This window comes from Epinephelus lanceolatus, chromosome 5 (assembly GCF_041903045.1).
Source record: "Epinephelus lanceolatus isolate andai-2023 chromosome 5, ASM4190304v1, whole genome shotgun sequence".
Classification (NCBI taxonomy): Eukaryota; Metazoa; Chordata; class Actinopteri; order Perciformes; family Serranidae; genus Epinephelus; species Epinephelus lanceolatus.
Window position 1 is genome coordinate 44,310,412 of NC_135738.1, and position 72,089 is coordinate 44,382,500.

At 40.3% G+C, this 72,089-nt stretch overlaps 3 protein-coding genes and 1 long non-coding RNA gene across 4 annotated transcripts in view; 2 read left to right on the forward strand and 2 right to left on the reverse strand.

Moving 5' to 3' along the window:
• Positions 1-1,203, forward strand: part of LOC117262548 (C-signal-like) — a 26,868-nt gene extending 25,665 nt beyond the window's left edge. The window contains exon 7 of the mRNA XM_033635554.2: positions 694-1,203. Within this exon, the coding sequence (XP_033491445.1) occupies positions 694-807 (114 nt within the window). The 3' untranslated portion in view covers positions 808-1,203. The remainder of the gene's footprint in view (positions 1-693) is intronic.
• Positions 1,204-4,286: 3,083 nt separating this feature from the next.
• LOC144463551 (uncharacterized) lies at positions 4,287-10,438 on the forward strand. The gene is made up of 2 exons (XR_013491654.1): positions 4,287-4,580; positions 9,742-10,438. It is a non-coding gene; the product is annotated as an uncharacterized LOC144463551 (long non-coding RNA).
• On the reverse strand, positions 10,192-30,510 carry LOC117262091 (C-signal-like). The gene is made up of 7 exons (XM_033634770.2): positions 30,227-30,510; positions 25,466-25,607; positions 24,564-24,760; positions 24,023-24,080; positions 18,493-18,611; positions 15,999-16,109; positions 10,192-10,873 (listed from the first exon to the last, which is right to left on the reverse strand). Exons 1-7 carry the CDS (start codon positions 30,371-30,373, stop codon positions 10,760-10,762), a joined length of 888 nt encoding a protein of 295 aa, XP_033490661.2. The 5' UTR covers positions 30,374-30,510; the 3' UTR covers positions 10,192-10,759.
• Positions 30,511-34,171: 3,661 nt separating this feature from the next.
• On the reverse strand, positions 34,172-44,933 carry LOC117261946 (G1/S-specific cyclin-D1-like). Its single transcript, XM_033634555.2, has 5 exons — positions 44,350-44,933; positions 42,485-42,700; positions 41,884-42,043; positions 37,735-37,883; positions 34,172-37,207 (listed from the first exon to the last, which is right to left on the reverse strand). The coding sequence occupies exons 1-5, from the start codon at positions 44,551-44,553 to the stop codon at positions 37,046-37,048; spliced, it is 891 nt and encodes a 296-aa protein (XP_033490446.1). The 5' UTR covers positions 44,554-44,933; the 3' UTR covers positions 34,172-37,045.
• Between the last annotated feature and the right edge of the window lie 27,156 nt (positions 44,934-72,089).

Genomic DNA, 72,089 nt, shown 5'->3' on the forward strand with positions numbered 1-72,089 from the left:
CAGGTAGTCAGGTGCTGGTAGGCAGCAGGAACGTGTGTAATCAGCTTGACAAACAAATCCTCCGCACACTGACATAGACTTTACTAGCTATAATTTATTTGAGGGAACAACGCGTTTCAGGTTCACCTCAGGTCTGACCTGAGCATTCACAGGTGTGTTTAAATGCTTGCTGGTCACATGACCAATTTCATTTTTTCTCTAAGACTCAAACAGAAAACACATCAGAGTATACAAAAACAATACAATTACATCAATCATGAAGTTGAAAAATATGTATCAACCATGGTATAAAGTTAAAAACTTCAAAATTTCAATGCATGAATATTATAGCAAAATCTACGTACATATGAGCAAACAATAATACACAGAGAGAGGAAATAAAGTAGAAATACTACAAAGTACTTTATCCCAGCTTGAGACCACAGCCAGTACCTATATACAGAAATACCATTACCTTTATGCAGAATAATATACACCCTACAAATCTATCCCTTACTCTCTGCTATGCAGGTGATAGTGCACGCTCTATAATCATGTATATTTACCATGATAAGCTTTGGAATTCCCTGTTGGAGCCCTTTGGTAGTTAGTTCCACAGGTTGCCTCACTGTGATGCCCCTGTTTTCACCTGATTCTCAAGTAAAGGTGAGGAAATGAATAATGTAGCTATCCTTGTTTGCTTTGTCTCCCCAGGCTCCTATGACCACCAAGGAAAGCGCACAAAGCCTGATTAGTCTGATGTCATCACTCAGCAACAAAGACTGTGGGATGCTTCTGGACTGGGAGGGTGTCAGAATCCCCTGGTAGCAGTCACCCTGTCACTCACACCAGGCCTACCACTCATCTTTATTGTATATACATAACAGAGACAGTATACCTGGTGATACATCTTTGTACAATCTCTATTATCCATATTTTGAAAACTCTTAACACAATCAGGGACAACATCTGTCTGTTGTGGACCAAACCATTTGCATGTTGTTTTCACAGAAGATGCAGCCAATTGTATAAAATGCTTCATTTTTCTTTACATACAAAACTTATCTTCAAAATCTTGATTATAGTGTAACTCTGTTCTGACTCTATGGGCCTCAAGAACAGCACCCAGATTAATTTACCTACACTCAATAGTAATATTACCTGTCCCTGACCCTTGACTTGGTGACTGTCTACTTTTGTGAAGGAATAAAAACTCTAAAACTGTGTGTGTTCTCACTTGTGATGCACCTTTCAACTCCCTCTCAAGTCACATCATAACAATTAACCACATTAAACTTTTCAACTTCTAAATTAAAGAATTTATTAAACCAAAATTAAACCTAGAGAGTGCTAAAAAATATTATGGCTGCCAGTTTACTGTATAAGCAAATCCCACAAACCAGTTTACCAGTTGAGGGTTTCACACCTTTCCCCGCTGAACTTCACTGAACACCAGTAAAAATGTCACAAATGTGTGTTAAAGACACTCAAACACTTCGTCAGCCTTCGATTTAACTTCATAAAAAGATTTAACATTGTAAAAATACACTGATGTAGAAATTTCATGTTGCTAATACAACATGTTGCTGAATTGAATTTTGGTTGCTGGTTCATCCAGACAGACTCTGAATGAATGAAGACATGTTTCACCAAAGTCCTTCAGCCTACACAAGTGAATCCACATTGACATCAAATTCAATCACCTGTGAAATGTCCTGATGTGGAAACAGTGAAATCTCCTTTACATCTGAAATGTCAGACCGTCACTTCTTTAATTATTACTGCTCACTAGAGGCCACTTGTGGAGATTACGCTGGATAACACTGTAATCACTAAACTTCACCATCACACTGTATGCTCCCTCTGTTTGGGAGATAAAGTGTTAGCAAGTTTTTCATTAAATTAACAGTGACAACAGCCTTTGTACACACTAACCTTGTGCTAAAATATTCCTAACTTAACTATAATACTACAGAAGTGTATTGCTGTCACGCAAGAAAAAAATGAGCCCTTTCAAGTAATAACATGGAAAGTTTGTTGTTATAACAAGATTTTTTTTTCATATTTCAACAACATATTTTACTTTTATATCAATGCACTATTTATCTTGTTATAATATTCAATAATTTATTGTTATAACATAAAACATTCCACATTATAGAATGATGACTTATATTGTTATAACAGATTGTTTAATGACATAAAGTGATATTTTGTGATAAAACTGTTTAACGTTATTGCGTGATTACTTATATTGTTTGAACATGAAACATTTTATGCTATAAGGCAAAAAAAAAGAAAAAAGAAATTTAATCTCAGTGCCACTGAACGGGTCATTTCTAAGGTCTATCCTACTGCGATATGCACACTGCCCACATTTATGTCGAAAGAATTCTTTGTCGCTGTCCATACTGTCTGTGAACTGACCACCTCCTGATGTGACTACATTGTAAGAGATGTGCAAAAATGCATTCTAAAGTTCAGCTGAAGTGAATGTGGAGCTACATCAGACGGAGTTGGACAATTCAAGTAGTTATTTTATTTCTAGCAGTTGTAAGTAGGTGTACTGCTGATGTTGTTCTCTGGTAACAAACGTGTGTGGACTTCCAGGATGTATCCCTCACAAAGAGAAAAATTAATCCTACAACGTCTGTGACTTTGGAAGATACCCTCCTGTTTTGTCTAACTCAGACTGCTGAGTCAGGGCTGTGCTTCTTTTCACCATCAATCATAGTGGAGTCTTTACAGAGAACTCTCAACACAGTAACACACATATGGCCATGTAAGTATTAAGATGGACCTGTGTGTTAATGACAAAAAGAGTGAAAAAATTGAATTTCCCCTCAGGGGGATTAATAAAGTATATAAAATAAAATAAAAATAAAATGAATACTTCACCCACAATAACTATTTGTAAACGAGTTAGTCATGCTGTATTAGTCTGAATTCATCAAGAAAACTGTTTTTCTTGCATGCCTCCACAGAAAACATGAACATATTGATTGATTGGGGACCATGTCACAGCAAAACTATATCAAAATATCCATTTACAAACTCTCACATAATTCATGCAGTGTAATCCAAATCACATTTGTCCAGTACTTCCCAAACACGTGCGTTTTCACTAAAAAAAACCCCTCACTTTTTAAAACTGAACTGAAAGTGAAACTTATCTTTGCTCTCTTTAGACAAAACAGGAGGGTATCTTCCAAAAATGTTAATGTCAAAATGTGACTTCAGGTGTTTTTCCTCATGTATTTTTTTCCAGCCAAGGTTAGAGACAACATTTAGCTAAAAAGCTTTTTTATACAACAGTTAGTTCTGACCGAGCAATCCGACTGGACAAGAGGTATTCCATGAGTATTTATATACAGTATAACAGCACTGGAACTTTTAACTATGCATGTATCACTCGGCTTTATAGGTGGTCTCAGGTAATTAATCAGACGACATTAAGGGTCATCGTAACAAACTTTGCACCACAAAATGAAACATTACCCCAAATAACATCTGAGTTAAATAATGAATGGTCAGAAAAGGACGAAGGAATGGAGAGAAGTCTGAATACTTCCCTGTAGATCTATGATCATATGTCATCAGACGATAACCCAACATGCTGATTAAACCAGTAACTCATCAGCATCATACATATTCCAACAAACTGACTGTCAACAGGCTTATTTCACAGGTCGCAAAATAAATGGAGACACAGATGTAGCTGTAGGATAAACCAATGGCATGAAGGTGTAGAGCATGATGGAGGAATGGAAAGCATGAGACAAACAGGGATTTTTGGTTCTGATTTTTACTGGAGTCCATACACAGAGTACAAAAAGACCCACATCTCTCACCAAACATGCAGCAGACTGCTGGGTAACAAAGGAGTTGCACAGGTGCAGCTGATTCCAGTGATTGCAGCAGCAGAGCAAAGGAGACACTACCTGTCCCCCTCCTTCACACACTCTACACTGATCTCTCACCTGGTTTTTCTACCCTGAGTCTCCTCCCACACCAGTGAAATCACTGAGCACGTTTACATGCGCACAATAATCAGATAACTGGGAATAATCAGGTAATGGTAATAATCTGATTTGACGCGTTTACATGTACTTCAATAATGTGATAATCAGAAAAACCTGGTTTACATGATTCAGTCCTTCAGTTGGATTTCTCCCCGAGTACATGACATAAAACTCAAACTTCCTGTTACTCATATCCTTGAAAAACCTAGTGTCACCGGCCAGCCCTGTCCCTTTAAGGCCATGGCCGGCGCATGTGTGTGACGTAGAGGTGCAGGAAGGAAAAACAGAGAGTTGAGGAAAACATACACAGTGGCAGACGTACGAAGAAGAGTTAACTCATGTTAATGTCCAAGTGTTTTGTCCACAACAGTGTCCAGACAGAGTTTGACCAGAAACGGTGTTGTATTCTGCTTTTGCCGACGTAAGGAATTAAATGTGCGGTTTTGCACGAAAGAAGCCACTTCATCCTCCTTCCTTCCCACACTTTGGCCCGGACTCTTAAGACGCCAGTTACCAGCAACGAGCCAAAACATTAAAAACCAGCTCCCAACTACGGTTCGGAGAGGAAGGGTTAAGAAGGTAACACTTGAATAGTACGCCAGTCATATATTTGCAAAATAAAGCACTCATCATGCTGACAGCTTATATTCTTACAGTACTGTTTGTTTTATCATTAACAAATACATGTGAGAGCATTTTAATGTGTAGTTTATCAATGTGGAGCCAATTTTACATACTTTGGATTAGGGATGGGCAAACGATCAAAATGTATTATTCGATCATCAAAAAAATTAACGATCAATTATCGATTAATTGATAAGCGAGTATTTCAAAAGAGAGAAAACCAAAGAGTGCAGTGCGGACTGTCGCCGCAAGAATGCGCACCTGCCCCAGTTTTGAGCTTCAACCCCCCAGGCCAAAGAGGAAGAATGGTGCGCATGCGCAGTTCGCCCCTGGGTGTTTACAACCATTGCCAGCCATAGTTACAGGCTTCAGTTTTCAGCAAAACCTCCGTCTTTCAATAGCGTAGTGTTTTCAGAGGCCTCACGGGAAGCCGCCGAGGCTTTGGAGAGCGATGAGAGCCTCCGTCTGTTTCTGATTTTTTGCCTGGCATAGGTCCGGCGGGGGGTCTCGTAGGTCCGTTGAACCGCCGTGCTCGCTGGGCGGAAGGGTCTCGTTGGCACGGCGACTCGCCGGGTGGGGGGTCTCGTTGTCATGGCGGCTCGCCAGGCAGAAGGGTCTCGTTGGCACGGCGACTCGCCGGGCGGGGGGTATCGTTGGCATGGCGGCTCGCCGGACCTATGCCAGGCATTGTAGGGGAAACACTGTGACTATCGATCAAAATTATTTGTGATCGATCAAAAGCCTTAACAGTCAATCATCGATAATCGAAAATTGATGCCCATCCCTACTTTGAATAGATTCGTAGTAAAAGTACTGCAAAGTGCAATATACAAGTGTATTGTATATAAACTTGTCACACAAAGTGCATAACATATAAGTAAGATAAAATAAAAGTGACAATTTAAACACTGAGAATATAAAAATAAATTATTTTATGTAAAATCTTTATCTGAAAGGAAACACAAGCTGTCAGATTAACGTAGTGGAGTAGAAAGTACAATATTTCCCTCTAAAATGTAGTGGAGTGGGAGTACAAAATAGCAAAACCCAAAAGAAACCAGATTAAAGGGTATACATGCACCGAATAATCTCACTATTGGGGAAAAAGGTAGATGTGTTTATCTGATTTCTCATAATCAGATAATGGCTTTTATCTGATAAAGCCTATCGGATTATGCTGTTTACATGACCACTTGAATAATCAGGTAACTCCAGAAATCAGATAATGATCGGTTTATTAGTGTGCATGTAAACGCGCTCACTGACACTCCCACATTAACTTTAAAACATATGTTTACAATTTAACATTATTTATACTTAACATACACAATGCAAATGATTTAAGCACTAGTACAGATTAATAAAAATACCTGATAAACTGAAGAAATACCAAACATGAGCCAAAGTTAGCAAAATATCCCCTTTACCCCCTCCCCTCTCTCTTCCCTGATCCTTCAACTCAGCCTAACAAGGTAATTGACAGCTGCTGGAGCACTGGTACTCCGTGAAAAATGTCGATCTAGTTTACACAAACTAGCAAGCTAGTGTGCAGGACTGTTTGTGTTGCTTTGCAACAGCTCAGTCCTAGTCCAGTTGCCAAACTATTTGTGTTGGCGGAGCTAAATGAATCACTAAATAAACAGGCAAATCATAAGCTGTTGCTACTTTTTACTGTCAATAAATGGTGCCTATTGAACTGTTGTATAAAAGCAATATCATACTCGAGGTCATGTTGATATACAGTAGCTACAACAGCACTTGTCCTTGTGTAATATTTCTTAAACAGCTTTTTTTTCAGATTACTGAAAAGCCTTTACAAGGACTTTTTTTTCTAAACTCTTAAGACAGCAACACACCTACATCACAGAGTCAGCCAAATAGTTAATTTTCTCTACATTCTCTACATACAAGGCCTTTGCATATCAAGTCTGTTTTTTTCATGTGCTAATTTTAATCCAACATCTGACAAAAATTGTGATGCACAGAAACCTTGAGTCTGATGCATTTTATGGTTCTATTGGTTTTGAGAATTTGCAATCAATGACAAAATAACAATGGATAATATCAAACCTGTTGCAAGAAGAAAACTTGGAGTCTGGTTTGACAGTAGTTTAAGTTTTGAGCAGCATGTCACAAAGCTTGTGCAATCATCTTTTCCTCATCTCAGAAATATTTCAAAAATACAGTCCATTTTAACTTTTTAATCAATCAATCAATCAATTTATTTTATTATTATTATTATTTGTTATTATTTATTTATAAAGCCCAATATCACAAATCACAATTTGCCTCACAGGGCTTTACAGCATACGACATCCCTCTGTCCTTTGGACCCTCACAGTGGATAAGGAAAAACTCCCCAAAAAAACCCTTTAACTGGGGAAAAAAAACGGTAGAAACCTCAGGAAGAGCAACTGAGGAGGGATCCCTCTTCCAGGACGGACAGACGTGCAATAGATGTCGTATAGAACACATCCTTTTTAAGACACAGATACAATTTTACACACCTTCATCTCATCACACCTGTATTTCTGCACAGCCTTTTTTCTTGCCTGAATCAAAAATCTATGAATTGACTCCACACTGTACAGATTCAGCTGCCAGGCTTTTAACTAGAACCAACATGATCACAACACTCCAGTTTTAGCCCCTCTACACTGGCTCCCAGTATGTTTTAAAATAGATTTTAAGATTTTACTGATCACTTTTAAGACTCTTCATGGTCTCTCTCCCAGCTATGTCTCTGACCTCTTAGTACTGTACACGCCAGGATGTACTTTGAGGTCCTCAGACAGCAAAGGTCGTTTGTCTGTTCCAAAGGCCTCCAAAGTGTTTGCTGTCAGGGTTCTGAGGCTCTGGAACAATCTGCGCAAGGAAATCACGTCAGCCGAGTCAGTGATCTCTTTTAAGTCCCTACTTAAAGCATGCTTTTATCAAAGAGCATTTCCTGATTTTAATTGTTGACATGTAAGGCACTTTGTAACTCTGTTTTGAAAAATGCTTTATAAATAAAGATTATTATTATTATCATTATAAAATGACACATTTGCACCCTTGCTTCTCTCCACTGGAGTTACCTTCCTGGCTGTCACCAGTCTCTGTCAGCAACATGCATTTGCAATGCGCTCTCATCCCAACTCATCAAATGTTGCATCAAATGATGCATAAACCCTTTTACAAAATACCCTTTCAATGGTGGTTTTCATTTTCATAAAATAATTATGAATATGAACAGTTTGAATTCAGCTGGAACTGATGAAATCTCCAGTAAAATCCTGAAAGGCATTACCAACGTAATTACTGCACCTCTTACCGACTGCATCAATTTGTCTCTACTTTCCGGAGTAGTGCCGCAAACGGCGAAAATTGCAAGAGTTACACCAGTTTTTAAATCTGGTGATAAGAACGACCTGAGCAACTACAGTCCAATTTCCATCCTGCCTACTCTCTCCAAGGTTCTGGAAAGAGTAGTCTACAATAGACTTAACAGCTATCTGGATAAGCTAAATGTCATAGTCCCATCCCAGTATGGATTCAGGAAGAAAAATACTACATATATGGCAGTACTGGATCTAACTGATAAAATCAATGATGCAATTGATAAAGGCGACTATGGTATTGGCATCTTTTTGGACTTATCTAAAGCATTTGATACCATCAAGAGTGACATCCTAATCAACAAATTGCAACACTATGGTATTAGAGGCCTAGCACTAGACTGGTTTCATAGTTATCTGTCTGGAAGACACCAATATGTTAATGTAAATAACCATAAATCATCAAACCAATCCATCAATCATGGGGTTCCCCAGGGTTACATTTTAGGGCCGCTTCTCTTCATCTTGTATATAAATGACTTTGTTAGTTCCTCATCTGTACTACATAAAGTATTATTTGCCGATGATATAAATCTGTTTTTTTTCCCACAAAAACCCAAATATGCTTGAACAAATCATAAATAGTGAGTTAATTAAAATAGACACCTGGTTTAGGTGCAACAAACTTTCCCTTAACACCAGTAAAACTACATTGTGTTCCGTTCCAAAAACAAAACAAAACCTGACATTAAGCAAATCTGTCCAAAAATAAATGGACAGAATATTGTAAGAGTCGGCTCTACAAAATTCCTGGGGATCCTCATCAATGAATCTCTTAATTTTAAAGGTCACATTGAAGATCTCACAAAAAACTGTCTAAATATGCTGCTTTGTTTTTAAGTTGAGACATTTTCTACCACTTCCTGCACTTCCCACCCTATATAAAACCTTGTTTGAGCCTCATTTACAATACTGCAACATCATATGGTGTAACACATTTCCAACTTACTTACAAAAGCTAGAGATACTCCAAAAAAAAGTCATATGTGCCTTATCATGGTCTGAGTTTAATGCTCCCACAAGAATACTTTTCCACCGCCACAATCTTCTGAGGCTTGCGGAGTACAATTACCTCCAGAATGCTTGTGTAATGTACCAAATTGTCCACAAACTAAACCATAAACTATGTGACCTCATTCCAATCTTCCATCCTATGCACACCTATACCACCAGGAACAAAAACAAAATCACTGGAAAATAATGAAGGTTAAAATGTACCAACTTTAGTATTGTGTGCAGAGGACCACAGATTTGGAATGAGCTTGATGAGAAGTTAAAATGTCACAATCCATCTCCATCTTCAAGGAAAAACTAAAAATGCAACTCCTATCAATGTATATTTAATTCACTGATTATATTAAGAATCTTACATATGAATGTCACTTGTACATTATCTATTTCTCTCGACTAACGTTGTATAAATTTGTTATTGTACAATGATTGTACTGACTGATCTAATGTAACCAGAACACTGAGACTGTCTATTGTGTGTCTATTTTATGTCTGTTTGTATGTTGTTGTATCCTAAGGATATCTGGCCAGTATCCTGTCTGTTATTTGTGGGCCCCCGGGCCCCCTATTATAAGCTTTAAATAGCTTCCTTGGGGTGACTCTTTCACACATCAAATTACTGTAATGTCTGTATGCAGCATGTACTGTATTTCATATTATGATGTGTGTGTGAAATAATAAAAATGAATAATAAAAACCTTGTTTTTACATTAATTATCTTTATACAGGAAGAAAACAGCAGACTCCTGGGTGAAAGTCATTTGTTGGGCCCATCCACCTCCCACACCTCCCTGGACAGAAGATTCAGAGTTGTTGTGTATATGTTTTGGGCACAACAAAGGCCTTAACTCCATCCAAACACTGTAAGCCCAACCTAATATCAAATTATTCTTTTCAATCACTAGCACATTTTCTATCCAAGAGGAAGATACAGTCAATCATAGCACAACCACTTTCAAAGTACTAACAGTTGATGGCATTAAAAAGCTGCATTACTTTTTCCACCTGCATACAATAGACATTCTATTTTTTGTGTGTTTGTTTGTTCCTTTTACTGAAAAGCTCTCTAGATATTTGGTTGAGTGTTGAATGTAAGCATTTTTGGTAACATAAAAGTAAATGAGTCATTATGTTCTTATAGAATGTACAGTGGAGACAAACAGGATGTGACAGACTAGTTGCAGCAAAAGCTTTATTAGCAACATGAAATTACTGCCAGTGCCAGGCCTTTGGTTCTGAATGTGTAAATGAAATACACAAATACAGTAAAAAAGACACGGAAGGGAAAACACAAAAATGTACAGTGCTGTTCTAATCTATATGTTTTCTGCGTTCCTCTGTATCCATACTGGACAAAATCGATCAAAAAACGGTTTACCATTACTGTATACTTTAAGTCCATGCAATTAAAAGAACTTCAAAACATGGGTGTGTCTCTGATTGACATTTGAATCAGCAGGAGTTGGTGGATTTACTGCAACACAACTTAAATCAGCTGTTTCTCAATGTTTCAAAGATCTGGTCAATCAAAAAAGCTTTTCAGCTCTTTCAGGTTAGCTTTCAAGCTGCTGTTGTTGCAAACATAGAGGCTTTATACTATATTTAAGATTTTGAACATTAGGTTTTCATTTCTGGCTTGCTGTGTGCGAGCATTTGTAAATGAAACAGTTACTTTCTTACTGTCTTTGTTATTTATATGCAATAACAATGGGTGTGGTAGGCCTGGTGTGGGTGACAGAGTGACTGCTACCAGGGCATTCTGACACCCTGCCAGTTCAGGAGCATCCCAGTGTCTTTGTTGCTGAGTGATGACATCACACTGAGCATGGCAAGTGCGCTTTCCTTGGTGGTCATAGGAGCCTGGGGAGACAACACAAACAAACAAACAAACACAAATGACCAAGGTCCATCGTAAACAGCTGCATTATGCACTGTTACTTCCGAAAAATGTCATATGTATATACATATATATACAGTGGTGGAAAAAAGTTTTCGGACACCTCATGCATTTGTGAAATATTGCATTGATAATCACTCTTAGGTCTTCAAGTGCAATTTCTTTTAGTACAGTCACAGCCAAAATACTAAATAAATCCTAAAAAAGCCATTAAAAACTTAAAATTGATTGGTTCCATAAAATACATAAGAAATTTTGAGTATTGGGTCATTTTGGTACCAGTGATGAAGGTCGTTCTTTTTATTAAAAGACACAATTTTTGTTGCCAAGCTTCGTGTCTACATAAAGCCAGCACATTTGAAAGTTCTTCAGACACAAAAATGGCTAAAACAAGGAACCTAACGCAGGAAACACGCCTGAAGATAAAGATTCTCAGCCAGGAAGGGTATAGCTGCCGCCAGATAGCCAGGAAGTGCAGATGCAGTCCTTCAGCAGTTGGATACACTCTGCAGAAATACAGACGAACCAACAGCTTGGAAGACAAACCAAGATCTGGGCGTCCAAGAGTTTCTTCAGCAAGAAATGACCGCATCCTGATCCGCATGTGCAGGCAAAACCGCCCAATGACATCACAGGAGTTTCAGCAGCAGTGGTCAAACCAAACTGGTGTCCAGTGTTCCACCCGCACTGTACGTGGCCGACTTTTAGATCATGGCTTAAGGTCCTACAAGGCTATCAAGAAGCCCCTGATCAATAAGAGACAGAGGTTAGCCCGGCGTCGTTGGGCCCAGGCACACAAGAACTGGACAGCCAGGAATTGGAAGAAGATTTTGTGGTCAGATGAGTCCAGTTTCCAGCTTTATCTTCCTCCTACTAATGTGAGGGTATGCAGAAGGCCAGGCGAAGCATTATCTCCAGCATGTACAGTACCTACTGTCAAGCATGGTGGAGGCAGTATCATGGTTTGGGGATGCATGAATGCTGCTGGTGTTGGTCATCTCACTGTCTGTGATGGCGCATTGAACTCTACCAAGTATTGTACCATTCTCGATGGAAACTGGATGTTTCAACAAGATAATGCCCCTTACCACACATCCAAGGCCAGTAGAACTTGGCTGCAGGAGCACAGTATCCAGGTCTTAAAGTGGCCAGCTCAATCCCGGACATGAGCCTCATTGAAAATCTGTGGTAGATTATCAAAAGGTCTGTTTCAAAGCATAAACCAAAGAATTTAGAAGAATTAAAAGCAGTAATTCAAGAAGAATGGGACAAGATTACCCCTCAACAGTGTGAAAGGCTCGTGGGGAACATGCCAGCCAGGATTAGAGCTCTACTACGTGCCAATGGCAGGACTACTAAATATTAATTTGATGATGTGATGGTTTATTTATTTTTTGTTCAGTTTTGAACACATTCTCTGTTATTTGTTGACTTTGATACCGACAATGTTGAGAACTGACATATTGAAACTGTCAAGAATTTAGTTTTGTTAGTTTTTCTTGTAAACAATAAACAAAAATATAATTTGTATTTGTTTGTATCTGTCTAATGCAGCCACACCTTTTGAAACACAAAAAAGATTTTTCCACAAATATTTCATGATAATATTTGAGACTGTGTAAAATTTTAAGGGCATCCGAAAACTTTTTTCCACCACTGTATATATACAGTACAGGCCAAAAGTTTGGACACACCTTCTCATTCAATGCGTTTTCTTTATTTTCATGACTATTTACATTGTAGATTCTCACTGAAGGCATCAAAACTATGAATGAACACATGTGGAGTTATGTACTTAACAAAAAAAGGTGAAATAACTGAAAACATGTTTTATATTCTAGTTTCTTCAAAATAGCCACCCTTTGCTTTGATTACTGCTTTGCACACTCTTGGCATTCTCTCCATGAGCTTCAAGAGGTAGTCACCTGAAATGGTTTTCCAACAGTCTTGAAGGAGTTCCCAGAGGTGTTTAGCACTTGTTGGCCCCTTTGCCTTCACTCTGCGGTCCAGTTCACCCCAAACCATCTCGACTGGGTTCAGGTCCGGTGACTGTGGAGGCCAGGTCATCTGCCGCAGCACTCCATCACTCTCCTTCTTGGTCAAATAGCCCTTACACAGCCTGGAGGTGTGTTTGGGGTCATTGTCCTGTTGAAAAATAAATGACCGTCCAACTAAACGCAAACCGGATGGGATGGCATGTCGCTGCAGGATGCTGTGGTAGCCATGCTGGTTCAGTGTGCCTTCAATTTTGAATAAATCCCCAACAGTGTCACCAGCAAAACACCCCCACACCATCACACCTCCTCCTCCATGCTTCACAGTGGGAACCAGGCATGTGGAATCCATCCGTTCACCTTTTCTGCGTCTCACAAAGACACGGCGGTTGGAACCAAAGATCTCAAATTTGGACTCATCAGACCAAAGCACAGATTTCCACTGGTCTAATGTCCATTCCTTGTGCTTCTTGGCCCAAACAAATCTCTTCTGCTTGTTGCCTCTCCTTAGTAGTGGTTTCCTAGCAGCTATTTGACCATGAAGGCCTGATTGGCGCAGTCTCCTCTTAACAGTTGTTCTAGAGATGGGTCTGCTGCTAGAACTCTGTGTGGCATTCATCTGGTCTCTGATCTGAGCTGCTGTTAACTTGCGATTTCTGAGGCTGGTGACTCGGATGAACTTATCCTCAGAAGCAGAGGTGACTCTTGGTCTTCCTTTCCTGGGTCGGTCCTCATGTGTGCCAGTTTCATTGTAGCGCTTGATGGTTTTTGCGACTCCACTTGGGGACACATTTAAAGTTTTTGCAATTTTCCGGACTGACTGACCTTCATTTCTTAAAGTAATGATGGCCACTCGTTTTTCTTTAGTTAGCTGATTGGTTCTTGCCATAATATGAATTTTAACAGTTGTCCAATAGGGCTGTCGGCTGTGTATTAACCTGACTTCTGCACAACACAACTGATGGTCCCAACCCCATTGATAAAGCAAGAAATTCCACTAATTAACCCTGATAAGGCACACCTGTGAAGTGGAAACCATTTCAGGTGACTACCTCTTGAAGCTCATGGAGAGAATGCCAAGAGTGTGCAAAGCAGTAATCAGAGCAAAGGGTGGCTATTTTGAAGAAACTAGAATATAAAACATGTTTTCAGTTATTTCACCGTTTTTTGTTAAGTACATAACTCCACATGTGTTCATTCATAGTTTTGATGCCTTCAGTGAGAATCTACAATGTAAATAGTCATGAAAATAAAGAAAACGCATTGAATGAGAAGGTGTGTCCAAACTTTTGGCCTGTACTGTATATATATATATATATATATATATATATATGTATGTATATATATATATATATATATATATATATACATACATATATATATATATATATGTATATGCCTCCTACAGCAATGACATCAGAATGTCATAAGGACTAGATAAATGTGGTCGGAAGAGAGGGAAGATGATCAGAACCGAGGGGGTTGAACTACCAGAAGGCAGCATTGCAAATGTTCAGGACACCTACGAATACCTTGGGGTCCAGCAGGCACATGGGAACCGTGAGCTGGCCGCAAAAAAGTCAGCTACAGCCAAATACCTATGAAGAGTAAGGCAGATCTTGAAAAGTCAGCGAATCAGTCAGTGAATGGAAAGAACAAGGTCCGAGCCATCAACACGTATGCCCTACCAGTCATGCATGCACCCTGAGACTGTACACTAAGCGTAGCAAGGGGGCCCGAGGACTGGTGAGCATCAGAGCCACTGTCCAAGACAAAACAACCAAGATGCAGGAATACATCAGGATGATGGCCCTATAAATGAGTTGCTAAGTGTATACCCCAGGCAGCAGAAACCCAAGAATGCAGAAGAGGAGGATGAACCATCATGGAAGGACAAGCCCCTGCACGGCATGTACCACCGACAGATTGAAGAAGTGGCAGACATCAAGAAAGTCTACCAGTAGCTAGAAAAGGATGGATTGAAAGACAGCACAGAATCACTAATCATGGCAGCACAGGAACAGGCTCTTAGTACAAGATCAATCGGAATGGGGGGGTCTACCACACCAGACAGATCTCCAGGTGCAGGCTGTACAAAGATGCTCCTGAGACAGTTCAGCACATTATAGCAAGGTGTAAGATGCAGGCAGGAAGAGCTTACATGGAACGCCATAACCAAGTGGCTGGCATAGTGTACAGGAACATCTGCACTGAGTATGGGCTGGAAGTCCCAAGGTCAGAATGGAAGACACCTCCTAAGGTGGTTGAGAATAACTGAGCTAAGATCCCGTGGGACTTCCAGATCCAGACTGACAAACTAGTGATGGATAATCAACCGGACATTGTGTTGATGGACAAACATCAGAAGGAAGCAGTGGTGATAGATGTAACAGCTAAGATACTGTGTAGAACCCTCAAACTCCCATGTATATATCTATATATCTATATATCTATATCTATATATGTTTTTTACACATAATTTCATTTTTAAAAAGAAAAAAAATGTAAAAACTTATCAAACAATATTTTGCCGGCCCCCCTGCAGTAACTGTGAGGACCCCTAGGAGTCCCGGACTCCCTGTTAAAGACCCAGGCGCTCCATGAAAAGTCAGAAAAGCACCAACGACGTCAGGGTGTATTCTCTGGGAACCATGAATGTCTGTGCAAAATGTCATGGCAATAAGTAGTCACTGTGATATCTCAGTTTGAACCGAAGTGGTGAGTGAACTTTAAATACTGCTTAGTAGTTTGTATCAGATGTTTTGATTGTATGCCTCTCCAAACTAGTAACTAGTAACTGCACGCACTAGATAAATATGGTGGAGTATAATTAGAAAGAAACAACAAGTGGAAACACTCAGGTACCTCAAAATAATATTTCAGTACAGTATTTAAATATGTTAATGTACTTTGTTACCTTCCTCGCAGACTGATAGAGTGAGCTGCTCTGTAAAGAGTTGGGCTAGTCCAACCAGACAGCAGGTTCACGTTACTGAATCTGTTATGCTAATGTGCTTTCAGTTGTTACAAACCTGCTGAAACTACCTTCATGTATTTAAAGGGTCTGCAGTATCTAACCTCTCCATCACCTCACCTCCTCTCCTCCCATCTCAGTTCGGACCCAGCCAGGGTGGATTGCTGTCACTAGTATGTTGTAACTTTTGAAGTCCTCAGCTTGACAGCGAGTCAGCATGTTCAGCGCTGCCTGGAGACCAACAACAGAAAGGACAGAGGCATTGTTGTACAGCAATTTAAAAATTACATTCAGTGTATTATTCTTTAGTGTAACCTACACATGGATACAGGTTTCTGATGCCATTCACATGAATATGAATTGCAGCAGATGCTATTCTGTGTTAATGACTGCACATCAGATTCAACTGCTTTGATACTGTATTATTACAAATTTGTATTCAGTGATACCCCACAATCATGACAGTTGGCAGACTAAAACCATGGAAGTCTGGGTTCCTAGGTATTCAGCTCTCTTAAAAAAAGATCATGCTTGGGATTAAAATAAGTACGTCTGTTATGTAACGTAACATGATGTAAATACTTCATGTGAGGGACGTCAGGGTACAACGATTGAACGTAAATTATGTAACATTACTTTAAAACAACCTTGACTTTTGATTTCACACGGGACTCAAACTGTGGTCTCCTGGGTGAAAGTCTGTGTCCCTCCCACCCTACATGATCTTTCTCCCTTTTTAAACTGTGCCAGTCACTTTCAGTGTTAACCATTGTTGCAGATGGGTTTACACTGGAGTTAGCTGAAAGCCTGTTGCACCTCATCAAACATGCTAAACAGTGCCTTTGGTGTCACTATCACATGCATGACAAAGCGTCAGTATTTGACAACCTGGGAATGAGAACGGGTTGATTATAGCTACTACAGAGGACACCAGGGTCATAACCTCCATGTTGTTTTATTAGTTAATGTAAACTCCCTGGGTCTCATTCATGAAACGTAAGCAGAATGGATTTGTGTGTGAACTGTTCGCAGAACAAATTTACGTGTATTTTTCATCAATATAGCTCCAATGTTTTTGTAGGTACTAACAAAATACACCTGCTTCTGACTGCTTGTAGTATTTGTGTAAATAAGATATTGCACATAAATATTGCTTGTCATTATTAGAAATTACAATTTTAATTTGTATTGTGCTCTTTTATGCTCATAATACGCAGATGCCCTTGAAAAAAGTGAGTTAAAACTGACCCCACACGCCCAGCTACCCCATCAGTTAAAGGTAAAATTGCTCCAAAAATATCTTTAAAAAAAAAAAATGACAAAAGATTAGAAATATAACACATTTAGCTAAATAAGTTGGTATGTAGCAGATTTAAGCTTCAGATTTCTTAAAAACATGAAGGTTATTTGAATTGACTTTATACAAAATTGGAGAATGCTGTTCTCCAAATAAATAAATAAACCAGCGCGCTCCTCCTCTGCCCTCTTTACACACCGTAGCCCCAAACTGCATGTTACTTTTGTTTAATTATCACAGACAGGGCGTGGGAGACGTAAACATTATTTCAAATTAAGTTATGCTTTAAAAAGACTGGTGGACGAAAGCAATTCAGTATCTATCTCCTCTCACACCAGGCAGCTGGTGAACCCAAATCTGACAGAGAGTTGGAGGGAGACGGAGTGGTTTTACACCAGACTATCTCTCTTGTAGTTAAACTAAATTATTAAACTAAATGTATTGCCTACATTAGATTGCCTGTAGTGGGATGTTTTTATAGTGGTTTAATTTCACAGCAGAGACAAAGAATGCAAAGGCTTAGGGCAAACACTATTGTTACGTGGCAGATGAGGGAGACGTCATGCTGCTTTGCAGGGCGCTTGATTTGTGTGCAGCTTTTGGGCAAACAGCACACTTTTAATTAAGGATTGATGCCATGGGTCAAATTGTCACACCACTACTAACAGAAGAAAATAAAATGTATTTCTCAACTCCAGCGTCGGAAAAGCGTTTTCTTTCTCTCTCTCTCTGTCTTTCTTTGCTCCATGTTCGCAGGTCGACGGGATGCGCCTATCCATAGTAATCATCACCTCTAGCGGGAGCGTGCTGTCAATTTATGATTGATTGGCATTCATGAACATACACACCTGTCTACGATCAAATCCGAGTTCTCCACAGCGTTCATGTATCCGGTGTAGGTTTTTAGTACCAAGGTTTTAATGTGCAAATCTTCTCAAAGATTTACTACCATTTCATGAGTGAGACCCCCTGTCATTAACAAAATTACACATGATGTCTTATTTAAGGATGACTTTGGTATTCATTTCAAGGTTTTAGGCAAAAATACATGAATAAATAAAAAATTAAGTCAATCAAATCAAGCAGAATTGTGTCATGCGCAGCATTCACAAAATCTAGAGTCCATGTCTTTCATAAAGCAAGTGTAAATGTGTGAGAGCAATGCATTCGTCACAAGTTAAATGAGGTTTGCGGATTCCCTTTTTTATCTGTGTAGAATGTGTCCTGTTAGTGTAGAAAAGTCCATGCTATTATTTTAGTATGTACTGTAATAATTCTTTTTTTTTTAAAAAAAGATGGTGTGTAAGTCAGTGGTACCTTGCTGGCCCTATAAGGGTACCTCTGGTCTATAGCAAAGATTTCTGGACATTTCTCTATGGATGACATGCTCGTGGAGATGTTGATGATGGCTGACCTCTTGCAGGACATTTTATCACCTGAGACAGAGAAAGACAGAAAGACTTACATCATGACATTGGATGTCATGACGATTTGGACACATAACACGTTCAAAAAATCAGCACATTGTCTGTCTGTAGTTTAAAACTCATCAATCACTCCTGGCCCATATTCTGAATTTTTATCTGAATTCTTAGAGTTTTTATCAAGTGATTTTAGGTGATTTTAACATTCATGTTGACGCTGATAATGACTGCCTCACTACTGCGTTTATTACATTATTAGACTCCACCGGCTTCAGTCAGAGTGTACATAAACCCACTCACTGTTTTAACCACACCCTCAATCTTGTTCTGACATATGGAATTGAAATTGAAAACTTAATAGTCTTTCCACAGAATCCCTGTCTATCAGATCATTATTTAATAACTTTTGATTTCTTATTACTCGATTACACGCCTCTCAGAAAATGCTACTATACTCAATGTCTATCTGATAGTGCTGTACCAAAGTTAAGGAACTGATTCCATCAGCATTAAATTTAATACCATGTCCCACTGTAAGGGGGTGATCACACCGAGATGAAACGCTAGAAACGCGACGCCAGTAAAACCATTGTTTTCCTATGATATGGCACGTCTGACCGGTGTTCAAGCGGGCGTTTTTCCGGCGTCTTTTTAGACGCACATTTTTGTAGATGCTTCTTTTTAGACGCGGGTAGACGCTGAAAAGTTAAAATATTTTCAACTTTTTGAGCATCAGACGCCAGTAGCTAGCGCGCATTGAATAAGCGCTTCCAGCGTTTCAAGTGTCTTTGAAGCGTCCGTGTCTCTAGCGTCTCATTTCTGTGTGATCACCCCCTAACAGAGTACTGACTTTAAACTCTCCCAAATTGATTATCTTGTTGATAATGCTGAAGGCTCACTGCAAACAGCACTTGATTCTGTAGGACCTCTTAAAAAGAAGTTAATGGAACAAAGAAAGTTAGCTCCGTGGTACAACTCCCACACCCGAAAATTAAAACAAATATTATAAAAATTTGAAAGGAATTGGCGATTAACCAAACTGGAAGAATCTCGTTTAGTCTGGGAAGACAGTCTTAAAACGCATTAATAGAGGAAAATAAGGTTTCTTTTCAGCACTGTAGCCAGGCTGGCAAAGCATCACAGCTCTATTGAGCCTTGTATTCCTTTAGCCCTCAGCAGTAATGATTTTATGAGCTTTTTTAATGACAAATTTCTAACTATTAAAGGCAAAATTCATGACCTCTTGCACTCACACAATACCAATCTGCTTTCAAACACGAGGACTTTGAACACAATTGTGAGACCTGATGTGTATTTGGATCACTTCTCTCTGATTAACCTTAAACAACTGACATCAATGATTTCCTCATCTAAATCTGTCCTTAGGCCCCCATCCCAACTAGGCTTCTTAAAGAAGTTTTGCCTTTAGTTAACACCTCTATATTAGACACAATCAATATGTTTTTATTAACAGGCTATGTACCACAGTCTTTTAAGGTAGCTGTAATTAAACCTCTACTAAAAAAGCCTACCCTGGATCCAGAAGTGTTAGCCAACTATAGACCAATATCTAATCTTCCCTTTCTTTCAAAGATCCTTGAGAAAGTAGTCGCAAACCAGCTGTGTGACTTTTTCCATGACAATAATTTATTTGAGGAATTTCATTCATGATTTAGAGTGCATCATAGCACTGAGACAACACTAGTGAAAATTACAAATGATTGCTGATGACAAACGACTCGTCTCTGTCCTTGTTTTATTAGATCTTAGTGCAGCATTTGACACAATAGAGTGTGCCAGTAAACCCGGAACTCCGTTAGCACTTTTAGCACTTCCGGTTCTCTCGTCTAAAAGTCAATACGTTTTTTGAATGGGATTTTGGTAAAATTTCTCAAATAAGGTCTGTGGTTAACAAGTTTCAGGTTTTGTTCTACGACATAAAACACATCAGTAAATACCCTACTTGTGAATTTTGAAGCTTTTACGTGTCGTAAAAAAGGCAGTTGCTAACAAGTTGCTCAATACGACTACAAACCCTGTCGGGGACATTAAACGTCATCACCCCCGAACAGGCGAGAGTGCTGGCAGTCCGTCATTACAGCTTCTTATTTAGCTTAAACAGTCCGATTTCCCCATTATACAATGTTTTTAAAATAAAGCCGCCGAAATCAGTTGAAAGCTTAGTGGCGGTGATGTCAAGAGTCATGCGACCGTGGAGTAGTCATGTACGTTAGCTTTTTACTTCTGGCGATCGCATTTAAGCTTCAAATGCGGTATGAAAGGTGTTCATATGTGAAGATTGTCTCGCTGAACAAACCTGTAAGTATCATAAACTTGTGTTAGCCACAGAGCTTATTTTCTGACATAATCCAAAATGCAATGCAAAAATAACATTCACTTTCTCTTCCGGGAACCAGCCCAATGCTAAACTTCCGGGTTTTGACGTCAGCCCTGGCACATTCTATTGACCATCAAATTCTGCTACAGCGACTGGAACATTTAATTGGCCTAAAAGGTTCCGCACTAAGCTGGTTTAAATCCTATTTAAATGATCGATTTCAGTTTGTTCATGTTCATGATGAATCATCCTTACATATGAAAGTTTGTTTTGGAGTTCCACAAGGTTCTGTACTCGGACCAGTTCTGTTCACTTTATGTATGCTTCCCTTTGGTAACATCATTAGAAATCACTCTGTAAATTTCCATTGTTATGCAGATGATACACAATTATATCTATAGATCAAGCCATAAGAAACTGATCAATTAATTAAACTTCAAACATGCCTTAAAGACATAAAAACCTGATTCCTTGTGTTAAATTCAGACTACATATATATATACTGTATATAGTAATATTTTATTGATATTTTTATGAGTTTTTTCATTTGCATAACATTGCATAAATGAGGCCTTTCCTGTCTGAAAATGATACAAAAAAAAATTGGTTCATGCATTTGTTACCCCTAGGCTGGATTACTGCATTTCCTTATTATGAGGTTGTTCTAATAAGTCTTTAAAAACTCTGCAGCTGATCCAGAATGCGATGGCACAAGTACTGACAGAAATTAAGAAACAAGATCACATTTCTCCTGTTTTAGCTTCTCTACCTCGGCTCCCTGTAAAATACAGAATTGAATTTAAAATCCTTCTCCTCACTTACAAAGCTCTAAATGGTCAGGCTCCGTCATATCTTGAAGAGCTCATAGTGCCATAATATCCTACCAGAACACTGGGATCTGAGGATGCAGGGTTACTTGTGGTTCCTAAAGTCTCCAAAAGTAGATCAGGAGCCAGAGCCTTCAGCTATCAGGCTCCTCTCCTGTGGAATCATCTTCCTGTATCGGTCTGGGAGGCAGACACCGTCTCCACATTTAAGACTAGACTTAAGACTTTCCTTTTTGATAAAGCTTATAGTTAGGGCTGGCTCAGGCTTGCCTTGGACCAGCCCCTAGTTAGGCTGACATAGGCCTAGCCTGCCAGGGGACCTCCTGTGATAAACTGAGCCCCTTCTCTTTTTCTCTCCTTCTCTCTCTCACATCAGTCTCTGAAAAGTTGGTTCTTCATTTGCTAATATTCATGTCCTATTACTGCATATCGCTAACTTGGCTTTACTGCATGTCAATAACTCGGCTTTTTCTCTGGAGCCTTTGTGCTCATATCGCAGCTACACCTGGATCATGGTTGTGCTGCTGCTGTGATCCTGCCTGATGTGTGCTACTACTACTGTTATTATTAGTCATACTTCTACTATTATTATTATTCACATATGATTATTATTGTCACATACATATACTATCTTATATTAATATATACTTACAACATATGCTACCACAATTACTGTTATTATTATTTTTATAATATTATTACTAAAATAAAAGGGGGTTAAAGGGTTTTATTTGGGGAGTTTTCCTTATCCGCTGTGAGGGTGTCATATGCTGTAAAGCCCTCTGAGGCGAATTGTGATTTGTGATATTGGGCTTTATAAATAAAATGGAATTGAACTGAACTGAATTGAATTAAGTTTCCTTGAGATGCATATTTTTAAGGGCATCTGTTTGATACTTTGCTGTACACTGAGTTAGAATAGCAATTGAGTTTTTGGGCTCTAGTTTCCCGGCGCGGCGCAGGGTGGCGAACCCCGCACAGAGCTAGTTTCGAGCAGCGCAACCCGAGGCGCGCTCAGTTTGGTAGTTTGGCAGATCGAGGTGCGCTGAGATGGGTGTGGCGGCGCAGCAGGGGGAGGTGTCGACAGATCCAGCTTGGCACAGTGACAGTTTCGTGCCAAAAGGCTTCGCCGAAGGTGCGCTAAAAACTCGCCAGCTGAAACCAGGTCTACTGTCAGCGCAGGGGGAGCGCAGTCGGTGTAAGCCGAAGTTTGGCTGACCGGCGGATAGTGCGCACACGTCACCAAAACCTCACAGGCAGGTTTCCAGAATATCAGGCACATTAACGATGCAATAATTACCCCCCAAAAAAACACTATTCAATGCAACTACCTGCAATCAGCACATAAATGTATCTCTATATCGACTGTCCCGTCACATCTGATGTCAGATCAAAGGGGATTGGCACCGTTTGGCACGTTTGGCACGCGTAATGGAAACCCAACCTGATTTGAAACTAATGAGTTCACATCCCTCTCAGCCAACCACAAACAGCCACAGCATCAGATAGGGAGTATATATTCAGCATCTGTCATCTTAGAAAAGTCAAAAGAAAAGAAACAGAGTGAGACTGCGAGAGAGAAAGAGAGAGCGCGCGTGCACGAGAGAAACGCAACATTGATTTACAATTGTGGTGACCTCCTCCCAGGCTACCTTTGCATCATCAGCCCGTGGAGGTCTGCTCGCAGTTCCGTATATTCGGACACTGCGAGCTTGGACCTCCCAGACCAAAACATCAGTTTCCTCCTGGAAGAAGTTTGGCCGTCTGACGCTCCTGCTCTCTTCTGCCATGGCGAGTTGAGTGAACTCTCGTTACGCCTTCGTGCAGCACATTTAAGGGCGAGGAGAGGGGCTCATTTGATTGGTGTGATGTGTGTAAAACCCACTCCACGCCTTCTCTCCTCCCTCTTCCCGACTTGCGCAGATAGGAGGGACGGAGGTGGGAAAGAGGAGTAGTTGCACCAGGTGCACGGTGTGCTAAACTTGCAAAATCCGCCTGGCCACACCCAGTTGGCGAAGCGCAGGTGCAAAGTTGTTTGGATGAGCACTTGTGGAGAAATCTGCAAGCAGCAACACCACAGGCCGAGCAATCAGTCCATTTTGAAAAGGCTTGTTTTGAATGGACACTGCACTTGAATAATAACATCTCTAATGTAATACTGGTAATTTGAAACGTGATATAAATAATTGCTCATGTTTGTACATTCATGTGTGTTTGTGTATAAGGTACAGTGATTCAGACTGTTTCCACTTCATTACCCTGGTCCTTTTCAGGTGAGTCCATCTCTGCTGCTCTCTTGAGGAGTGGAAGGAACATCTGAAGAGAGAGAGGGGATGTGCTGTGTATTTCTGCACAATAACTAACACAAATACTTGTATCACAGTAATTACATCTGAGTTTACATACCATATGTATCAACTTATTCATGATGCACACATGTACTTATTTCATATTTTGGTGCTCATTCTTTTTACAGACTAGATGTTCTGCTGTAGCCAGTTGTATATGCTTAGCTCACCATCATCTGTTCCTCTTTGTTTTTCTTGAACTGTTTTATATACTGTTACTATGTGATCAGTGACGGCTCAGCAGTGATGCAGACACAAGAGGATTTCCAACACCAGATGTGTGAGCAGGTGCTTTCTTTATGTGACAGTCAGTCCTGTGGTCAGATGTTGCAAGGAATGCATCAGTTTCTGCTTTTCATCATCTCAACATGGTGATATCAGTTTCTACCTATGTACCTGCTGCATCTCTGTGTTTATATACTATAAACACAGAAAATAAAGACAAACCAACCTTTGCAATGAGAAATGGTCCAACCACATTGGTTTCGTACACCTCCATCATGTCCTTTTTCCCGGTGGCAGATAACGGTCCCGGTATGGCTGGTTTGGTTATAGCAGCATTATTGATGAGAAGGTTCAACCCAGCAGCCCCGATCTGCTTACTCACAACCTGGACAGCAGCTGAGATACTGTCCTCATCTGACATGTCTGCAGAAAGACATACACATACTCAAATGTGAAGGCACACATCACTCAACTACATGCAGAGGAACAAATAGATCTACATATCAATGGTATCAAAGTCTAAGATGATAAAAGGCTAGGATTGTGTTCTTGGAGGTGTGTGTTGATCATTAATATAACCATGAAAATGTTCACTTGCAGATTTAATCAGTCAGATGACCATAACTGACCATACCTGACATAAAATAACATTTTAAAGAAACAGTGTGTAGGATTTAGTAGCATCTAGCGGTGAGGATTGCAACCAGCTGAAACTCCTCCCATGTAACAAGTGTGACCTCCCGGCAAGAATTCCATCAGTGGTCATTTTCAGGAGATGTTTACCGAGAGCAGAATTATCTGCAGAGGTCTCTTCCTCTCCAAAACAAAAGTACTATTCGGACGGGATTAGTTTTACATAGGGCTGTGGACTAATGTCAGTTTACCACAGGATGTCTGTAATATAAATGTCTGATTCGCACGGGACAAGAAATTCTACCAGAGATGGGAGTAGTAACTCGGTTTGCGCCCTGGCGTCACCTCCCTGTCGGCATGTGCGTGCTACATTGCTTCCTGTAAGCATCAGCTGAAGGATAATAATAATTAATGATTAGCCCAATATGAAATATTGCCCATGATCAGGATTGTGTGTACACAACGATTAGCAATATGGGTTTATATTAGGCCTACCTAACACAACCAGAAGTCTCGGGGCTCTGAAAAGTGCTTTCTTCTCGACCTTTTTGATTGGTTTTCCACGTAGGGCTATGCAGTCATTAGAAGAATGTCCACTATCACGACTGCTGACAACGCAGAATGGTTCTTCAAGCACCTCCATCATCGGAAAAAAAACCACAAAAAAATAGTTGTAAACGCAGAAAAATGGTTGTAAACAGGACACGACAAAAGATTTACATACATTTTTACAGAGGATCGCATTCACACGGGATTAATATTACCCAAGGTATTTTCTCCGGACCGTTTTACAGAAGGTAAAAGTCGCCGTAATTTTTACTGACATTATCCATAAATCTTACAGACATGGCGTGTTCGAACAGGACTAAAATCCCTGGTAATAATTACTTTACCCCACGTCTCCACGTTTAACTAATCCCATCCAAATAGGGCTAAAGAGACCATGGGATTAACACACTGACTAAAGCAAAATCACGTTACAAATCAGTGTTTCTCCGATGCTGTTTGGCTTGTTGGAGACGGGCCACTAGCCGAGCACCTGCTACTGGTTTCTTCACCCCAACCACAGACTGGATACCTGCTTTAATTTATCTAGATTTGGTTACACTATCTTGCTGAACTGGCAATTAAAGAACACAGTGGGTTTTTTTTGTAGTTTTTTAATATTGTTTGCCCAAGAAACATAAACTGACAAAGTGCAAATGGAGTCTTGTTCATTTGATGTGATGTGGGTGAATTCCATAAAGCTAACATTGGAAAGATAAGCATAAATGCAGCAAAGCAGCACTGAAGACAGATTGCAATCTGATTGTTTGGACCACCTTGATTTTTTTATTTTTTACATATATATGTATACTTTATATTTCCCGAGGGGAAATTCAATTTTTTCACTCTTGTTGTCAATTACACACACATGCACAAACAGGTCCTATACATGCACTAAGTGGAGAGATGTCAGGGTCGTTGGGGGAGGGGTTCGGTGCCTTGCTCAAGGGCACCTCAGCAGTGTCCAGGAGGTGAACTGACACCTCTCCAGCTACCAGTCCACACTCCATATTTGGTCCAGACGGGGACTTGAACAGATGACCCTATGGTTCCCAACCCAGGTCCCTATGGACTGAGCCAGCTGGGATAGGCTCCAGCCCCCCCGCGACCCTCAAGAGGATGAAGCGGTTAGAAGATGAATGAATGAATGAATAATACAGTAGGTGTACACATACTGACATACACACATACTACAGAAAAGTAATATGTATGATACCTATAATTTCAGACCACTTTGGAGCTGTCGGAATAGATATTTTCTATAGGAAAAATATGTCCTCCCAACACAGACTTTCTCTCTCTTTATACTACCTGTTGCGTGACGCTGTTTAGAGAATTTGTGTGTCCACCACAGCACAGGATCCTAATTTGCTTTGAACTGACACTGTTTTCATGTGACCAGCAGTGCTGTGCTAGCTACTGAAAAATAGTAACTAGTTACCATTACTAGTTACTTCATTAAAAAGTAACTCAGTTAGTAACTCAGTTACTTAAACCAAAAAGTAATGCGTTACTGAGAAAAGTAACTTTTTAGTTACTCCCCCCCCTAAAAAAACACTCGACTTAGGACTCTCGTCTTCACTCGCCATCACGCCATGACCTTGACGCACGTGAACGAGTGTCATCTATACTCTAGGCCTGTTTCCACCACAGGAACTTCGGGGTAATTTTACGGGGCCAGGGCCATTGGTGTCTCCGCCGCAGGAACACTCCTGAAGGACAGAGTTCCGGAACTTTTACAGGGGCTAAACAAGTCCCTGCCTCGGAGTAGGTACTCAGAACGGCCTGAAAAACTCCTGGGTGGGGCTTGGGGTTTACTTGGTGCTGATTGGATATACTCAAGGTGAGATGTGAGGTCAACAGAAAGTAACAAAATAGCCGGCATTTTTAAAACTCAGCAGATGTCTTCTCCTGTCGTTCATAGCTTCCACCGCCATGTAAACGAAGAGACACACCAGAAACCCAGCAACCACCTCAGCTCCTTCCATGTTGATAATCGTCTTTCTTATGTCTGCTTCGTACTTCTGCTCTTCTTCTTTGTTGTTGCTGTTCTTTGTTTGTTTCTTTGTTGCGTCGCCCCGGTCAAAATGGTCGCGCAACGATTACGTCACATCCAGAGCCTGGTAACTTTACAGGAACCTTCCTCCTACTCCATCCTCTCAGTGGAGACACGGTGGTTGAGAGGGCCGTGTGAGAGGACGTTCCTGTAAAGTTCCTGCCCCCCAAATAGCACCAGGAACTTATTCAGTGGAAACGGGCCTTCTGAGTATGTCCTGGCTGTAGATGACTGAGGGCGCTAGGTGCTTTTCTTTTTTGCAGTGTAGTTCTTCTAAGTCACAAAGAAGACAACGTTGCTAAGAAGGATCATGTTTTGGGAAACTCAGCCCTGCAGCCCAAAACATTTCCTAACTGTATTGGCTCGTAGCTACATCGCCTAAACGACAGCGGATGGAGTTTAACCAAGGGTCTGTTAGACTACAACTTGACAAAACTATTGAATGGTATAGGAAACATGCAACCGTCTTCTACAGTGGAGTCACTCACTGTCAGGCAGCTAAACATTTTTCAACTACGGTACTTATACAAATATGTGCAACTTCTGACACTGAATTTTGTGGTGAGGATGCAGGAAAGGTTTTCTTCTGATGACTCTTCCATAAAGGTCATATTTGTGCAGGTGTCCCTGCACAGTAGAACAGTGCACCACCACTCCAGAGTCTGATAAATCTTCCTGCAGGTCTTTTGCAGTCAAACAGGAGTTTTGATTTGCCTTTCTACCAATCCTACGAGCAGTTCTCCTGGAAAGTTGTCTTGGTCTTCCAGACCTCAACTTGACCTCCACAGTTCCTGTTAACTGCCATTTCTTAATTACATTGTGAACTGAGGAAACAGCTACCTGAAAACTCTTTGCTATCTTCTTATAGTCTTCTCCAACATTGTGGGCATCAGTTATTTTAGTTTTCAGTGCTAGGCAGCTGTTTAGAGGAGCCCATGGCTGCTGATTGTTGGGACAAGGTTTCAGGAGTCAAAGTATTTATAAAGCTTGGAAAATGTGCATCATCTGGCCTTTCCTAATGATGATTGTGAACAAGCCAGAGCCCTAACAAGCTAATTAAGGTCTGAGACCCTGGTATAGGCTGTCTGAGAGCTCAAATGTCTTGGGGCGCCCAAACGTTTGCATGGTGCTCTTTTCCTTTGATTGTTTCTCTTTAAATAAATAAATTTTGACCAGGTGTGCCAAAGATTTTGCATGCCGCTATACCTTTAGTACTGCATGTTACACCCAGCACAGTGTCATTGAAATTTCATTTATTCTCTGTCATTTTCATTTAACTGTCTGAGTTTTATCTCTTTTCTGGTTAATTCTAGTGGGGCTACACTGAGGAAGCCCCCCAGTGCCCCCTCAATGTGTTTGGACCATGATACTTTCCAGTGGATCAGTCTGCAGCCTTAATGGGTACTTTATTGAAGTCATGTCATGTGACTATGTGATGTGATTTTGGTTTTTGTCTCTGTTTGATGTAAGTGACACTGCTTTACTGAGCTTACCTACCATACTGTAAGCAATTTTCACCGACCTCAGCTGTGTGGTTATTAATGAATGATTGATGACACTATAGAGCAATAAAACAGCCTAATAAATAAATAGCCTTGGACAAAGGCTAAAATATGATAAAATATGAGATAGTGATACATATTTGTGGGCCTATCATATGAGAAACAACTGATAAGTGCTGAGCTTAGCACAACAAACGGAATGGTGTGTGAGTCAGTTACTATGAGGACCCCAAATGAATACACTGGAGCTGTGGGTTCCCGGTGTGCCGGTCAGCTACAACAACACTGGAGAAAGAATCGTGCAGAAGGTGTCAGCGTTGCGCCACAGTTGGGGATTGTGAATGGAATAACATCCAGCACGCTAACGCACCTTTGACCGCGTCATCCAGATGTGCTGATCACCAGAATGAGGAAAAAAACAGGCCAGAGCCCAGCTCCTTATCCCTGCTGCATCTAAGCAACCTTTAGGGTGGCTGTAGCTCAGTGGTAGAGCGGGTTGTCCACCAATCGGGAAATCAGCAGTTTGATCCACAGCTCTTCCAGTCCCCATGTCGAGGTATCCTTGGGCAAGATACTAAACCTCACAGTGCACTGGCTTGCTGTTTCACTAGTGTGTGAGAGTATGTGAATGTTTACTAAATAGCAGGTTGCACCATGTATGGTAACCTCAACTACCAGTGTGTGAATGTGTGTATGAATGGGTGAATGTGACATGTAGTGTAAATGCTCTTTGAGTGGTCGAAAGATTAGAAAGGCGCACATGCATTCCATTTCCCATTTAGACGCAAAAGCAGAACAGGATGTTGTAGACAGGTATATGAATGTAAACACACTGAACATACTGATGCATCATACAGCATCAGCAAGATGTGATGATCACCAGCATCCTTCTACGATATGGCCTTTAATGACATGGCAAAACAAAACAACTTTGGGGGATATTTTTTTCTTGTGGCACATTGACGAAAGTGGTGTGGTGTGGATGAATAACAAAATGAAAACAATAAACACTTTAGGATGGTAATGCGTTATGTGACATTGTGATAATATTACGGGAACACCTGTCAGTAACATGTATATTTCTTAGTTACTGCTAAAAAGTAATATATACCTGTAATGCATTACCCCTGACACTGTGTGTAACTGTCTCACCTCAGCCCTGGGTCCCTCAGGTGTTCTGCAGCAGGCATAGATGTGAGCCTGCTCCCCCGTCATCTCTGCCAGCTGTCTGACCAGCACCAAACCAATTCCTCTGTTCGTCCCAGTCACTAAAATGTTGCCTTCCAGTTTCACTGACATGTTTGCAGCTCAGCTGTCACACCCTCGCAGCTGTTTGACTGCTATCTCACGACAGTGTTGTTGTAATGCTGGTTATGTGTGCATCATGCACTTAATATACTGTAGGTGTGTACTGCACAAGGAGGGTGGAGTAAGCCTCTCACCCACTGTGTACACGTGTTGTTTTTCACCTATTGCACATATGACCTTCCATTTTATATCTAATCTTCTTCTCAGCCAGCAGCAGCCCTATAGAGTCCTTGTTTAACTTGTCGGACTTTGAGACTCCAGTACTGATGTCTGTCAATAAAGATTTATCCAACCAAAAGCTGCCAATCTTGTCTTGCCTCATTCAGCTGATTTTTTGCTTGACCTTATCACAGTGCACATTTACCAACATTAGAAAAATTGTGATCATTCAAGATACCATTAACCTTACACCATCAAGCATGAAGTGTGATATTCTCCCAGAGAGCATAGTAAAGATGTGATCATGCCATGACTGACAAAAACTATCACAAACTAAAGAATTGTGCCTCTTCCTGTCTAACTTAGTACAGACAGACTGAAGCCTCTTGCAATAAGCCAGCAGAGGAAAGAGCAGTCATCTTGGTTTGAACTGAGAGGAAGTTTCATCTCAATTAACTATCACTTGAGTAGTTAAACAGGCTGTAATTTCCTTGTATTATTTTAATTTACTCTGTAATTAAATTTATTTACAGCTGCACTAATCAATATTTTCATTTTAATGATAGGCAAAAGCAGGCACACGCACAGATAGACTCCAGGTAGTGCTCAAGCATCTGCCCTTTTGGCCTCTGATTGGATAAGCGCCCTTTTTTGAAAGATTTTTCTTCTGTTTCTTTCAATAATGTTATGTTTTAGTTTTTAAAATTGGCCCATGGCATCAATTCTCAATTAAAAGTGTGTTGTCTGCCAACAGCTGCACTTGAGTCAAAGCCCTGCCGCTCCTTCTTGAACTTCCCTTGTCAAAACCACCACAATTAACACATGCAAATCAAGCGCCCTGTGGAGTAGCATCCACATCACCCTGGCCTGCTTTCACGGACAGCCAGGTAACTATAGTGTTTGCCCTGTCATTGTTTGTCACTGTTGTGAAATTAAACCACCATTAAAACATGTCAATACAGCCAGTCTAATTGAGGCAGTAACCCACAATTAAGTTTAATAACAAGTAAGCTAGTCTGTCATAAAATCACACTGTCTCCCTCCAAACTCTCTGGCAGATTCAGGTTCACCAACTACGTGGTGCAAGTGGAGACAGACACCGGACTGCTTTCTCATTCTCATGTGTCTTTATAAACCAACAGTCAACTTGAAATAATGTTTACATCTCCCACACTGTGGTTCTGATAACTCACTTTAACTAATCTGACACGGTTTTGTTCTGCATGTACAGTACTTGCCTTGTGTAGTGCAAGTGCGCAGAGGAGGAGAGAAGGAGTGCAGAGCTGCAGCCACTGCACACCTCTGTTCTGTTATTATTTTGTTTAGAAGATAAATAGTATGGCAGGGTGCACTTGGTGAGTCCATGAAAAAAAACTGCATACTTGTAAAAGATATTTGTGGAAGGGGTGCTCATTTTGTTACTCAAGCACATGCCCCACAACGTGTCTGTTCACAGCACTGGGCAGAAGACTCTGTGTAATGTTTAAAGAATTGCTTATCGTGATTAGGCCACTAAGAGTTATCTGCAACTCTGGAGTTCTCCTCAGCTCTATGGAGCCTTTTAGCCTTGTTTAGCTATTGTTTTGGTTTTACAGCTTGCAACTCCACTGTTTTGGTTTAGTATCATCTTTAATCAGCCTAGTTTCCAGCAGCAGCAGCAGCAGTTTTAATGAAAAAGCTCTGATAAAGCCACTGTACACTACCTGTTCATCGGCAAACAGCAGACAGACGTAGTTAGAGTCTAGCTGCTTAACATAATGAAGCATTAAGCAGCTAAAGAGACAGATGTTTATCAATCAATCAATCAATCAATTTTATTTATAAAGCCCAATATCACAAATCACAATTTGCCTCACAGGGCTTTACAGCATATGACATCCCTCTGTCCTTATGACCCTCGCAGCGGATAAGGAAAAACTCCCCAAAAAAATCCTTTAACGGGGAAAAAATGGTAGAAACCTCAGGAAGAGCAACTGAGGAGGGATCCCTCTTCCAGGACAGACAGACGTGCAAAAGATGTCGTACAGAACAGATCAACATGATAAATTAACAGTAACTGTTATCTCAGGAGACGAAACAGAGCTAAAAATAGGATGAATATTGGACTTACATTCATAAAGTGACACAAACACCACTCTAAATGAATGCTAATGCTGCTCTGTGTCTGCTGGTTGTATGTATAGACAAGTTTGCAGCTGTTTGTCATATCAGCATCATAATATGTTTGATAATATGTTAATATTTATCTTGTTTCTCTGGAGGGATTTTACTGTTGATTTTTAAATGAATGGGAGCACATCACTTTTGGTATCCACCATCTCCTACATCATGTTGGGATCTTAAACTTCCACACATCTCTTTTTGTGACATCAACAGATATCTGAAACTATGGATGAGTTTTCTGTTCCTGTATGTGTTCTTGTATTCAGTGTCACAGAACTGATAAATACAAATACTCATGCAGTATAATCCAAGTCTCATTTATCCAGTTGAATGCTCAGTTCTTCCCAAACACGTGCATTTTCGTTAAAACCTGCTATTTAAAACTGAACAGAAAGTGAAACATATCTATGCTTTCTTCAAAGCCAGATTCAAAATTAAGGTTTTTTTTAAAGAAAATTCATGTGTTTAGGAAGTATTGAGCATACATCTGGCTAAATGAAACTTAGATTTTACTGCATGAGTTGTATGAGAGTTTGTAAACAGATGTGTTGATATAGTTTTACTGTTAAAGTAGTCCTCAGTCAATTAACAAATAACTATGTTCACCATTTTCCATGGAGGGTTGTGAAAAAAAAAACTGTGAAAAAAGTTTTTGCCACAAGTCAAGGTGACATGGCATGTGGGTCAAGTACTCCATAAACAATACAAAGTAAACCAGGGAAGTGTGCTTGCACAAATCTGAAAGGTAAAGACAGCACCTTGCATGATAGAGATTGCATTGCAGCAAATGCACAGATGCGAAATGTCATTTCTTATTACGCATCTTGCTCTAGGTCCCCACTCTGTCATCTGAACTTTGAAAATTAATGAGTTTGATCAAAGTTCAATGTCATCGTGATATAAGTATGTACAGGTCTGCATTAAATACTACATTCATTTCTTGTGTACCAGGCCTGCACCTCTTCTTTTCACTTTGTGCCAGATCAATGAAGCCCTGTGTTGAGGCTACTCGCAGTTCAGTTTACCTCTGTACATCTTTGACCCTGTGGATGGCCAGCCAATAGAGACACTGCTGCACTTTGTTTGGGAATTATTATTCAGACATGTTTCATCACCATGTTTAGCACATGACACCACCAGTCTGCATTGCTCTCATACACTGTTTACAGTGTGTGACTTCCCTGCGGGCTAAGCGCGCAGCTATATCTTAAAACTTAAGTGTTAAGGCATGATCACATAACATTTGTATATTTTAAGTATTCACTCCATCTCCCACACACACCTAGTGAAGCCTCAAAGATTGACAAGTGTGCATGTGTTGTTTTGGTGTGATCTCCAGCTGCCTCTGGAGGACTTGCAGGTCAGAGTTTGACTGACCAAGCATATGTGCCGGCTCAGCCAACAGAGACACTGATTAACTGTGTTTGGCATAAATATGAAATAATATGAACATCAACAGGCTTTAAGAATGTTATAAGTTTTCCTTTAATTCATTTTTACACTCTGTCCTTAGACAGACATAGAAAGCACCAACATAGGGCTTAACCTGATACAAGCTTATATCACGAGGGCAAAACCCTAAAAAAAATAAAAAATAAAAAGTTGATCATACCACTATAAAAGGTACATCAATTTGTTGTGGCTTCTCTATTCAAGAAGCAAAACATTAGTACCTTCAAGAACCACTGTGTGGCAATGTTAACAGAGCAGCTGAATTCACAGAGACTTTCTTCTCTTTTAGAACAACTCAACTTTAAGCTGTAAAGTCAAGTGACAGGAATAATAAATATAAGAAGCAAAATAAAGTAGTACACTTGATATCTTACTTTAGTTCATGAGTACAGCTTTGTCCCTTTTTCCTAGACAGAAAAACCTGCTGTGTGTAGTTAAAAAATTGTCCTGTTTGATAAACAGTTCATTATTAGTTAAGTAATCAGAGACAACACCCAGAAAAAGACAGGAAGTATTATTGCATTTTCCAATTTTTGCTTGTGTGGAAAACAATAGGTTTCTTATCTCATTACAGTCTTCCATAACTGTAACCATGTAAAACCATTGATATGCTGTGGACAGATACTGTGCCTGTTTTGCTCCTGATGCACACAGGAAATGCAATGTGACGTGTTGCCACATGGCTAATGACCTTGATGTCAGAGATCCTTGCTCTTATTCAGATAACACTGCAGTTTGATGGCTACTACATCCCAAATGTCTGACTTCCCTCTGGTGGCGTAAGATACACACTACACAGCATCCCATTAGAACAGTGGTTTCAGTTTGGCAGTTTATAACACCTTCCACTTAACACAACCACACAACCATATCCTTTTTCGGGTGTCAATTCAGGGACCTAAACCTCACAGTTACAGACCATGTTATGTGGTTACAATTGTTCATTTTTGCCAGTTCTCCATCATGATGTAAATTATATCACACTTTTTTGTTTGTTTGGTTGTTACCATTTTGTTGTCCGTGAGAGGGCAACTGTCTGGTGATCAACTTCTTAAGCCCCATTTCCACCAAGCAGTACGATACGGTTCAATTCAGTTCAGTATGAATGTTTTCCGTTTCCTCTGTGAAAAGTTGAGGATGGTACCAACTGTTCCTTATCATCCCCATTTTTTTTTTTTCAAAGATATTTTTTAGGGCATTTTTTTTTTGCCTTTAAACGACAGGACAGTGAAGCGTGAAGGGGGGAGAGAGAGAGCGAGGGAGAGACATGCAGCAAAGGGCCACAGGCTGGACTCGAACGTGGGCCGCTGCGGCAACAGCCTTGTACATGGGGTGCCTGCTCTACCACTAAGCCACCAACGCCCCACCATCCCCATTTTTGGTCACCCTTCTGTTGGGGTGCCTAGCACACAGATCTGGTACTAACAGGTGGCACTAGAAACGCGATAGCAGACAGTCACTTTTGCTCAGGGCTGAGTTGTAGCTTGTTTTGAGGCTTATGTAACCAATGTTCATACCGTGGCAAGTTTTACATATATGAATATGGCGTTTAAATATACATTTAATTCAACCGCATTATGTGAACGGCACTTATTCTTATCCTCACTTGGAGGGGAAAAAAAGCGCTGCAGAGCATTGCTCATGTGGGCTCCAGCAACACTAAACCCCTGCGCTTGCCTGCTACCAAACGGAGAGGGACTAAATGCACACACCTGTTTTTTCTAGATATCCCATGGAGACACTGCAGCCTGTTTGATTTTGTTCGACGTGCAACCCCATTCTGTGGACGATAAGGGGGCAGACTTCCCTCTGTGTCACCAGTGATGTGGTAATACAGTGAGTGCTAGACAGAGCAGTGAGTGACAACAAGGGTACTGTTTGTGGTGGAAACGCTAAAGGGATCTAGGTGCCATGTCTGAAGGGTTACTTTTGGTTCCAGATGTACAGTACTGAAAGTGTTTGGTGGAAACAGGGCTTTACTTTCCATCTTGACCAGGGCCTGTGTTTATCAAACTGCTGAAAGTGATACATAAATGGAAACCTCCATCCCTTTTACTCATAGTTTCAAACTTAAAATTTAACCTATTTTTTATAATATGGCTTAAACATGCTCCTAAATTTAAGAAAGGCCTCTTAAATTGGCTCAACCCTTCTTAAACATGTTTTAAAATGGCTGTATAATGCAGTATAGGTAATATGTATAACATCTAATATGAAGGAAAAACATAATATAGAATAAGCTTGTTGTAGGAGACTGTTTCCTGTTTCCTGCTACGGTGAACTGTTATCTCCAAATGCATATTTAATGGGATGCGTTGTTTCCATTTCATCACTTGAAAGCTGCTCTTAAAGTCTGCTTCAGCACTTCACCATCAGCAGGTGTAGATTGCTTGATAAATCTGTCTTATTCTTCACTTACAGCAAATTACTTTTCTGCATTCTTAATGTAATTCTTAAGCGTTTGATAAATACAGGACCAGGGACGTCTGAACGTACCAGTTAGTTTCAGTCTCTGAGGCTACACAGTTTCACTTTGGGAGGAGGCAACAACACCTTGGTGGGCACATACCCACAGGTAAGAAACCCCACTTGACAGACATTACTCTTTCAGCTATTCCGTCAGTGGTAGCTGAATTCCAGTCTTAAGGTGTCAATGTCTTGGATGTGACGTGTCCACATCGCATGCTGATCCTCGCCATAGTTCATACTGGACTTGATATGAACAGTTCTGATACACTGTTGAGTCCCTTTACTTGTTAGCGCTCCACAATACACACCACATCATGTTAAACATAACCATGTGTGTTTTTGTATTTGTGAAAGATGACCATCCACTTTATCAGTCCAACCTGCTTCTCTTTTCTCACCCAGCAACATGACTGACAACACTCAGATGTTTATGTCCCGGACATCTGTGGGTGTAGTTGAGAGGTCCTGCCCCTCACTGATGTTCTTAGTTTCCATGGTAACTGAGTGTTGCGGTTGTTGTGCCTGTCTGAGACTGGTTTCCAGCAGTGACTCGATTTGCTCCTGACAAGACCTGAGACAGTCCTGTAGGGAGAGAGTCCAGGTTAGTTTGAAATCAGTGGTTATCTTAGTTCACTGAGTGTCAATCGGTATGTTTACATGACATTAGAGAAAATCCATTTATCGTGTTAGTCCAACTAAAACCAGACTTTCAAAATACATGTCAACATGTTAGTTCGACTGAAATCATACTAAATCGAACACACCCAGAAAATGCAATTGGGAGTCTAATTACTCCTGCATGTATACAGTCAATCAGACTTGTCTAACTTGTTTGTCGATTATTTTGGTCTGTGAAGTAATAGGTCAAACCAGAAAAAGGTCCAATCGTAACAGACAGAAAGGGGGCATATTGCCACCTATCCTAGCAAAGTCGGACATACTTGAGTCAATAAATCGATTCCCCTCCTGTGCTTGTATACTGGGACAAGGAGTCCAATGAAATGGCCTAGCCGAGCTATAACCATTGCTCAACTTAAATATGCATGTAAACGTACTGTATGTGTATGTGTACTGGGTACTGTCATGAACATGGAAATGGATGTACCCACCGGGTCACTCCTGATGGTCTGTGCCAGGTGCTCCGTCAGTTTCTGAGACATCATGGCATTGCCCACCATTCTCATCTGTAGACCCTCCACTGCTGCCACCATGCTGCCTGCTGCCACCATCGACGGAGGGCTAGCAATAAATTTAACATCTGTGGAGCATCAAAATAGGACTTAATGTTGATACGGCACATTTTAAATAGGGAGTGGCAGTAGAAGAGGACCAAAGTCACAGAGTCAAAGCTGTTTCAGTGAGGATTCAAACTGAAAAAAACTCTGCGTTAGAACAACACATAAGGCTGCGTTAGTGGGAGGAATTCGTTTAAGGTACTGGTTAGAAAATGAAATAAGATCCACTAAGTCCAGCTGGAGCAACATAAATGCTGAAATTTCCTTTTAATGTTCCCCTCACTAAAGTATTATGGAAATATTAACCAGCAGCAGTAGCTGTTTGATGTTTGTTGTTGTTTGATAGGTAACAGTGGCGTAAAGGTAAAAATCCTGATGGCCCAGTTATATAATACAAGAGTCCATGGAGAATTAAATTTTTTTTTTAAGAAACTAATTGTTTTTTTTGTTGATTTTTCATATGTTCTTCAGAGCTGTGTCAAATTTTGCCCAGTTTACACCATAAAATATCCAAGTTGCTGTCCTGTTCACACTACACAACTTGCTGGCTTGTAATCAACAGTCTTGAAGTCATCCTGGTTTTCACACTACATGACTGCCCAGCGACAGGGGGTCACATACTGCAAGATCTTTCACCAGGAGGAATCTAGGAGGTATGTCTGCATTTTGTCACAAATACACTTGCTAGTTATTGTTACACAGGAAATTATGTCACACCACGCACAAGACAGCAGGATTCCTACAGCTTAAGACAAGTTAGATTTAAGACTTTTTAATGCCACTCTGACTTCAATTTAACCAATTTTACAATGACAGAAATTGAAGGGTAAAAACATAACTAAACTGACATTACTTGGGGTAAGGAACAATTTTGCCTAAATATTTATTCTTACATAAACATTACTTTTTTGGCTTGTGGCATAGACGAGGGTGGAACAGAAGCACCTACGTTTGTTGGCAATTTTACATAGAGATTTTGTGTTTCTTACTCTGCACATGGAGCTCCACTGCCTAGATTCCCATCACACTGAGTTATAAAAACCGCATACGTTCCCATTTACTGGTTTCAGCAATGCCATAACAATAATTAGGCTCCAGTTTCTACCTACAGCACCTGACATTTTGATGTTTGAGGTACTGGTGCGTGTGACTATCACAGTAAAAACATGAATGAAGCTCAGGCTTTCACAAACTGTAGCATTTTATTTTCAGTGGTTATGTCTAAGTTAGCTCAGTTTTGCCAAAAAACAAAACAAAACCACACAACAAAAACAAAACATAAATTAAATAAACAGAAATTAAAATGCTGTCGTCCATTTGTGAAAGCTGAACCAGCCACCATATTAATTTTAAACATCATTTTTCAAACAGATTTGTGTCATCAAAGTGTGGGCAGTTGGTGCAGATGAATGGTGTTTGTCTTCCCTCCACGCTGCCTGGAGCTCCACGCTCACCCACTAGCAAGGGGCTCAGAGTTTGCAGTCATCCGGCAGAATTTTGACAGACACAACACTGGTGGATGAGCATGGAGCTCCAGGTGCTGGCAGCCCAGAGGGAAGCTAACATTAATGTTACCTTGTGTCAGATCCACTCTGTGGACCGGATGCTTTCTATTTAGGTGCTGAAGTATTGACAAAAGGCTATTGTGGCAAGCTAGTTTGGTTTTAATAAAGACGCACAGTGTAGATTTGGTGCTTTCAGCTTAAAATGATCCCAAACTTTGAACACTCTCTCTCGTTTTCTCTGGCCTGTCTCTTCTCCTCTCATTATTTCTCTCTCATTCATCATTCTGCAATACGCTCAATCAAATCACATCCTGTACTCTGAGCATGGATGTAAGATTTTAACGTGTCTTCTCCACGCAAGTTGTCTGCTGAGTAAACGCGTTGTACCACACTAAAAATCTTCTGTGCCAAATACAGTACACTGTATATAGTTATATGGCGACGTTTCGATTCAGACAATTTGCAACAACGATTTTCAGTTTTAGCCCTAAATGCAATGTCAGAACAAAAAACTGTTCATAAAATCCTACCTCACGTCTCAACATGAAGGTCTTTATAGACCTTTTTACTTTAATGAATTCAGTGTGTTTAAGGATCTGCAGGAACCCTTAAGACCAGATTTTTTTTTTGTTGTTGGCATGCGTGTTCACAAAATAACCTATTTCCTTTATAGCCTGTTTCCTCTAGGTGCATCAACAACAACTTTGGTCTGGGCTATAAATGCAACACTTACAATAAAGTTCCTGCTGTTACAGACGACCTCTTTCCCCAGGTTTCCTCTCAACCCTTGTCTTGTGCTCTCATTGGCTGTAGGTCCAGATATTTAGCTTGTTGCATATCTGGAGTATATCTGCATAAGTGAGCCTCTCAGCATGTATCTTTGACCAGTTCAAACACAGCTCTCGAGTGCCGATTTGCAAGTGCCAAACCAACATCCACTTTCCTCTAAACTGGGGCTTTTGTCAGGGAGCACCATAAGACAGTAGGTGGAAAATCAGGGCTAAAGTTGTGTAGTGTGAACTAGGCATGAGGGGTTTTATTGCAGTCTTCTTTGTTGAGGAGGACCACTCTGCATTGTTCAACTCCCCAGTGGCAGGGAGAGCTACTCTGCCCCTGATTATTGGTCATGTCTGTACTGCCGTCCTCTAACTCTCAATTATGAATGAAAATGAACTGGACTTAACCAGTAGAGAGCAAATATAATATGATTCCACCTTTCCTTTAAGGGATAGTTATGGTTTTTGTGTGTTTAAGTGGGGTTGTATGAGGTACTTTTCCATAGACAGTGAGATGTCTGTTGGCACAGATAAACCACAGTTTGGAGAGGCAGGCTGGAGTCCAAGATGGAAGCTAAACAATGTACTGCTGTGTGTGTGTGTGTGTGTGTGTGGGGGGGGGGGGGTCAGTAACAAAATGTATTTTAGCCACCTAAAAAAGTCCCACCTTAAAAAAAAAAAAAAAAGCACTACCAGTTTAAATGTACACTATATTGTGTGACTTCGATGTTGAAAGGGTTAGCTCAGATTCACAAAAGTCACACAATGACACTTACAAACTTACTGATCGAAGAAGTGGTAGACCAATAGCTCCTGTGATCAGAGTGCTAAAATGGTGGTGGTAAAATGGTCTCAATGGAGTCTGGTGGCTTTGATGGGGAACTGAAGCCATTAACGACGTTCCTGTCAGAACATGCTGTCTGACAGAAAGGATAAGTAGAAAAAATGCTCTCAATATTGCGTACACTTACATTGATATTGTTTTTTTTTTTTTTTTGACTTGACACTGCTAAAAAAACAGCTGTGAAGAAACTGGTTGTTACCTGTTGGAAGCCTCCCCACGTCCTCTCTCCCCAGTGTGTGGCATACTTAGATATTGTGAATCTGGGGCTTAACAGCCTGAGTGCACAGGGCTTAAGAAGAGACAGTAGAGATGTGGCTGTCGCTTTCAGTGAACCTTAAAACATCTTGTAGCCTGAATTACAGTTGGAATGGCTGGTCTGGGTGACTGTGTGTCAATGATGTATGAGTATGTTGTAGTGTGTGTTGCTAATAATAATCTGATCACAAAAAACAAAACTGATATTGATTTTTTTGAGGTGAGGCTTTTTTTAGGTGGCTAAAATGTGTTTTTCTTTGCTGACCCTTTTCCACAGCAGTAGATTGCTGAGCTTCTGTGTTGGACTCCAGCCTGCTACTTCAAATTGGGAGCATGCAGACTGACATCTACTGTAAGTTATACACCATGGAAGAGTAGCTAATACAACCCCACTCAAAAAAAAAGAACTATCCCTTCAGTGTTTTCCCTTTTTCCTTTAACGCTTTGTTTCGTACTTCTGCTGCAAGGTCGATCTGCTGCATCTTATTTGTTAGACTGTCATAGTGTGCAGTATACTGCACAGCAAATAAAGATGGCCTTAACAAGAGCTGAAGAGACACTGTCTTTGTAAAACATATCTAATAAGAACTTTCACTTGCTTTTATAAAAGACAGTCATGTATATCAAGTAGTCCCATTCATACCTGTGGCACACAGAGCCACAAAGGTCTGAGCGTGCTTCCTGAGGATGGGCCTGTTCTCTCTCCTGACAGGCAGCTGAGACAAAAAGTGGTCAATGAAGTCCAGAGGGGTTACTGAAGCCAGGTCCCACTTCAGCTTGTTCAAAACCAACAGCTCCATTTGCTGTGTGGGCAGAGAAAGGGACAGAAGGACAGGGTCAAGTGTGATCACAACAGACAGATGCAGGGATTAACAGAGATGGCGATGGAGGTTTTTTGTCTACTTATGGGGATTTTTGGCTTTAGGTGGCACTGCATGAAAGGTCTGGGAGTCATCAAAACTATTAGGAATCCTCCTCTGGGAACCATGAACGTCCACAGTGAACTTCCTGACAAGGCAGCCACTTTTTCAAGATACTTAGTCTTGAACTTAAGTGCTGGTCAAATCCATACCAATCTGGCTGTAAGCTGATGAGATATCCCCATCTGAACAAAAGCATTCAGACAGACAGACATGCAGGCCAGATACTACACATAGTATCAAACATGTTGCCTGCTCATGACTACACTTGGACTACAGCATCCCCGCTAAGACAGACAGTGTTTTAATGTGATGGTGGCCTACCAGCAGCTGGGTTGGTGTGATAGAGTTGTCTGTGTAGATGCAGAGTTTCTCAGCAGTGAGTGGGATTGTTTCCTTCAGTTTGGATGACAGGAACATACAGGCAGCTCCCAGTAACTGCAGGTGGTTCTTCTTGGTGGGTTCCACTGACAGGAAGCGGTCCATGTAGTTCATAGCCAGAGGGAAAACCTCCTCCTCACATTTCTGTTCCTCACACACCTACACAAACAACCCAGACAACAATACTGCCATTGAACACTGTTTTGTCATCAGTGTTGTAAGAATAATTCGCTGTTACCACTGTCAGTTTGGTTAAAGTCGCAAAGGGCCACCGTATTCAGTGCCTATTCAGAGAGTTTTTAACACAGACTTCCATTGACAAAATCGTTTCGAGTTTCAATTATAGTAATAAAATCGTTAATTCAACCAAAAAAAAAAACACTTCTGTTTTAATTCCTTTGAGGGTCATTTTGACTTATAATGAGAACAATTCTGGAATACCATGATACTGTGAAAGCGCAATATTTTCTAAGACAGTTATTGTACGTGAAAATCTCATACTGTTACAACCTTAGTGTGAGGATGTATTGCTTTTCTTGGGTTCATGCAATTAACAGAAAACTTTAAAACAAAACACAAGTAAGGGCACAGACTCAAGACAACACCATTTGATTCCAGTAATTAACAGTTGTTGTTTTTTTAACTCAGATATTGCAGTTTCACCTAAAGGTGATTTGAGATGTCTTTTCAGTAGTGGGAAGCCACTTATAAAAAAAAAAGAAGTCCGTCCAGAAAGAACAAGAAGCAGTGTTACCTCACAGATAAGAGGTTTCGTTTTGTCAATGCGTCACAAATACCGAAGCTGAACAGCTTGGTGAAAAAAAAGACAAGCACGAGACTTCAATAAGGAAAAGTAGGCACGCGCATATACAGTCGCTGTCCCACTAACTGTATGTATAAACTGTATAGAGCTAGAGAAATGTTGATTGTAACTGTTAGGCATGTGGAAACGATATAGAGCCTTGATAAAGGTAAGACCTGTTGTAAGAGTAAGAACTGTGAAGTTCCTCACGAGCCCCTAACACAAAGGCAGCGCGTGGTCTGCAGACTGGCAGCCCGCAACATTTTTCAAAAATGTTTTTAAATATTTGAAGACGTTAAACCATACATTTTGTCATGCATCCACCGTGACTTTCAATTTTCTTTTCACGTTATTTAGTTAAACTGGCACGTGCGAGTGGAAATACGTTTTACTGTCAGGTAAAAGAAAAAAAAACGCGTCTGCTGAAGCCTTGAGTACCTACTTTACGGTACTTTCAAACTACATTAACTATTTAAGAATACCATTCAGCACAGGACAGCGTCATTACTGCCTTCTTAACAGGCTAATCATACTTATAAAATACATGATATGGACCACGGTCATGTCCATGTCAACCTATATAATAATAGCAACCATTTAAAACAGAACTTCATTGAGAAACACAGCTTAAAATCCCAACTTGCTGCATTTTTATCCGCAAGACTGCACTAACGTTACCTGTCTTCGCACTACTGGGTCTATGGGACTAGAACTTCAACTCGGCATCAGTTGCGTTTACCTTTGGACAAGATGAATACACCTTTTTCTCCTCTCTTTCCCTTTCCAGCAGTGGTGCTGTTGAGCAGTCTGAATCTACTCCTTAGGGTGTTTGATAATCAGTGTTACACTTATTGTAGCTTGAATGCCGAATTCACCAGCGGCTTTCAATGACTCACAAAGACCTCTTAAACACGTAACTCTGCAGATAAGCAAAGACACGCTGAAATTCCAGTTCTGTGAAGGTGATTATACAAAACGTAACATCAAGTATTTGGCTTTAACTCACCTCCAACATCCAGGTAGCCACTATCCTCCTCATGTACGGAGCTATTTCTCTCTGGACGCATTTGAAGTAGTTGGGAGCGGGGAGGTACTTGTCTTCTGCTCGCAACAGAGCATGCAGGACCCGGTCATTCAACAGGTTGGAGTCCCGGTAGGCCCTCCGGATGGCAGGCCTGTCCCCCTCACAGCACAATAACTGGGGTTCCATTGACTGTGCCTGGAACAGTGTGTCTCTTTAAGCTGTTGCCTTCGTGTCACTGTGCTGATAAACTTTGAAACTAGCTTCCACTTAACGTAAGCTGACGACAAATCACAAGCTGCTCCACATTTTGTGGACAAAAACCGTCTTCCAACTTTCTTTTGACTCGTGGGAGAATACCTCCAGGTAACTGTTACAATGGTTGTGTAAAATGTAGTGAATTAAATAATTCCTTGTTTGTCTCCGTTGTCCTACTGTGTTTTATTCTTTTTCCGTCGGCCTTAGAGTTACTTTCTTTGTTGCACAGGACAGATTTAGGGGAAACACCGGAGTGGCTGCTCTCTTCCCACCGTCCATGTGCGGTGAGTTTACCTACATCCCCCAGCTGCTGCGCCGTTTTAAGAGTTGTCCGCGTCAAGTGAATTACCATATAATGACGACATATCCGGCTAAAAAGTTCAAAGTAAAAGCACATTTTCCGTTCTTATCACTCGTTAAAGATATTTTTTTTAATAGGAGCTGTATACATTATTCTAACTAAAGATGAGAGCAATGAAGAACCGCTACACAAATAAGTATGATTGTAATCAGTTACAGTTACTGGGGAATAGTATGTAAATAAATTACAGTTGCTATTCAAAATGATTGATGATGATTACAAAAAGGTTACATCCATATATTCACTAAAACACTTATATGCAGAACATAACATTCATTCAGTTGCTTTGCATCTGTTCATCATGCAGGAATGTCTTCTTTTGGCTCAACCTATTTCTCTACGTTTGTCAGCTTTATTTCCCAGTATAACATGTAATAGAAAATTAATCAAAACATAATCAAGTGTAATAGGTTACATTACTTTGGTGAAGTATTCAAACAGAAACATTACTAATTACATTTTAAACAGGTAACTAGTAATCTGTAACTTATTATATTTCAAAAGTAACCTTTCCAACACTGTTTCTAAGGTTGGTTCACTAACATTAGTCTACAAGAACACCTACTTTTCCACTTACATCTAGTGATATCCAGCCACATAAATGATCTCTGTTTTGTGTGCTGAGATTTTGAAAAGAAGATTTCTGACACCACCAAAAACACTGAAGGTGAATAGAAATTCATAGCTTTTGTAGAAATGAGAAATTACATTGAAAAACTTGATCCAGGTTTGGGCTATTTCATAAGATTCATAGGCCTCTAGGTGACTTTTGTTAGATTTTAGATTCAGTTCATTGTCACTGTACAAACATACAGTGAAATTCAGGTGCACTCAAGGACTGGGCTCATTTATAAAAACAAGTAATAAATAGTAATAAAATAGTAATAGAAATGAATAAATAAATGCCTCCATTCCGGTCACATTCTACACAGTTGTAGCTACCATACACTCATTGCTAATGTATGCAATTAAAATGGGGAAAAAAGTGCTTATGCATATTATTCCTCATTCCTTTTGTGCCTTCTTGACTAGTAAGGTTATTTTCTGTGCACTACTCTGTCTTCTCTTGTCTTGGTGATCAGCCGCATCACGGTTGTGTCATCTGCAAATTTAACTATGGTGGTGGTGTTATGGGATGGAACACACTCATGCGTGTACAGAGAGTAGAGAAACAGGCTTACCACACAGCCTTTTGGGGAACCCATGCTAAGTGTCAGAGTGGAGGAACATTAGGTGCCTATCCGGACTGACTGTGGCCTGTTTGTCAAGAAGTCTTTTATCCACAGGCAGATGTTGTGGTCTACACCCTGGTTGGACATTTTGGAAACCAGTTGGCTGGGTAAGATGGTTTTAAATGCAGAGCTGTAGTCCACAAACAGCAACCGTGATACGCCCCTTGTTATTCCAGATGGAGCAGTATAGTGTGGAGGGTGATGGAGATGGCGTCATCTGTTGACCTGTTAGTTCTATAGACATATTGGTGGGGGTCTAGGGTGGGTGGCAGAGCAGCCTTGATGTGTTGTAGGACCAGTTTCTCCAGGCACTTCATGATTACAGATGTCAGTGCCACAGGTCTGTAATCGTTGAGGGATGTTATGACAGTCTGCTTTGGAACTGGCACAATTGTGGACGTCTTTAGGCAGGTGGAGACAGTGCATTGTAACAGAGAAAGGTTAAAGATTTTAATGAACAGTTCACTTAACCCCGCAGCACAATCTTTAGCTCCGTGTTCACCAAGCAGTACTATACGGTTCAGTTCAGTTCGGTACGCTTTTTTTCCATTTCCACGAAAAGTTGTGGATGGTACGAATGGAACCATTCTATACCGTCCCCATTTTTGGTACCCTTCTGTTGGGTTACCAAGCACACAGATCTGGTACTAAAAGGTGGAGCTGTGAACACTGAAGTCCTTTGATTGGTCAATAGTGGACAGTCACTCTGCTCAGGGCTGAGATGTGGCTGGTTTGAGGCTCATGTTACCACTGTTCATATCGTGGAGATTTTTATTAATAAACTGTAACAATAAAATGAAAGGATGTTTTGCTGCCTTTCACAGCAGCTGGAGTCTGAGAAAAAATAACTTCATTCACTGGGCCAATGGCCAGCAACTTTTAAGGTGGAACCTTTACTTGTAGTGTTACTCAATGCATGAGGAGATGACAGGAATCAATCAACACACCTTAAATATTCACGTTTAGCAATGAGTGGCTCTTTAAGCATTTATATTTATTAATTTCAGCCAGGTTGTGTGAACTGCATATAGCAGGATATTCTAATCCTCACTTCGTGAAGCGCCATTTCCGCGGGCTACGTAACACTTCCGGATATACTTCTGGGATTAGAGCTAAGCTTGGCTAACTTGATTAGTGAAAGACACATTTCTTTTCTGAGCATCCTCACCTCAGCCATCTGCTGAACTGAGTCCACCTTACCAATGGAGCTGAGTTGGACTCAGTTCAGCAGGTGGCTGAAATGCAAGAAAGGTAAGAGTAGCTTTAAATGCGTGTTGTATGCCCGACAACGGCATTTTTTGTTTTAATTCTGCAAGACTGCAACAGCCCCTGCCCCTCCCTCTTCAACATCCTTTATCACAGTCAAGTTAACACACACAAATCAAGTGCCCTGCAGAGCGGCATCATGTTTCCCTATGACCTGCTTTCATGGACAGCCAGGAAACAATAGTGTTTACCTTAAGCCTTGACATTGTTTGTCACTGATGTGAAATTAAACTACTATTAAAACATGTCAATACAGCCAGTCTCATGTAGGCAACAACTCACCGTTAAGCCCAACAACACAAACTAGCCTGGCATAAAATCACATCATCTCCCTCCAGCTCTCTTTAAGATTCAGATTCACCAACTGCCTGGTGCGAGCGGAGACAGACACCAATTAACTTTCACACTTATCTGTAAAAACCAACCTTAACTTGAAATAAGGCTTCAGTATATAAATTTGACATGTGGTTCAGTGCGACACACATTGTGCGCCAATAGCGCAGAGAGGAGGAGGAGTGTGGAGCTGCAGCCACTGCAGGTGGCTTCTCTGGGATTCTTTAAGAATATTTAAAGTGTTTTTAGAAGGTAATGATAAGAATTAATGTGTGACATCACAGCAGTTTTCTCTTATATACAAACTTTATTGCACATTCTTACATTACTTGGGTTTTGATGGAAAAGTAACAACAAGGGAAGATCTAAAAACAAGGCCTGAAGAACCATGTTTTTAAGACACTTTTAATGAAAAAGAAAGCAAACTTCCCCCCCAAAAAAGTCTCTTATCTTACTCTGTGGTTTTCATGTCTAACTCAAGAGCTCTTAAGTAGAAATCATCCTCAGTGTGTTGGTATGTCAGAACAGCTTTCTTCTCTGTACTTCCAGTACCATTCAAACCTCACTGCAGAACACGGTCCCTCATTTTTACACAGTAAAAGGTGTGTTGACTCAGCAGGAATAACAGTAAATCCGAAAAGTCGATCTACGGGAGAATAAATATCTGAAAGCAATACAGAATGCCTGGGAGTATTCACCTAGTGTATGATATTCCATCATGTTTTCATTTTGAATCTGCAGCCTGAAATTTGCATTGTCCTTGACACAAATCAAAACCCTTCCACCATAAACTGATGCAGAAAAAATATCAGAATTCAGAAAATAAGGTGTTTGAGGCTCAAAATTTCCTGGGGGAGGACCCGCAGACCCATTCCATTCATGCCATTCATTTATCTTTTTATTTATTCTTCACCTTTTCCACAAAATTTTACATACACAGGCTTGCACCTTCACTTTTTATCATGTGGGGTGTTTCATGTAAATCGAAGCCATAGAGGTTATTGTCTGTGGAAAAAGTTAACAGGACATTTACTTTTGGAGCCAGGGGTGACCAAAATAATTCCTCTCACTTCACAACTGAAAGAAACCAATAGGAGTTGGGGCTCAGTGCCCAAACAGAGTTAAGGGAATCAGTAGTGAGAGATGGACTGACACATTGTTGGTGGTCTTTTTATGCGATTTCTTGACAGTAACAAAAATATAGAATATCACAAGCCTTATCCTGTAAACATTGGATATTTTTAGTTATTAATACTCTGTGGTCAAATTCTCCAAACAGCACAAGGAAAAAATTGTTTTGCCTTGAGTCTGAACACACCTCAAAACTTAGGTGGTAGTGTAAATGTATTGTCTGTCTGCATGTGTTTGACTGGCAGCTGTTTAAGGATGGACAATTTCTCTCACACAATACATGCTGGGATATGCTCCAGCAACACACGAGCCTCACATGGGTGAAAAAGAATATAAAATTTGCAGACTTTTACCAAGAATTGGTGTGATCACTATGAACTTCTCCTGTAAAATCTCTTACTCCTTGCATCACACAGAGGGCTTAAGTCCACAAATGAATGGACTTCAATGTGCAGAGGGTCTTGGGAGACAGACAGAGACAGAGATCTATGTAGCTATGTCTCTCTCTGTCTGTGTGTGTGACCTTTAACCTCAGTTTCTCAGGGTGGCCGAGTCCGGGGTCATACTCTGGACACCACATACAATAGCAGTCTATAGATTCTATAGATTTATCATGATTGATCCCTCTTACAATAGAGACTGATCTGTGGTGATCGGCTTCGCTCGCCTTCTGCTATGTCGTCCATTAATGTTGCTGGATGTATTTTGGCCTGTAGAGCTTCAGAACATGACTGAGTGAAGATATCATAATGGTTCCAATAGTGTTAGGGACTAAGCATCCAGGATAGACACATTTTAGTTTTGAACACGTGCATACTCTGACTGCACACTTGCTGGCATGATTTTAAGTGTAATTGCCTAATGGTTGTATCAAAATGATGTAACGTGAAATGCTTATTTGTGCTTCTAATCTAAGAAATCTGAATATTTTATGTCACATGTTATCCAAATAAGCACACATTCACAGTTTTTTGAAGATAAGATGAGATTAGGTGGAGAATGAAAGAGACTGAGCTGAAGAGTGTGTGAACCCAGTGATAATGCTGAAGATAGATGTGGTGGCAGCTATAGAGAGCACACAGAGGTCTCCATGCTGAGGAATCTAATCTTACCGTCTTTCATGGGAGATAAATGAAAAGAAATGAACCTGACAGAATAAAGGGAGAGTAATGGTAGAAAATAACAGGCAGTGACTTGGTCACTGATGCTGGGCCTTTTGAATGGGAGCTGTCAATTACCTTTTTTACTCTTTTAACCTTTTTAAAAATAAATGTGCATGATTTGCATGCAAAAAATGAAAAATATCAATTCTTCTTCCTTCAACCTAAAAGTTTGTTTATGTATTCTGACACTAAAAGTCTACCAAGCAAAGTGACCAGTCATAACTATGTAGTGTCTGGAAACCTGGATGTGATACATAAATTGAGGAACACATTTACATTTATTATTTCTGAAAAAATGAAATCAGAGACTGGTGTAAAAATTAGACCATTTTTTAGTTATCGGTGGGTAGATGGAAGTCTTATGTTTCCGTCATACAAATTGTTTGCATGAGCATATGAATACAGATTACAAAATTACAAAAGCTAATGGAAAATTGAGACATAATAGAAATGGAGACTGTCCTGCAATAAAAAAAAAAAAAAAAGATGGAATCAGTCATGACCAGTGTTGGGCAAGTTATTCTCAAAATGTAATACATCACATATTACTGGTCACCTTCATTTTAAAATAATAAGTTACTTTACGACATTACTCTCTCTGTGGAGTAAGAAGTTACTTATTACACTACTTTTGCATTAGTTTCAGTGAAATGAGCTCAGAAGAACTAATGTTGATTTTAAATGGATGAGGGTCATGTTGTTTCACAGCAGGTAATCAAAGCACAGAAGATCCAGTTTATTACAGTTGATTTCAAATCCAGTGCTGCGCAGGTCTGACCCATTCATGCATTCACATACAGTGGTTACAACTTTGTATTAAAATCCACTGCTTATATTAATAATAGTGTGATGATATAAAACAATTGAATAGCCTAGACTGTTTAAAATAAATGAGTATCCTTGGACACAGGAAGGGTCAGGCAGAGGATCAAAGTCTGATAATTATGAGATATGGCTCAATATTTGTGGATCTGTGATATGAAACACAATAAACAAATGTTGAGGTTAGAACAAGAAACAGAATGGAGGTGTATTAATGGAAACACAATGAACAGTTACCTGAAATCCTGTTGGTAATGCGTTATATTACTTCATTAATGCTAAATCGTGGTAAATTACTTTTGTAGCGTGTTACCCCCAACGCTGGCCATGATAGGAAGCATCCCAAAATTTCACGTTTGCGTTTAACTGACAAAGACCTATTGATGTTTTGATCATGACTCTTGTCTGTCTGGAGCAAAGAAGGTTAAGCAATGTTTTTTCCAACCCACTGTCACTCCCTGGTCATCAATTCCTTTCACTTTTTCATGCCTCTCAGCATCTGATAGCAATGCACAGGACACCCTTTAGCATCTCTGTTACCCCTTTGTCACCAAAATTGTGAACGTAGGTTTTTTTATCCATGGGAAAACCTGCTTAAAATAGGCCTTGGACTCCTTTTGCCGTAGACCAGAGCTGTGTACATCCCTCTGCAGCAGAGGAGCATGCCTTTCTGTGTGTATGTGGGTTTTTCTGGTGTGTTTTATGCAGTGGAAAGGGGGCTTGAGTGACACACATTGTAAAACTTGAGTTTAATGTTGTGAAATGGTTGCGGTTAGGTTCAGGAAACAAAACTACTTGGTGAGGTTTAGAAAAAATATGTTTTGGTTTAAGTACACCTGTAACAATAACATAAAGTGACCTAAATACATCACATGAGTGATGTCTGTGAGTGGTGACTGCATGTAAATTATTTGAAGTTACATTAAAGTAACACTGACTTTTGGTTTCACATTGATCGTGTGCATGTAAGTTATGCAACGGTATATTGAAAATAACGTTGACTTGTGGTTTCACTAAACTGCGGTCTTCTGGCTGAAAGCCTTGTTTTGTTTGATCTATCCACCTGTGCAGATTTTCTCGCTCTTTATACTGCGTTGCTTTTTTTCAGCGCCAAGTATTGCTGCGGATGGGCTTACATTTAAGTTAGTTAAAAGCATGGTGCATCTCTCAAAGACGTTAAGGGTGCCTTTGGTGTTGATGTTTGATTCCTGTTTCCTACAATGTGTCAATGAGTTTTTGTTAATTATTGTTCATTTTTGTCCTAATCAAACCTTAAAGGTATACTGTGCAGGAACTGCTGGTTACTGTTTGTTAACACTTTTGCCAGCAAAAGTGAAAGCCATCCCCAGATTCACTCTCATTCACTGTATTTGATGTTTTTGGCGTTGTGTGCGTATTTTTCATGGCTTCATCTCGGATGTGTGCTGCACAGTTTGCCAACTGGTTGCCACCTTTTTATATAGTCCTGACCTCATCTGTGCATTGTGCCCAAAAACGGCTTGAACATAGCAAAATAAGACAAACATTAGGAAAATACAGAGGGGCAGAGTCTCTGCAGATACACCACCACATACAGTGGCATGCAAAGTTTGGGCACCCCTGGTCAAAATTTCATTCACTGTTAAACAGTTAAGTCGTTGGAAGTTTTTAATTTCAATCTTTTATAGTTTCAAAATGACAAAAGAGGAAAATGGCCTGAAGCAAAAGTTTGGGCACCCTGCATGGTCAGTACTTTGTAGCTCCCTGTTTGGCAAGTATCACAGCTTCTAAACACTTTTTGTATCCAGCTAAGAGTCTTTCACTTCTTGTTTGGGGGATTTTCACCCATTCTTCATTGCAAAGGCTTCTAGCTCTGTAAGATTGTTGGGCCGTCTTGCATCCACTGCTCTTTTAAGGTCTAACCACAGATTTTCACTTATGTTTAGGTCAGGGGACTGTGAGGGCCATGGCAAAACCTTCAGCTTGCACCTCTTGAGGTAGTTCATTGAGGATTTTAAGGTGTGTTTAGGATCACTGTCCTGTTGTAGAATCCCTCCTCTCTTCATCTTTAGGGGGTCAGAATGTTTAAGCTTTGAAATTTGCATCACCTGGCCTTTCCTAACAATGATTATGAACAAGCCATTGCCCTAACAAGCTAACTACGGTCTGAGACCCTGGTAAAAGTTGTCTGAGAGCTCAAATGTCTTGAGATGCACAAACCTTTGCTTGGTGCCCCTTTAATTTTTTCACTCTTAAATTGTACAAAACAAAAATAATGCACTAATCTTGCTTAAAAATGTTGAAAAGCATGTTTTAGCTTTAACTTCAATTGGAGATAAGTTTATCCTCTACTTACTTTCATAGTAAACGACATTTTGACCAGGCATGCGCAAACGTTTGCATGCCACTGTACTTCTTGTGGGTCAAATGATGAATGAGAGAGATTATTTCTTTATGTGTCTACACCAGTGTTGGCCTTGTTACTCTAAAAATGTAATACATTATACAAGATTCTATAGAAATGACCAGAGCTGTTAGTACCATATGTTCATAGAATTAGCTGCTGATGAAGTAGAAGTGCCACACAACAGACAGCGTCCCACACACCCTACAATACATGTGTGTGTGTTTGTATGTTAGGGGAAGGAAGGACGCTCCCAGTGGCTCTCAAGTGCCTCAGCCCCTTTTAAGTACTTGAATGGCCTGCTATCACGGCTATCAAGTCTGGACACCAGCACAGAGAACGGACCAGGACTTCTTCTCAAAGAATCTGCCCTTCACCCCCCCCACAACCAGCCCCAGACTCCTGTCCTAACTGGGGGGATGGTACTCTGCTGTGTTTCCACTGGGGGTTTAAAACTGAGGAATTTACTGCATCATGTTAGGAGACAATTGGTAGTGCTAACATTTTTTTTTAAAGAATGCTTAACAAGTGTTTTGTGAATTAATTTGAAGCCAGAGGCAGTATGATTGCTGTATTCTTTTTGGTAGTAAAAACGTGTGTAGTGAAATCATCCACTTGTGCTAAATCAAGAAGTCTAAGTCAAAGGCAGTTGGACTTGCCAAATTCATTTAAATTAAAGAGTCCTTTTCATTAGAGTTGAAATATCTTCAGGAATCTAAATCCATGGTGCTTTAGATGAGCACTTCTTGATATACCGTGACCTTTATGACTGAGTCTATGCTAACTTTATGCTAAATCATTATTCACACAATTAACTTTTCCAGGACACAGCCCAGCGATGCTTTCACAATATGTTCTGTTATGCTGTTAGCAGTTAGCAAGTGCGTAGCTAAAGAAATTAACCGTCTTCACACTGAGACATGTTGGACTATAATATGTTTACATGTTGTTGTTTTTTTAAACCATGCCTAAAAACCCTTATATTGTTTTTTATTTCTGTAAAATGAGATACTGGACAAAGTGGAACTCAAATTGCAGTTGGTGGGAGATCTCTTTATCTTTTGATGAAGCTAACCTAGCAGTTTACCATTTCTCCTGTAGTCTTTCTTAGTAGCCTCTCTCTGTTTTTAAGCTGGGCTAAACATTCATCTTCTTGTCTGACTTTGTTCATTTCGTTTTCATAGCTACCACACCCAATTGAACACCAAAGGGCACCTGTTAGCATGTTCTAGCTGCAGCAACTGCTTTACTAATAAAATGCTAACAATATGAAAGCTGAGGGATACGATATGTCTTTTCTTTCCTTACATGCGGTCAAAAATGCCTGGTAGAAAACAAGTATGTAAAATTTCAAATCCTTAAAGCATGCCTTTCACACACCTCTAAATCTTGACAAGTCTGCTACTGACCCTGAACCTAAATCAGTATCATCACTGTTATAAATGGTACAATGTGAATGTAGCTGAGAAGAAAGAGTTGAAAGAAGAGAAAGAGATGGTTTCCCCATAAAAGCTTTCTAAACCGAGGGTACAAACACAATAGACCATGATGAAAAGATGGATAGAGTAATTGTCCTGTTAAGTGATCCGAAAAGACAGGGTAGGGAAGGGGTGGAGGGGATGTCGGTGTGTGTGTGTGTGTGTGTGTGTGTGAGAGACACAGCACACTGAGAGGCCAAGGGTGCTAACAAGAGGAAAACCCCAAGACAATACACTCCTCAATGGGTGCCCCTCACTCTGTTTCTACCCCCCATAGACATAGAGAAGAAAAGTTTGGACACCAATCTGTACTTACTCCTGATCTGCTGCAGTCAACTGGGCTCTGCTACAACTATGACCCAGTTTAACAGATTAGCCTATATATAAGTACACTGCTTGTTTTCTTTTTCTCTATGTCTTGGTGAATGAAATTATTGCCTGAAGTGATTATATATACCTGATGGCCACTTTATTAGGTACACCTGTAAGATCTCATGCAATCCAATACAACAGTTCAGCTAGTAATTCTGACTTGACACAGATAATAATGTTTAAATTTAACTGACATTGTTTGCATTCATTTAATTACAGTATGCAAAGTTTTTCGTTTTTTTCGTTTTCTGTGAATAGTTAGTAAGTAGTAAGTAAGTAGGTTGTAAGTAGAAGATGAACTCATCTCCAAAAGGCATAAAGTTAAGGATGAAGGCTCTGTGTCAATGTAGAGCCTAGGCCATAACTTATGCTGAACCTGATGTGCACCTCCACAGAAAAGTAACTACATGTTGTGGCAACGCAGACCTCTTGTCTATCTTTGTAAGCTGAAACCATTTCCCTCAGTGGAAACAAAGCTTTTATTTACTTTAATTTAACAGATAAGAAACAATAAATTGTGTAGATAATAAAGCCTCCACAAGAATTGCATTTTAAGTCTTGTGTGTGATTTATCTTTCAGGGACTGACACTTCGGGATTTATCATGGCTTCGTATGAGCAGAGGAAATCACTGCTCATTGCTAGGCTAATTTATGCAATGTAAAATGCCACAGGCTTTTGCCAATAACGTTAGCATGTTATATTTGTTTGGAAAACGTGTTTAGTATAAGACAGTTGTTCTGTCGTCGGTGAACTTTGTGAGTTGTAATAGAGTCGAATTTTGTAAGGGTACCTTTGTTACATGTTGCTGTTGTCTCTGGCTTCATATGAGAAGAGGAAAAGTTCGCTGACCGCGTTATTAATTTATACAATGTAAAATGCCATAGACTTGTGCTAATAACGCTAGCATGTTGTATTGGTGGGGGAAATGTGTCCAGATAAAGACAAGTGTTTGTCTGTGAATGCTGCGAGTTATAGTGAAGCCAGTCTGTGTACTTGTGTTTTAAATTGTCTTTATTAAGCCGTGTTTAATGTGTGTTTTGAATCAACTGAACTTTACAGCACTTCACAGAAACCCCGCCACCGACCAATGTTTTGGAGGTGTAACTGCAGAGTGACACAGACACACCACCGCATAAATATAAATGCTTACAACGGTGTAGGTGACATGCATAGGCTACAGCGTAGGATCTGCTGTCCAAGTATAAATCCTGCTTAAGATGTACTTGCTTTTGGTTCATTGGTTCTTAGGGCTGTAACGGTTTATGTACTCATTACAAAATGTCACAGTATGGGATTCAAGGATTGGTGCATGCAGAATATGTAGTATTTAGTTTGTAGTACTTTTAGCTGCCCAGCAACAGGTGCTAAGGTTAGCACAACAACCTAAGCAACCGACTGTACAAGTCAGTCACTCTATGGCCCAAATGAAAGGGCAGAGCTGGAAGAGGCTCAGATACACCAAACCAACTTCAGACAACCAGTGGCAACAAAAGCCCCTTGCTGCATCTCCTTACATCACCTGTGTCTCTGCCAAAAAATTGCACATGACCACACCACCTAGACTTCAACCGACAGCCAAGTATTCCAATACAAACTACAAAATGTGTTGTTTGTCCACGGCTTCTAGAATGACACAAAACAATTCCTGATTTAATGCTCTTTCAGCAACATCATTTATCCATCTTCCAAAACCGTCAATCTGATGATGTGAAAACACTTTGATGTGAAAACACTTTGATAAAGGTTCTGTTGGGTAAGTTGGTTAGGGTTAAGGAAGATCATAGTTTGTGTTTTGTCGACCCATCCCTCCACCCTAACCTCCTCCCTTTGCAGACTTTGTCTCTCTATGATAATGTCAACCAACTTCCTCCTTTGCCTCCGACAGACAAAACTTGACTGGATTAGAGGAAAGTGTGATTGAATGACTAGGACAGACATGTATTGGCCTAGACACAGGTGACATGAGGCAACGCAACAGTCAGCTTTCATCAACGCTAGTTTTTGATATTACTTTGGTGTGTCTGGGACCTTTAGGAGTTAGAGGAGACTGAACAGAGCTAGTAGGAAATGAATATAACATTTCCATTCATCAACTGGACACAAACACAACTTCAGTTGAACAGTAATGCTGTTCTGTTGTTTGCTGTACAGATTATAAACCCCTGAGGGAAATTTGTGAAGTGTGATATTGGGCTTTATACAGTAAAAAGAATTAACTTGACACTACTATTACTATTACTGTTACTATTACTTATGCTTTGAATATTATTGCTGCCATTTCCACTGCTGCTTCTAACCATAATATACTAATGGAAGTCACAAGAATGGGAGGAAGGAAAAATGCTAAAATACGTAATCAGGTGTTTCATTTCTATGACTCCAGGTTACTCAGTATACTATTAAGCAAGTCTAAAGTTGATATGAATTGCAATAATTAAATCTATGAGATAATGTAAGATTGGAACCACACTGACTCGAGTGTTGCTGATATTAAATAAAAGGCACATTTAGTTTCGAGAGTTTGAGTTTTGAGAGTTTTGTCTGTTATATTGTGTCTCCCCTGAGTTTGATGTTTTTGATAAAGTGTGTGAAGGGGCCTCTCCCCTCCCTCGCTGCAGTTCAACCCAGCAGCAAATGGCAGGTCAGGACAGGAGGGGGTGACCTCTGACCTTTTGTCTCTCTCTGTCCAATCCTTGACAGCCATGAATCAAGGAGTTGAGAGAGATGCATGGTTGGAAACCCCCTTGTACCAGCCCTCCACTACACTCTCTTTACTCCCCTCCTTCCTTTTTCTGCTTCTCCCCACCCCTCTCATGTCACATTATTTCCATTTTCCCTCTCACCTCTTTCTCCCCTGTCTCAACCTCTTAACAACCCCCCCAACACCACCCCCTTCTCCTTCTATTTTCCCAGCTAGAGCATGTGGTAGAGTTTGCCTGCACTGGGTTTTTGAATAAAGAAGAATTTGATTTCTATAAATCTTCTGAAACAGTGCTTAAATCATAAAATATCAAAATTCTCAGCTGAAGCCCACGTGGATACATTCTTTTAGAGTGAGCAGCTGTTTTAGACATAGGGGCCATGAGGATAATGCCTTGATAACTCCCCCCCATTTTTATGGATTGCATGTTAATCTGGAAGTTTAAACTCGTGTCATCTCACGGAGTTGGTGATTAAAACAAAATTTTTGGCTGTCAGAAAACTGATCTGTGGTCAGAATGTTTACTTACAGCACAGCTACACTCACAGAAAACTCAGCCTCTTACCTGGGGTTCTGTGGGGATCAACAGATGTGAAGACCGGCGGCTGGTGGCAGCTCGCTCTGCTGTTGTTTAGCGGCTGACAAGCAGAGCTATAGCTGCTAACAACCACCATTTAAACTAACAAACAATCCATTCAACAGCTCCACCATCCACAGTCAGACACTAGCGGCTAATTATTCACTGTTGAATTACAGCTCACAACTTATACCAACAGCTGACCCTTCAGTGTGAGTGGAGGGTAGTGAAACATCCTGGTGCAGACTACTTACTAACATTAGAAGGAAGCACAGACATTATCTGCTTCCTAGTTTAAAACAAACATCTAATATGTTTCATAAAATTATTTATCATTCTGTTCTCCTCTTCTTTTGAATGTCCAATCGTCCACCACTAACATTATCATCCTGTCTGAAACATAGATTTAATATTAGTTTTTATTACCAAAATCTATTTTTAGCTTGTCAATGTCTTGTCTTTGTCATAGAAAAAAAGTTGATGATAATAATTAATTAATGACATTAATGACATTAACATTGGGGAGGGAGCCTAAGATCTAAGACTTTCCCTCGAACATATCTGTAATTTTACGGCATTTGGCGTCACTTTGTCATGTGATATCAGGCAGAGATCCTACCATCAGGTTAAAAGCAGGCAGAAAGGGATTAACCGTCTGCAGGTCTGAGTGACTGTAGTTTCCCTGTGTTGTTTTCACTTTGTTTTACCTTTTAAACACTGGCCTGAACCTGCTGACCAATCAGCTAGCCAGGTCAACGCTCTAAGAATACAGGGCTTGTGTCAGTCTGTCTCTCAGCAGGCTGTAGGGCCTTTTACCATCATGTCCCATACCTCTGAAATAACCTGTTGAGGCCTTTAAATCCAAACTTAAAAGTCATTTCTTGATTACCTCAGGCTTGTTCCTGTTGCCATTATCCTCCCAGCAGGTCAGACTCAGTCTCATTTGATCTACAGTATTAAGCCTAGTACTCTAGTCCATTTAGCCTCTCCTCTGTGTGTTTATGTCTCTTACCTATGTGTAACTCAGCAACACCTGAAGTCCTCCCGGATCAATATTCTTCATATATGTATATAATCTATCTACAGTTTTGCTTATTGTGTAGGAAGGATCACACCTAAGTTGCTTTTCCTGAGGATTCTTCTAATGTTTTACTCATCACATTTTTAGGGGGAGTTTTTCTTAATGCAAAATGTGCAGCTGGCATTTTATTTATTATTAATTTAGTGTTTATTTGTTTTAACAATTTTAGTGTGCTCATTCCTGGTACTCAGATAGTGGTGGTGATGAGGTCATACTTCACTAATGGAGTTGTAGCAAAAGTGCAACATGGCCTGTTCGCAGATTGGCTTTAACCATATTTTTAAGTTAGTCGTGTTTTTGTTATTTTCATGTGTAATTAAGTGGGAGGAGTCATTTTGGGCATCATGAAAGTTAAAACCTGGTTCATTTTCACACAGACAATGTAAGCTGACTTGTAGATGGAGCACTTCAATGAAATCAGTACAAAAGATGTACACTTCATGTACACATCAATGTGAAACTGCCATCAGTGTGTTCATATTTCGTAGTACTCATCTCAAATGAATAATGAGCACTGGCAGTGAGAGGTGACACTTATTCAAGATGGCAGATGTTTTAAAATGTTAATGTGGTTGGAGAAATGATGACACATTTTCATCAGACAAGAGATTACTGTGTAGTTATGTCATTATGGACATTGTTATGCAACAGTCCATATGCATATGCTCCTTATCCATAATCCTTAAACAACAGGATATCCTTATGGGATTAACACTGAACAACATATGGCTCATATCCTGCACACACACACACACACACACACACACACACACACACACATACACACACACACACACACACACACACACACACACAGTCCATAACTGGTGATAAGCACGGCCCCATTTTCCTAAACACTGGTTCAATAATGACTGGTTCCTCTTGGCCCACTTACAGAACAATAGGCAGACTAAAGGTCACGTATACAAGACTGTGGGAAGAGAGGGTGAAGGCTGAGGGATGGATGAAGGGGGCTGGGAGGTAGAAGATGGGAAGAGATCTGGGGTTATAACTTAGGAGCTCAGGCGATGGAAGAAGAAACGATGATGCTGATATTAATCATAATTGTCTGTAGATATTAATGGTCCAATTGTTTTAGTGACCCCTTGACCTCTCTTCTAATAGCACCATTAGGCAAATGAGTCTCCTTCACCAGCATACTGATGCATTTGGCTGCATTTCCACAAACTTTGCTGGAGACTAGGGATGTCAGTTTTGGTTAATTTGCTTATGAAAGGCCAACACACATTAACCAGTAACTAACTTTTTTTTTTTTAATTGTTGGTTGCTGTTCACACTGACTTTTTGCAAATGAACCAAGAGGAGTAAACATGAAGTTCTACTGACTGACAGGTAACTCATTGACAGTTTTGGCATTTGTCATCCTGCATCATCAAGAGGAACCAGTCATGATCAGGACCCATGTTGGGAAATCAAATTCTGGTGACTGACAGAAGTTTATGTAGCAGCACTTCAATGCCTCTAAAGTGTTTATATTCATGTCGTTTGGTTTCACAAAGGACTCATTGAGAAATAACTGACTGTAAGCATTATTAGGAGGCTATTATTAGACTGCAAATCAATGGCATGTTATGAATAATAACTAACGTAGAGACAGGATGAAAAGAAGGCGTCTTGTACAGTAATGACTCAGGGCTTAATACTGTTGAATCACTGTCACACTCTTTTTAATGGACCTAATGAACAGACAAAGTACACAGAGTCGAATACAATGATGGAAGATTTAACAGCTTTTTAGTCAGGGAAAATACCCTCACTGGTGTGCATATGTGTTACCATGGTTACATGTTGCATTAGCATAAACAGGTTATAGGCCTTTATCAGGATCAGTTATGAGATCGCGGACAGATTTCACAATCAGCAGATGGATTTATTATTGGTTTAGCTGTTGCTAAAATCACATATCTGCTATCATAAAATCCTGTGGTTGGTTCGTTTTCTTTCATGAACCGCACCAGAGTCTGTTGGAGCGAGACCTGCCTTTTCAACCAATCTCAGTTCGGTTGTTTGATCCACATCAAGGTTCAATTGACCACTTTCACACCAGCCCAAAAGAAAAAAAAGTTTGTTTTAACTGAACCGAATGGTTACGTGAGAAAGCACCCTTGGTCTGGCACGTCACTAGCTGACTCAGTGAGCTCTAGCCCTGCATTTCAAAGCTCTGTCCATTTAGAGGTGGTGAAATTTTAATGTTTTGTGATGTAAACATTTTCTGTTGGCTTTGCTGATAAGACAGCCAGCCAGCTGTGCTAAAATGTGGAAACATACCGACTGCCCAGTCTCCAGTCTCCATTGGTTCTTTGGCCGTTCTGCGCTGCGCACCACCATGGGTCAGGCAAGCTAATGTTAGCTGGCTAGTGTTGAAGCTCACTCAGCGATTACAGCTGGTAATGTAGTCCCAATGGCAGACTGCATTGATGCGGAAACATTGTGAGTAAGTAGCATTATTTTGAACTGCTAACCCCTTTTAGCATCATTTACTATGTTAGCACCACTAGCTGTGCTGACACTGCTAATGGTAGTACAAAAATTGACTCAAAAGTGACCGCTTACTCACACACTCACAATGTTTCTATAGTAACGCTCTTGGGTTTGGACAGTGTTACTAGCAGTGGCTGAATGAGTGGCATTGCTAGCCAGCTACCTCCTTTCAGACCTGGCTGGTGTGCAGTGCAGTAAACTGAAGAGCAGCCAAATTAACCTGTTTGTGTGTAACCGGTCAAACGTATTCTCAACTGTTTACATCCCTACTGGAGACATTCATGCTTCCCAGAGATAAATAATTGGAAACACTCATAATGTTGGGTATGTTTTCACCCTGTTTGTGCCATTTTACAAATGCTGAAACCCATCTGGCTGCTTGTGTTTCTTGACCTGTCAGAATTGTTTTCAGTAAAGTTGTTGTGTTCCCAGATATAAAAAGGGATTATCCTTCAATATTTTAAAATTAATACACCACTTTCATTTGTCTCTATTGCAGTTAGCTGCATTTTGCATTATAGTTTTTGTAGCCCACGCAAGCTAATGTAGGCTACAATTTGAGAACAACTGAGTACAAAGTACTCCTTGCATTTAAACAGAACATCTGCTTTTATTGTTAATGTCTCGTCGTTGAATATGATGCCAAACCCACTTTTTAAAGTGCAGTATCTCTGTCTCTACTGCATGCTTCTTCTTGTTTTCTTAATTTAATTTTATGCAATGAATTGTCATGCAGTCTGTTTTGCAATGTAAATTATTATTAGTGAACTTCACAGTTGAGAGTGTCTGGATATAAATAAGCCATAAGTTGCAGAGATAAAAGTAAGGGTGAGAGGGATGCATTGGTATGAGTGGGAGAGAAATTAAGTTCAGTGTTCACAGGAAATCAGTCGGCGTGTATCCTCTGAACTTGTGTTATCTCATGTTATCAGTCCACTGTAAATAACCTCTATTCATAAAACAGTACTGTTTTACATGGCTCACCAGAGCTAGGGTGTGTTTGTGTGTGTGACTGTGATATACAGACCGAAGTTTAAAGACTGAGCACACTTTAAACCTGCTGGTTTCCTGTGGCCAAGCAGGAAGCCCATATATGGAGCTCCTTTGCATTTTTTAAATCACACCTTCTTCTGCTTTTTAATACACACTAATCATCAATTCTGTATACAGTGAATTTATTAATGACACGAAACAAACACATACTGCAACTGCTGGTTGATCTGAGTTTACCAAATATATGAAGTATTTATGTTTGAATTGATACACACTGCTCCAATATAAATTTCAATTATTCATTACACAATCAAATGATTTGTGCAATCACAAAACACACAACACAATTATCTGCAAGCAGCCTCTAGAGTCTGCCGTCCTCAGTACATAATGTTCCTTAATGTACCCCTAATGTTAAAATGCTTTTGTTAATGTCGTGTCACGGGATCACCAGAATAGGATTAATCATGTTGGGACCAAGTGGCACCCTCTGGGTGCACATCCTCCAATGGCCACTTGAGGCTTGCTCCAGAGGTCAGTCAGTCCCCATAAATTAACATGTTTACAGCCTGGTATAAAAAACAATTTTAGTCTCTAATTTCCTTGTGACAGCTACATGGGCAATGAAGGAAGAATCACCTGTTGAAGTTATTTATTGCTTTAAGTTATGGTGGGTGCCATCTATTGACAAGTTGCTACCAGGGCTGCAATGTTGGTTAGGTAACATAACAATAGCATTTATTTAGAGTCACAGAGTATAAGCGTAGCCATGGCCATCCCTTTTTCAGTTCATGAGTTTCATCCAACATTTTGGTCACCTAATAAAGCATTTGGCTGTATGAAAGGATCCTCTAAGGAGTCAAATGTTTTTCTGGTGTACAATTTGTTTTAATGGTTTTAAACTTTTTTTTATTTTGTCTTTTTTCCCCCAAAAAAATAAAGCATTATCACAGTTAGCCATAGCTGTGGACGCACTGTGCTAAACAAGCTAGCAGCTAGCATTAGGGTTAGCTCCATCATCTTTTCCAATGTACTAACTTCTGGCTTCAAAAAAACAAGATGGCGATGGCCAAATGCCAAACTCGACACTTCAAAACCAGGCTCCCAGGAAGGGCGCTGAGCTTTAAAGGCAATTTTTGTAGTGGACCAACAGTGTAATTATACCGACAAGTGATGCCCTGCAGCCGAACAGATTTTTCCCGTTGACTTGGTGAAAGAGACGTTTGTAAATTAGTGGATACAATTGGAGTGTCACAGCCTCCATGAAATGACTCATTTCACTACCAATATTTGATCCATTCAGTGTGATAACATTTCAGAAGTCTAGAAGAGCTCCACAATTCAATCATTTTATCCCAATGCAAGTTAGCAGAGTGCTTAAACGGAAGTTAGCTGTTTCGCCAATGGAAGTTAGCCACGCGGCTGCACTCTTCAGGGCTTGGTCACTTTAGGCTTGTTTGTCCTGTGGATGTGCTAATATATTGCTCTTAAGAGAGCTACAGTATGCAAACCTTTATTTCCATTCATTGCAAGAGAGATCAGTAAAATTAACTTAGTCTTCCAACCATCATTAACCTTCCAGTAACAAATAGCTACATGTGTGAAGCATTTTTTGAAATATGAAATCCCATGAAGGCAAATCTCTGAAAGGGAAATGAAATCTGTTGTATTTTCTGATGAATATACCTAAAGTATTTTTCATGCTGTGTCATGTCTTACAATTAGACATATAGCCCTACATACAAGCTCACAGGAGTGTAGGAATGTTTATCTGTATACACAATCAGGTGCACAGATATGCTGATACTTTAACACACACACACACACACACACACACACACAGGTGATGACAGGTGGGAAGATTAAAGTGAGCATACTGAGTATGTGTTCAGTGGGCCACACCTACAGCCTCAAGGTTACAGAGGCAGTCAGTCTGTTCACTAACAGTGTTGGGCAAGTTACTCTCAAATTGTAATATATCACATATTACTAGTTACCCTAATTTTAGAGTAATAAGGTACTTTACAATATTACCATCTGTGTAGAGTAAGAAGTTACTTATTACACATTACTTTAATTAAAATGAGCTCTTTAAATGGATAAGAGTCATGTTGTTTCACAGCAGGTAATCAAAGCACAGAAGATCCAATTTATTACAGTTCATTATTAATCCAGTGCTGCGCAGGTCTGACTCATTCATGCATTCAAACAGAGTGGTTACTACTTTGTATTAAAATCCCCTGCTTACATTAATAATGGCATGATGATACAGATCAATTAAATAGCCTAGACTGATATTTATTAATAGCCTTGGACACAGGGAGGGTCAGGCAGAGGATCAAAGCCTAATAATTATGAGATATGGATCAATATTTGTGGGTCTGTGATATGAAACACAATCAACAAATGCTGAGGTTAGCACAACAAATGAAATGGCGTGCGATTAAGTCACTATAACGAGTGCAAATTGAAGCACCCGAGCTGGAAGACCCACCTGCCAGTTCTCGGTCAGCTACAGCAGCACTGGAGAGAGAGATATCCTTTAGAACAGGACTGTGTACTGGCGTTGCTCTGCAGTCGTAGGCAATGTGAATGGAAACACATCTATTCTATCGTCACCCAGATGTGCCCATTATTGGGCCAAAGAAAAAACAAACTGCAGGTCAATTCCTTATCATACTGATTTCAAGCAGCCTCAGGATACGGAAGCAGAACAGGATACGTTGTAGACGTTGCAGGTGTATTACAGTAATGGAAACACACTGAACATGATAACGCACAGTCCCAGATGTGCCCATCACTGGCACCCTTCTATAATCTAGCGTGTAGTGACATGACAACACACAACAACCTTCGGGGGATAATTTTCTGTTGGTACCCTTGCTGGTTTGGATGTGGATAAATGAAAAATAAAAACAATTTATTTCTGATGATAACATTGTACATTGTAAATGTAATATTATCCGAAGTCCTGTTGGTCACATGTTGGATTACATCATTGCTGCTTAACTGTAATATACACTGAACAACAAATAGATTTTTATGTGAATGTAGAATATGTACAGCGCTGATACTTGGCATCAGTGCTCTGACCTTGTCTATCTCCTCAGGGAAACACTAAGTTCAGCACAGCAGGGAGAGATTATGTTAACTTTCCCCTCAATGCAGGTGGGGCTTTTATGTACACAGGAGCATCATGTTATGTCCATGTTACCGTTTCAAACACTGACGACTGGTCAGACTGATGATTGATTGCATGATTGCCTAAACAGAAGTTTAAAGCTAAGCAAGACTGATTGACTGTGTATACATTGTATGCACATGATATCACTGTGTTGCCAGAATTGTCTTTTAAGGAAGTCACTTGGCTGTATAGTTCCTCTTGTGTAGCAGCTCAGTAGCAAATGAATGTAGTGTTTTCCCCCCACCTAACTGTTCCCCTGAGGGTGCCCCTCTCTCGGCTCTTTGTTGTGTTAACGCAGACGTGTGGGCTCGCGGAGCAGCTGAACACTGAGAGGACAGAGAAGAAAGCCTATCAAGCTTTCTCCCCTCACCACAATCACAGACAATGATGCCAGCTGATGCCAGCTGCCTGCTTGGCAACCAGCCTGGCTTGTGGCATGTCATTTGGAGGAGGAGAAGTTTTATAGTTGTCCACTGAACCATAGCTGGGTTTGCCTTGCTGAACAGGAGGCTAACTGCCTGTTTAATAAGTGTGTGTGTGTGTGTGTGTGTGTGTGTGATTGTTTTGGTGTTTTGAGCAGCCTGTCTGGTTGGATTAATAAGCGTCTGACAGCTGATATTAAATGTGAATCACGTGGAGGGGGACAGAATGGAATCTTTGACAGTAAACATTATTGAAAAATACATCACAGTGAACAGTGCCATACAGGAAGCTCTGCTTGTGTGTGTCATGTATTTAAGATCTCACTGGGGTGTGCTTCAAACATTAGATTCAGGGTGCTGTCAGTGAAAGCAAACCTAAAAAAAAGGATATTAGTGTTTAAATTTATCCTCTCAGATAAGAAGGAGAATTCACAGGAAAACTAACGTGTTCGTAGTCTGTGGCTCTTGTGTTGTGTATAAAGCTGCTGTGTGGCTCCTCTGCTCCGTCTATGACAGAACATACATAGTGTGTTGTGGTTGGCCTGATTCAGGCATTAGGGTTAAAGCAAAAAAGTCAAGGTTAGGGTTACTAGCCAATCACAGCACAGTTAGGTGAGACCATGCACCAGAAAAACTGAGGGGCATCATCCCTAAACCAAGAAATATAAACTGTTAAAAAAAATATTAGGGAACACTTAAATCACACATCAGATCTTCATGAACAAATTGTTGTTGAAAATCTTTACTGATGTACATTGTATAATTTAACAAAATGACATAACCACAAACCACTGAGGGCTGGATTCAAAATCGTACCAAAAATCAGAGTAAAAACTGAAATCACAGGCTGAGCCAACTTGTGGGAATTTTTTCACGGCAACTCACAATGTGACTCAGTAGTGTGTATGGCTCCCGCCTGCCCGTATTCACTCCCAACAACGTCTGGGCATGCTCCTCAAACAGGTGAAGGTCAAAATGCTGAACTGGAGGCTTCAAAACGGGAGTCCACAAAACTGATAGGTCATGTCACAGTAGCTACATCCATTATCATACACAGTCCAGCTTAAATACACAGACATGATATTTAACTTTGGACAGAGCCAGACTCAAGACAGCTGTTTCCTACAGCTTTTAGGCCTTATGTTCAGCAAAGCCAACCATGCACCTGACCCCAGCTCTAGTTAAAGCCCAGTATACGCTGTGTGGTTTTTGGCTGTCCCAGACGAAAGATGATCAACGTGAAAGAAATGTGGCGATATTAGGTCCATATTGCACAGTGTAGCTCATCTTACTCTCAGAAACAAATCTAACTGGTGTGTCCTTACCATTCCTTACCATTCCTTATTAATTATCATAGGTAGGTATAGAAAAATGCAACATCCCAACAAAAAAGTTTCAGCGACAGACAAAATCATATTACTTGTTTTAACAAAATACAGATTAGTCTAACATACCAGATTCAGAATGTGGCCACATACCATTTTTAAAATCTCCTTCATTACAGGAAACAATAGCCTCTGAACTAACTGAAAATGGCAAGTTTTGGTGAATTGTTGTAAAGATCTACAACAAATAAAACAACTTGTGAAACATACCTCAGAAAAGCCCAGACTCTCCTTCACAGGACTCTCATGTCCAGTGTTGATCTGTTTTCTGACACAGCCAGTCAGAGCTGATTTGCCACATCTTTTAACTCTGGCAGTGACATTGACTTCGCCAATGTACGGATCTGTTCCACTCAACACGAGCCTCTGTTATATGGTCATAATTAAGTTCTGCTAGAGCAACATGCAGCCAGCAACTTGCACCAGTTATCAAATTATGTTTGTCTTTTTTATCAGTTGAAGTTGAACCACACAGTTGACATACTGCTTATGTGTTTTTTTTCTTTTGTCGCTGCTCCCTTGCTGCATCCTGGGCTTAGCGCTGCTCAAGTCAAGTGTGAGTGGTTTAAAGAAATACAAGCGACCCAGACCTTTCTACAGCACTGACACAGTGCTGTAGAAAGGTCTGGGTTTGGCCACATGAAACTAAGTACAGATACATGTAGAGGCTCTTGTTAACACAGAGGGCAAACTTGTCATTAGGCTGATAAACAAGGAAATGTTCATCAGTGATATACACCAACTGGGTGTCCACTCAGCGCTGCCCCACAGCAGGTGCTGCCTTTGTCTCACTCCACCAAAGATCCTATACAGTAGACCCCATGGCCTCATCACCCTCACTCTGAGTGTTTGTCCATGGCTGTATCTATGAATATAACTCTGTGGCCGTCTGTTCAATTATGTTCTGCCTGTATCTGTGTAATGACGTACTGCTCATTTGAGTCGAGCCATATGCTGAACTCTGTGGGGTCAGATCCTCACAGCCTCTGAGCACAGAAACAGCACAGATCTGAGGGACAGGGTCTGCACTCGCTGGAGCCGGTCAACTCCCCCAACACTGCTACAAATCTAATTTTGATACACTCAAGATAAACTGATCCTTTTAGTTACCTGGGTGTGCAGTACAGCACATACATTTATATGTGCATGATAAATATATATCTGAAAAACACAGGCCCCAGGAGACGCAAATTTTTGTAGTTTTAACGAAGGTGTGGGATCCAGACGCAACCCTTTTTGTTCACCACAGAGGGATCACATACACTGCTAAAAAAAATTTAAGGGAACACTGAAGTCACACATCAGACCTTGATGGAAAAATGATTTAAGTAGAAAATCTTTGTATTTTTTTCCTGTACTGTATTGTATACATTGTATAAATTGTTGAGAACAAAATGACATAACAGCAGTTAATGGAAACCAAAATCATCAACTCAATCACAGGCTGATCCAACTTGTGTCAATTTTATCACAGCAACTCATAATGTGACTGGTGTGTATGGCCGGCGTGTGCCTGTATGCACTCCCGACACATCTGGGCATGCTCCTGATGAGCTGGTGGATGGTGTCCTGGGGGATCTCCTCCCAGACCTGGATCAGGGCATCAGTGAGCTTCTGGACAGCCTGTGGCGGTACTTGGCTAATTGGATTTAGGTCAGAGGAACGAAAGGGCCAGTCAATGGACTGGCACCAGAATAAGGTCAACAATCGCTTGGAGAATTTCATCCTGGTACCTAACAGCATATATATTTAGATAGATAGATGTGTGTGTTTGTGTGTGTGTGTGTGTGTGTGTGTGTGTGTGTGTGTGTAAATTATTTGGACATTCCTGGGAACAGCACACAGGTCAGGAGCAATTAGATGCCAGACTTTAAACAGCCCACAAATCTGTGTTCCCAAGGAAAGTGAAGGCATGACCAATCCCACTCTTTTTGCCTAAAACTAACCAATCCAACCAATGAAGGAAAGAAGAAGAAGAACTAGCTATTTAAGGGGAGAGTAGGGCTGATCATGCCTTCGCTACCCTAGGAAATGCAAATTTGCAAGCAGCACACATCCAAAAGGATGCTGCACAGCACCCAGAAAACACAATTATAGCAAGCAGACACTAAGCGGACAAAGCCTTATCCAAAACAGAGTGAATCAGAAATTGATATTTACTTTTCACCGGCAAATTTGTTTACAAACAGTAACTAACTATTCCTGCATAGTATACATTTACTACTAAATAATTAAAAAGAAAAAATATCCTTTACAGTTGCTTTCTCAGCTTGTGATGATATCACCTTTTATGGAGTGCAATAAGAAAACACATCAAAACTAAACCACCAACCAAGAAATGAAACTCACCAAGAAAAAAAACAGTTTTTTCAGGAATCAGTTTTATTCTGTTGGCTCCAGCGGACAGCTTTAACGAAAGTGTATAATCACTGTGTAACAGACAGATTCCTGAAAGGAATGGAGTGGTGATAGGCACTGAAGACGCTACCTAACTACCATCAAATTCAGTCCTTTTTGTACATTTGAGTGAAGGACTTTCTTTGTGTGTGTGTGTGTGTGTGTGTGGAGGAAAGGCATGGGAAAAAGAAATCTACAGTCCATCACAATGCTGGGGGACATGCCTGATAAGACACATTAATTTTATATGACATTATTCAGCTGATTATGAAGCAGGCCATGCCACCCGCTGAGGCTCAACAAGCACCAGCATCCTCTGACGCCAAGCGCTCCCTTCTCCCTCTTCTCCTTCTCAGAGACACTTCTCCTTCTGCTGAGGCTAGCTGCCACCCTCCTCTGACACCACCACTACCATCATCACCATGTTCAGCATCCCTGTTGTCCAGATTTAACTTTCACATAATCACTGTTGTTTTCTCTCTACTAATTATTATCATGATCAACCTTGTTGTCTTTCAGTGTAATAGATCACTGTAAGCAGCCTCCAATGTTTTTTCCGTAAATTTGGCAGTACATCCAACCTGCCTCATATCTGCAGATCTCGGTAACCACACCAGCTCAGGACCTCCACATCCAGTGTCTTTACCTGCGAGATCATCTGAGAGCAGCCACCTGAATCGCTGATGCAACAACTGGTTTGCACAACCAAAGAATTTCAGCACAAATCATCAGAAACCGAAGCTCATCTGCACGCTCACGTCCTTACCATGTTCTTGACCCAACATCATAACTGACTTGTGTGGTTGTGAGGCTGGTTGGATGTACGGCCAAATTCGAGGAAACTACATCTTATGGTATTATTATTATTATTGTTGTTGTTGTTGTCGTTGTTAACATTCTACCCACACTTGACCTGTAAATTGCCAGCTTTATGCACTGTGGTAGCACAACTGACCTACCCATTTGTACCTGCACACATACCAGTATGTATATTTGTTTATTTCATCCTGTCCATATTACACTTGATTTATTTTATGACAACTGTACCACTGTATTATACTTTAAAGGATATTTATTTTATTTTATTTTTTATTCTTGTATATAACTTCTGCACTGTGTTATATCTCGTCATGGATATGTTTTGCTTTACTTACATTTTTCAGCTTTCTTTTTTACATTCATTAGCACTGTAGGAGGGAGCAATTGCTTCCCTGTAATTGTTGTGCATAATAAGTTTTAAAATAAAATCAAGTGTTATTAAGGAGGTTGGGGCAGAAGAGTTGTACATATACAATGGATAAGTTGGCCCTCTCCTACTCACAGACAAAACTGTTACCACTGTAACTGTAAAATATTTATCTAACATTAACAAAAGTGTAAATAATATACTGGTGTTATGTTCGAGCCAGTGACAGAGACAGTATTTAAGTATGAGGACCTGTTGCTTTATATTTGCACATCCTTCAAACTTACATTTTTCCTTTTCACTACATTCCAAGTTATTATACTGTAAACCAATTTTCCTCCTTTCATTGTTGGTATTGCATTTTAGTTATGTTCCTTTCTGGGTATCAAAAACAAATTGCCCATTAAATTCTTTCCATTTAGAATTTATTATGTAGATATTCTCGCTCTATGTTCCTCAGTTCCTTTCTGTGTCACTTCTTACCCATGTGATGCCT

Bases quoted from the DNA above. Each gene is read 5' to 3' on its own strand.
- LOC117262091 (XM_033634770.2), bottom strand. From the start codon at position 30,373: ATGTCAGTGAAACTGGAAGGCAACATTTTAGTGACTGGGACGAACAGA. The intron at 25,608-30,226 runs GTGAGACAGTTA...CCGATGATGGAG, and splicing joins CTGAGGGACCCAGGGCTGAG to GTGCTTGAAGAACCATTCTG. The intron at 24,761-25,465 runs GTAGGCCTAATA...GTCTTTCTGCAG, and splicing joins GAGACTTCTGGTTGTGTTAG to ACATGTCAGATGAGGACAGT.
- LOC117261946 (XM_033634555.2), bottom strand. From the start codon at position 44,553: ATGGAACCCCAGTTATTGTGCTGTGAGGGGGACAGGCCTGCCATCCGG. The intron at 42,701-44,349 runs GTGAGTTAAAGC...TTGTTTGTGTAG, and splicing joins TGGCTACCTGGATGTTGGAG to GTGTGTGAGGAACAGAAATG. The intron at 37,884-41,883 runs GTATGAATGGGA...GATGCTCCACAG, and splicing joins TGTGGCTCTGTGTGCCACAG to ATGTTAAATTTATTGCTAGC.